We start from the raw sequence: 72,089 nt of genomic DNA on the forward strand, positions 1-72,089 counted from the left end.
TCGTTGATCATCTTGGCCTTGACAATGTTAGAATTCGTGATATTGGCCTTGACCATGTTAGAATTCGTTGATCATCTTGGCCATGACCATGTTAGAATTCGTAGGAGCATACTTTCACAGATATTGAAAGAACACATCATTTATGTGGTTCCGACTGAAACCTTACGTCCATGGATCTAAAGCCCAACATGCTACATCTTCACACAGGATGGAGCAACGGAAAACTCTATCATCAAATGGGGTCAAGTAACGGAAAATTTGATTATCAACCACGATCGAGAAATTCGATCATTCAAACAAAATGCCTTCTTTTTTTCTTTTTTTTTTTGGAATCAATCGAAATAAATCAATGATGGTGGAAGAAGGATCTGTTGAGGAGCGGCCTCAGAGGAAGGAAAGGCTCGGCGGGGCCTACTCCACTGAAATCAGAGAGTCGAAATTCTTCGAAGGGAATTATGGATCGAGAGTCGGCGCGGATCTCAGCTGATGTGAGAAAGGACTGAGTGAAGCCAAACTCGTCGAAGGCAAAAGGCTCTGGTGGTCTTGGATTTAGTGCGAGAAAGGACTGATGATTCGTGGGTTCCGAGCGTATGAATACTAAATGAGGCCTTTTTGGGGTTTTTATGAAGTTTCTCTCCCTAAGATTGAGGCCCAATAGAGGGATGGGTGTGGTTCATATATGAGATTTTTGGGGTGAGATAAGGGATGTTTGGTGCTTGATGAAGTTCTCTCTCTCTCTATGTTTGGGGCCCAAGAGTGGGAATGGTACAGAGGAAGGGAGAGAAGGCCTTCTCTAGTTTTAGAGTTTGGAAGGGCATCGTGCTCCATGGGAGTTGATCTATCCCTAGAACCAACAGGAGAAGCAGAATTCCTTCCATAGGCATCAAATCTGATAGTTCCGTGACTGAGGAAGGAGACTCATGTGATTCTTGATAGCCGTTATCAGTCATTGAGGCTGGCTTCTTAAAAAGAAAGACGAGAAAGAACAAGAAGAGGGTTTTCTTGCTAGGCAGGGGTTTCAGGAAATGTAACAATGGCCAAAGAGGGGGACAAGAAGAGGGACGTTTTTCAGGATTTGTAAAGATTGATTTTTCATTGCAAACTGATTTTGCACATCGTGAAGATTGATTTTCCATTCTTCGGTACTTCTTTCCATTCTTTGTTGCAAACTACTGAGTGGACATTTCTTGCAAAGCAAAGTATTGACTCTGGAAACTGATTTTGCATTGAGCGGATGCCTCTCTTGCAAAGCAAAGGTTGTGTTCATTGCTGTCGCCGCTGTTATCGGCAGCACTATCGTCTTTGGCCAAACATGAAAGAGGCACGGTTGCCCTACTAGTGCTCAAAGAGCAAACATGTCAGTGCTCTGATACCATGTTAGAATTCGTGGAAGCATACATTATTGAATGGAAAATAGAGAGAACTGGTTAAGGCCGAAGCCTTAGTCCACGGATCTTGGTTCAGGCCGAAGCCCCAAAGCCTCAATCACAGATCCAAAGCCCATCATTGAATGGAAATGGAGAGAACACAATATTTACCTGGTTCTAGTCCAGGGATTCAAAACCCAAGAGGCTTCATCAGCGCTATTTTGGATAAATATTTATATCAATAAGGTAATCTATATATAGAGGACAATCACACAATTACATGAGATAAATATGGTATGATAACTTGATGACCAAGTAACTGGGTCTCTATCTTGTAGATACCTAACATTATCAAGAGATATATACCCATACATCCATAGTGATGTATATCAATATGAACCCGAGATATCCATATCTTAACCAACCATTATAATTGTAAAAACAAAAAAAAAGATTTCAAATCCTAAAAATAGTGTATATTATGACATATTATCTAGACCATTCATTTTACCCCAAAAATAAGTGTGTCCCGAATGAAGATTCGAAGTGAGGCTTTCCTTTGTTTCATAAATCCTAGGTCCAATAGAAACTACATTCATTAAAAAAGCAAACTTTTATTTAGCATGTTAAAATCTGGCTAAGTAATTTGTAAATTTATTTTTAAAATTCAAATTTACAAGATATGAATAAGAATCTCTAAGTATTTTGAAATACGTTTTAGGTAAATGACATATTATTTATTAAAAATATTGTCTTTTAGTAAAGTTTTTTCATAATTTAATTTTCATTATGCTATCTTTATCATAGTATAAATTTATTATTGAGTTAATATTAGCGAGGCCTATATTATTGCAATAAGTTTACTTCATTTTGGTCATGTAATCGATATTATCGGCCCTTCATTTTATTTAAAAGGATTATGTTAGAGTACTCATATATATGAGTATTCCCGTAATGTACTCAACTCTTTAAAATTGTCACTACATTTCTAACCAGTAACATTTGTAAGATGTTGAAAGGTAAAGTATTTTGGGGGCTAGTTTACTGTGCTTGTCTTTGAACCCTTTCTAATCACCTCATGTATTCCAACTAGAGGATTCAATTTTAAATATAACTTTTCAAGACTAGCCAAATATTATCCATTAGTTTATGGCTAAGCAGTAGATATATTGGTTTGGTGAATGAGACCTTAGGTGGGAGCTTTTGAAGTTTGTCCTTAAGTGTACAAACAAACTAATTAACCATTTTTTTTAATGGATATAGAAACTAAATCCATTAAAAAAGCAAACTTTTATTTAGCCTGTTAAAATCTGGCTAATCAATTTCTACATTTATTTTTAAGATTCAAATTTGTAAGATATCAATAAGAATCTCTGAGGATTTTGAAATACGTTTTAGGTAAATGACATATTGTTTATTAAAAATATTGTCTTTTAGTAAAGTTTTTTGATAATTTAATTTTCATTATGCTATCTTTATCATAGTATAAATTTCTTATTGAGTTAATATTAGTGAGGCCTATATTATCGCAATAAGTTTACTTCATTTTGGTAATGTAATGGATACTATCGGCCCTTCATTTTCTTTAAAAAGATTATGTTAGAGTACTCTTATATATGAGTATTCCCGTAATGTACTCAACTCTTTAAAATTGTCACTACATTTCTAACCAATAACATTTGTAAGATGTTGAACGGTAAAGTATTTTGGGGGCTAGTTTACTGTGTTTGTCTTTGAACCCTTTCTAATCACTTCATGTATTCCAACTAGAGGATTCAATTTTAAATATAACTTTTCAAGACTAGCCAAATATTATCCATTAGTCTATGGCTAAGCAGTAGATATATTGGTTTGGTGAATGAGAAAGCATTACATTACCTAATGTGCTTGATTCACTTTCAAGAAATTTGTACCAAAGAGACTAAACAAGCCAAACCATTTTTTTATTTCAATTATGTTTGGTCTTCTTCTTTTTTCTTTTTTTTTTTTAAAGATATTTGTCCCAAGAGCCTAAACAAACCAACTAAACCTTTTTTCTCTACGATCTAATATACTCGATACCATTTTCAATTTAAGAAGTTTGTTGCAAATATTGATTGTAACCATATCCTTGATTTACTTAGTAAAAAACCCTTATCCAATTGCTTTTGTATATTGTTATATATACCATTGTTGTCAATCAATTAAGGATAATTATACATTCTCTTCAAAACCCATTGGACCTATTGTATGTTGCTACAATATTTTTCGAATATGATTATATTGTAGGATTACCACATCCAAATATTTGTTTTGTCTACAATTAATAGATCAAATGGTATTCTACTCTCTGTTAAAATCTATTACATTACCTTTGCATTTTTGCATACCACTTTCTGATAGAGATCTAGAAATTGAATTTAGGGATGGAGGTTTATCATCAATCTATTTATGATGAAAAAGAATTATATTATGTCCTCTACCTACCAACATTCTAATATTTCTCATAAATAATTCTCTATCTGCTACCATGTCCCTCCATATTATGAATGAACCTATCTCCCCAACTCATTTCCCCATCAGGTTATGATCATTTTCCTACCCATATTTTTTAACCAAAACCTGATTATCATTATTTTTATTTCTCCTCCACTATTTAATTAACTGAGCATTATTTGTGAGTTTTAATCTTCTTATAGCCATACCCCACATCCTTTTTAAAAGTCAAAGTCTTATCTCATGATATTAAAGACTATATTTTCCTTTTCCTCATCTTCCCAGCCTCAATTTCCTTAAACTTTTTGCAACCACATGGGATCTTAATTAGCAACATATAATTCATAAGTAAATTTGATTATATGGATTCAATCGAAATTATCTTGCCCCCAAATAATAAAAACTTAGCTTTCTACAAATCTGACTTATATTGGAACCTTTGTAACACAAGATCTCAGATAGATCTTGGTGCTCTAATGTCACACACTATTATTGATGCCAATATAATTACTTTTCCGCTTGAAAATCCACTCCGGCTGATTTAGTTTTAAACATATTTTCTTACAGTAATGAAATCACCTTAAAACATCGAAGAAATCTTCTGCATATTATAAATATGAAACCTCATTTCTTGATTAGAGCCTTGTGCCCCTGCTAATAGTCTTGCCGCTTTCACTATTATTTATTTATTTATTTTTATTTTTTATAGTAAATGCATTGCTTATCAAAGTAAAGACAACGAGAGATAATAAGTCTCCCTACCTAATCCCCTTTGTATCCAAAAAAAAAAAAAAAATCTTCCATTTATGATAATTGAAAAATGCACACTTAATGGGCATCCATCAATCCATGGTCTCCACCTAACACCAAACCCCTTTGTAATCATAATCTTCACTAAACACTCACCAATCTCCTGCTTTCTTGAAATCAAGTTTACATATAATTCATGACTTATTTTCAGCTTTCTTAGAGCTAATACATTCTTGCCAACCAAAATACTATATGTTGTTTGCCTTCCATGAATAAATGTAGGTTGACATCCTGATGCAACATAAGGCAATATTTCCTGCAATATCTTAGCTTCAAGTTTAGTTATAATCTTATACAATGATGTTAGTTAATATATAGGACCAATGTCATTGAACCACTCAATGAAATGATTAAAGCAATATAAGTAGCTTCAATAATTTATTTACTATTCATTTTTATAAAACCTTTGTTTCAAAAATTCCCAATATTGATGAAACAATGCTAAAAGGTATCCATCAAGTCCAAAAGACCTATCCCCCAATGGGCTAAACATAACTCCATGTATTTCAGCCATATTGAGAGGCCTTTCAAGCCATCTTATTATGTCAGATAGTAGCCATTTGAAAGGAACTCTATTCATATTTATTATTTAAATGATTAAGCTTTCCTAAAATATTGTATATTTGCCTCTTCAATATTTTCTGTTTTCCTTCTTCCACTCCTTGAATTTTGATACTACTTACTACTTAGGTTGTTTATTCTTATCTTGTAATTCACAATAAAAAAAAATTATTATTCAAATCCCCTTCTTTCAACCACTTAATTCTTTGACCGGTCTCCAATAATTTCTTCTAATCTTCAACATTTATGTAAAGCATACTTAATCTCCATTGTTTCTATATCGAGTTTTTGACTAATTTCTTTATATTCCTACTAAATTTGGTCAATCTTCGTACTTTAAGGCAACAAATTATCAACTTTTTAATATTATATGTTGTACTTTTCTTCCACTGATTTGCTTCTTTCTTATAACTCTTTGGACGCTCTAAATCCATATTATCCGTGGATGCTGTAAATCCATACTATCTGTTGACCATTGTCAATGACCATAATATTTATATAGTCTCGTCGACTATTTTTCCTGATAGCCATGCAATCTCAAACCTAAAATGAGATGGATGTTGTACATCTCAACTCCAACAATACTGGTGTCTAATGAATTGGATATTAGAAACCTATCTAATTTTGGCATTACAAGATTATTTGTACTATTATCGTTGGGATACCTGGAAATATATTGTCTATAAAATATATTACAGGCGTAATACATTACTGTGTAATACATTACATGCAAATGGATTGTTACTGTTTGGGTAATATTTAGATTTTGCTCTTACATTGCTCTTACTAGACATTTAATTTGACATCTTAATGTGACCTCCATTCACAAAAGATAAATGGTATCTTTGTAGACATTCCTATTTAATATTGAAATGCATATGTATAGATAATATGACCATACCACGCGTGTCAAGCCTCAAAGAATAATAAGTTAATAGTGCGAATTAATATTGGACATAAACATTGAGTGAACTATTTTAGTCCCAACCTTTAAATATCGTTAATTTGTAGTTTAAATAGTAAATGATGATGTATTTTAAAAAAAAATTATTGTGAAATGATAAAGTACTTTAAAAAAGAGATTGAGATATTGGAAGAAGTCAATATGTAAGTAATTTATCACTTCTTTATCGGTATCTAAACCCTAATCCCAAAAAATCCAAATATCCTTTTTTTTTTTTTTTCAAAAGATTTAGTAAATTTACCAGCATAGCTTCGAGAGAGAAAAGGGAAGCTCAATGTGTAAGTAATTTATCACTTCTTTATCTGTATCTAAACCCTAATCCCAATAAATCCAAAAATCCTTCTTCTTTTTTTTTTTCCAAAAGATTTAATAAATTTACCTCCAAGGCTCTGAGAGAGAGCAAAGAAGGAAAGCTCAAAGAGGGACAGAGAAAGGAGGCTCGAAGAGGGACGTAGAAGAGAAGCTGAGTAAAGAGGACTGAGAGACAGAGAAGGGAGGCTCGAAGAGGGACTGAGAAAAGAAGCTGAGTAAAGAAGACTGAGAAACAGAGAAGGGAGGCTCGAAGAGGGACAAAAAAGAGAAGCTTGAAGATGCACAAAGAAGAGAGGTGATGAGTAAAGAGGACTGAGAGACTAGAGAAGGAAGGCTCGAAGAGACAAAGAAGAGAGGCTCGAAGAGGCACAAAGAAGAGAGGCTGAGTAAAGAGGACAGAAGAGCAAACATAGAACATTTTGTTTCCAATAACGCAAGGTGGCTGATTATATGAGAAGAGCAAACATAAAACATATTGTTTCCAATAACTCAGTGCCTGATAAAGAGAGAGAAAGGTCGAGGAAGCAAGGAAGAGGAGAGAGAGTGGATCCTTGAATAGAAGCATGAGAGAGAGGGAAGTGGTAGGCAAAAGGAGAGCATGAGAGAGAGGGAAGTGGTAGGCAAAAGGGGAGCATGAGAGAGATGGAAGTCGTAGGCTTAGCAAGGCTGAGAAGTTTAGGGTCATGCAGAATGGACCGAGGCTGAGCAGTTTAGGGTCATGCCGTATGTATCAAGGCTAAGAAGTTTTGGATCATGTAATATGGACTGAGGTTGTGCAGTTTAGGTTCACGCAGTATGGAACGAGGCTTAGTAGTTTAGGGTCATGCAGTATGTACCGAGGCTGCACATATTAGTTTCATGTAGTACAGACCGAGGCTAAGCAATTTAGGGTCATGCAGTATAGGCCGAGGCTGAGCAGTTTAGGGTCGTGCAATGAGGACTGAGGCTAAGCTGTTTAGGGTCAAGCAGTATGGATCGAGGCTTAGCAGTTTGGGATCATGCAGAATGAAACGAGGTTGAGCAGTTTAGGGTCATGCACTAAGGACCAAGTCTGAGCAATTTAGGTCCGAGCAGTATGGGTCGAGGCAGAGCAGTTTAGGGTCATGCCCTATGGACCGAGGTTGAGTAGTTTAGGGTCACACTGTACGAAATGAGGCTAAGCAGTAGAGGGTCATGGCGTTTGGGCCGTGGCTTAGCAGTATAGGGTGGGTCCTACAATATGGACCGAGGCTGAGCAGTCATCGGTCGTACTGTATGGATCGAGGCTTAGCAGTTTAAGATCATGAAGTATGAACTGAGGCTGAGGAGTTCAAGAAATTTTATTTTGGACTTTGCGCCCATGCAATGGCACAACTTCAACCGCCTAATTTCAAATCTAACTACCAATAATGAGTGTGATCTCCTTGTATTCTAATAAAGCGCTCTTATTGTATACATTTCTCGAAAATAACAAATAGATGTTACAACAAAAAAAACCCAAAAATACATATTTTAGATTTTTAAAATTTTGTTTTTTTCATATTCATTATCATCTTGGCCTAGATCATGAAAATATAGTCTCGAACCCTAACACACCGAGGTCAACTAGACTTGCACTCGACATGTAGACCCGAGCTAGACTCGACGGGTAGACCCAACTTGGGTCTGGGTATAGACCTAAAAAATGGACCTAGCGGGTTGGGTATGGATTCAAATCTTCGTTTCAATTTATGGAATATATTCGATCTGAATCCCACATTCTATTTTTAAATTCTAGTTTATGAAATATATTTGAATATATAAATATTTTAATTTTTTGGAACGAATCTGCATCCCATCTTACATTTATGAGTTTGAGCCCGTAGAAAAATTTCAATACTTGTCCGAGAGAGCAGGTATTCAATTTATTTGGATTATGATTCGATAATGAGTCACTTTGTCTTGTGCATCGTAAACGAAAATGTAATGGATATTTTTACTTTATTTAGAATAAAAGAATATGAACTATCATTTTTTATGACTTGTAATTTCTACCTATTTCTCCGTTATTATTTTGAAATTAAAATTTTTTTTGGATGCAGAAAAAGGATTAGTCCAATGTCATATTTTTGGGTCGGGATACCACATCCAACTAAACCAACCCAGACCCAACCAGACAGATCCAGACCCGACTTGTTGCCTACCCTAAGTCCCGTTGACAAACCCAAACCAAACATACCTGGCTCAATAAGGGATCCAGAACCGGGACCGGGGGTTTGGGCTACCGATTAACAGCCGCACCACCGCGCATGAAGCGAATCATCGTTCTTCTCTTTAAAAGCGGTCCAGGGAGCACTTCTCATGAGAGATCTCTCTCTACACTCCCACTCTTGATCCTGACTTCGCCTTTGCAACCCCAACCCTTGGTCAAAAATATTCAGAGATGGACGTCTTGAAGACGCCATGACCGTTTCAGAGGGCACCCACCTCCATGAATCTCTTTCAAGTGTCTTCTCCTCAAATCCAATGCAATTTTCTGCCGTACTGGGGTTTTTAGCAGGATGTAAACAGCTCCATTTTCACATTATGATAACCCAACTCCAACTTTCTTTCCAAAATCGATATCTTAACTTGTATATCAAATGTGGTTGCTTGAGAGATGCACGCCAAGTTTTTGATGAATGCCAAAAGAAACATTGTTTCTTGAGATATGGTTATTTGAGGTTTTTTTTTTGAAGCATAGTGGGCTTATAGAACTTAAAAGTCTGAGAACCAAATCAAATTGTTGGATACATTACATAGTAGAAAGTGAAAGTGAGATTTGGACCCTGTTTTTCTTTCGTGAAATTTTGCTAGAAAGACTTGGCCTACACTGCATAACCATGATTGGTGTTCTTGGTTCTTGTCTCTGTTTTCAAATTTGATAATCAAAGGTATCTTCCCATGTTTAAATTGAGATTTGATATGGACACATTTTTTGTACTGCTCTTATTGATCGCCATGCAAAGTTTAACAACATGAAATGTGCTGGACTTGTATATACACCATAGAATCCAAGCAGTTGGTTTTATGAAATGTCATGCTTTATGGTTATTCTCATGATACTTATGGGAAAGAAGCATTTAGGGTCTTTAAATTCATGTGAACTGAAGAATCGGTGGGTGATTGTTTTAACTTTAGTAGTCTATTGAATGCATGTAGGGGACTAAGATCCCAAGCAATGGAAACAAATACATGTTTGTATTCTCAAGCTGTATCTTGATTTGGATTTTTTAGCATCAGGTACACTTGTTCATATGTATGCAAAGAATGCGGATTTAGGGGTTACAAGAAAGGGTTTTGATTGGATGGTACTTCATAATGTGCTATCTTGGACTATGATTTTGAGTTATGGCCAAAATGGCTGAGGCTAGGAGGCTTTGAAGCTTCTCGGTAGAATAGTTTGAGATGGGTTTGGACCAGGTTAGCCCGCTTTGACAGTTCGGTGAGCATTCTTTGCTGATGAGCAGGCATCATTAACTCAAAAGAGACATTTTTGGTACATACGCATATCCAATATTTCTAGATTTGGCTCAGGCCTCAGACTCAGCCCTGACTGCAGCCAAGTAACTCAGTTGAGTCCAACTAGACTCGGCTAAGCATGTACATGGCTCAAAAATCCCTAAAAAAATAAAAAATAAACAATCGAAAAAACAAAATAAAACTTTAAAAGTGAAACAAAACTAAACACAACATAAAGAATCCAAATAAGCTGAAAAAAATATAAAAGACATGGATTTAGAAAAAAATGATCTAGGTTTGGACACATTTCAGAAAAGAAAAATGGGGCACTTGACAACAAAAAATCACAAATTATTGTAAAACTCATCAAAATTACATATATAATTTTTATACATTGATCCAACAAATTTCTATAGTTATTTTCTTTATATTTTTAATATGCCCGAATTGTACCCATTTTTATATTTTTAATATGCCCGAGTTGTACCCATTTTTATATTTTTAACATGCCCGAGTTGTACCCAAGAACTTGGCTCGGCCAGGCGCCAGGTCCAAGTAACTTGGCCCAGTCTCAGTGAACTCGGCCCAGTAGTTAAACACTGGCCATATTATAAAATGGGTTTGAGTATTTCTTATCAGTGCTTTATTTGATAGTGTTGATTTATGCATACTCCAAATACGTCTACGTAGTTTGTATCTAGTGCTCAAATTGATTCCAAGCCTGATAGTGTTGCATGGACTCCAATGATAAATGCTTGTGCATTTAATGGTATGTAAGGGACACCAATAAGCTTTTCGACTAAATGCTGGATGAGGTTTTTGGCCAGACCATATACTGTGGGGGTTCTTGCTGCTTGTAGTGTTGTAGGCCTGATCAATCAGCGCTTACGCTACTTTTCTTCTATGCAAATGTCTATCAAATAAAGCCTGATTCAGAATACTATTCTTGTTTGGTCTCCTTAGTCATGTGTGGCAATGAGGCTTTCAATGTTTTGATGAGTGTACCCTTTTATCCAAGTGCTAGTTTATGATCTTGGTTCTTGTAGGCTCCATGGCAACTTGGAGTTAGTGAGATTTGCAGCATGAAAGCTTTTTGAAATGAAACAAAATGAACCCTGGAGTTATGCTTTGCTGTTCAATATATATAATACTCTTGGGAGTTGAAGTGATGTAGCTATGGTTTGAAAAATGATTAGAGAGTCCCATGGTGCAGCCAGATTTCGAGGGATGAATCTCACCCACAAGCCAAAGAGATCTACGAATTCTTGGAAGTACTAAATGAGCTAATGGATGAGGGAATTTCTTTTGTTTATCGCAATGTGTTAAATGATGTTGGGTATGAATATAGGGTAAATTGATTGAAATTAAAGGATTATTATGGAGGACGAGTAGTCCACTTTAATGCTTATAAGCTTATGGTTTGATAATAGAGCTAGTGGAACTGATGTCCCGAAGTTTGAATCCTGTTCTACCTTGGATGTCAAAATTTGATCAGTGGTTGCTTTTGCACTGGACCTAAACTGATTCTGAGGTAAGAAAATTAAATGAAGCTCTAAGGAAATATTACGTAAGTACAAAGCACTTTGGGAATCTCAGTCATAAAGATAGAAATCTCACATCTTGGACATGGATTGTTGTTGCATTATAATTGTTTTCAAATGATGCTTCTTCAACTTTTGTCATTTATATAAACCAAAAGAGCACTTCTTTTTTCTTTTCCTTTATTCTATTTGTAGAAAGACAGTGCTGATGTGTTATATTCTCATAGACTACATGGGAACTCAATCTTATCTTCTTATACAATACCTCAGGTGTATATGAGCATGTGTTTTCAGATCTCCCAATACTCAAATTCTATGTCATATTTTTTTATCAATTATTGAATACTTCATCTTGATTGGCCGTTGTTCACTAGCTCTGTGCATCCGTTTCAGGTACATTTCTCGCCAACATTGGCCACTAGAGACAAAACATAAGGTACAAGTTCTCCTCTTAATGATTCCCAATATTTTTGTACATATTACGTGTCAGGCTCATTTTTTTCTTTCTTTTCTTTTTTCCCATTGGACAATAGCTATTCAACATTTGTAGACCCCACCATAATTGGGAGCAGAAGTGGGTTCGAAGCAAGGGAGTGATTGCTGGCTAGAAGCTCCCTAGTTTGGGAGTGACATAAGAGTGGGTACAAAAACATATAAGAAATAGTAAAATTTAAAATTATTTAGAATTTATTTATTATTATGGAAGGGTTTCTATGAGACCCTCCTTACTCATTGTGCATATGCATCCCACCTATGAAGTCCATCTTCAAGATTGATTTCGACCAAATTTCTAAGAGATCCATGATTTAGGCCATGGTGAACTTGAATATGAAATGGGCACCGAGAAAAGTGACCACGAAAAAATATACAAGCTGGACAAGAAAACACACAAATGGAAACAGCCTGTAAGATGCTGACATTTAAGGATGTAGGACAGCGCAAAAAGGCACTCGGCTTAAAATTACTCCCTGGAGGCTCCTTGCTTAGCTAGTGCATTGGTCACTTCGTTGGCCTCCCTCCAGGTATGTGTCCAGACCTACGTATGCCTGCAAAGATCGGAAATCTCGTCAAAGATTGGCAAAAATCTCCATGGTGGGGTAGATTCTCTGGTGGCCCAGGAGATGACATTCTTGGAGTCCATATTTGGGTGGCCTTTTCTCAAGGTCCATCTTCAATATGGAAGTTCGTGCTGCGTCCTTTGACTTACAAAAAACTTTTCCTATAATTATATCATTAAATCATCTTTGAATGACATCACAAAATCCATAAAAAAAATTACGATTCCTTATCCTTTGAAAATTTATAGGTATTTATTATACTCATTAATGTATTTTGTTTTTACAGCATCATTATCTATTTTGGAATAAATAATAAATTTGCCATTTTTTTTGGAGTTTGAATCCTAATTAGACTTAATTTAAATGTTTTGATTTTGTAAAATACTTAGGAAGTTGGATTGTCCAATTTAATCTCAATTTATTGCATTTTAAAGTTTTTAGTTATTTTCATCTCTTTTCTTAAGTTACATTTAATGTCATCCTTTTCTTAAGGCAATCTACATATCCATTATAGTCCATTTTGCTTATCTTTAAACATTATTTAGTTCTTAACTCAATATTTATTAGGCCATTTTTTTTAAGGTAACTTACACATTAAGTAGTGGGAGTAAGGACCATGAATCATGATCCCATTTACGAAATCCCATGCTAAATGGGATTAAGATTCCATATAGTCAGGGGCGAGCTCCCTATAAAGATCAGCTCTGAGAATGCTGAACTGTGTTCTAGAGCAGGACCATCCCCTATGGAAGGCACTCCTGGTAACAATGAATCCTAGCATGCCATATGTGCTTTTTTTAGATTGCTTTTGATTTAGAGGGTTCATATGAAGAGCCTCATTCCCCATGTTCATGTTAGCTGCATATATATCTTGAACCCCAGCCAAAGCAGAGGATTCCTCTGAGTTTTAAGTGACAAATGCTCATGGAGGTAAGCTCAATCCATATCTTTAAACATGTTAGCTCAACTAGAATCTGTTTCCTTATTCTTCTATATTTTGTGAACATTTTGTCTATAGTTTCTTCTTTGGTTGGTGCATTTTTAAGAAACTTTTTTTTTTCTCTAAAAGCTTTCTCGTTCATATTAAATATTTTCTCATGGAACCCATTACTTTTAGGAAAACATTGAGCAGATATCATGTTTGCTGGGTGGAGCACCAAGTGGTGTGCCGAGCGGAACATGCCCTCATTATGTATTCTTCTTCTATAATAAGAATACAAATAACAACAACAAAAATTAAAAATAATATAAACTTGTAAGAAGTAGGTATAAAATTTTTGCATGCAATTGGGATGTGTTCTATAATTCTTTGTGAATTTTTATTGTCAAATTCCCTCTTTTTTTTTTTTTTTTTTTTTTTGAGCTTTCTAAAATATACCCAACTATAAATCAATAATTTCTAAATCCTTTTGCTTTTATTTTTTTACATTTTTTTTTAATATTGGGATTCAGTATGCTAATTTTTGGTTTTGATTCACTTATAAAAGTTTGTAGTTTATTTTTTAGCATTTTTTAAAGTTTGACAGTTTTTTGGGCCTGTACATTACTTGAAGTGGACTCTGCTGAGTACCCTAGGCTGAGCCAAGTAAGGAAACATTGATAATAATAACAACAATTATCATTATTATTATTGTACTATTATTGGTGGTGATCGTAGTGGTAGTAGTAGCAGAGCAGCGGCAAGTAGCAACAGCAGCTGCAACAACAGTAGTAGTAATGGTGGTGATATCAGTAATAGTGGAGTAGCAGTGGTAATGGTAGAAGTAGTGGTAGGGGTGGCGATCGTAGCAGTAGCAGCAGTAGTAGGCTTATAGATAGCAAAGCTAATGCAAAAGAAAATAGGGATACATAAAGTTGCCCAAACAAGAATGACACAAAGTAGGACACATACTATGTGAGCAGGATAAAGTAAATGCATTTGCTACATTAATGAGTTTCAAGTTGGCTCCCCCTTGGCCAAGATGTTGGGTTCGGTGTTGTCTCCTCTGAGAATGTGTTCTCAACAGAGATGCACATGCTACTGCTAATGCCACTAATTTTTACAAAAATGTCTGCTAGCCTCCAAGGGAAAGGTGAGTCTATGCATTCCCAAGATTAAATCACAATTCACCACCGTATAGCTGCAAAAATTCTGGGGAAAACCCACAAGCTAGTCACCTCAGCAATACTAGTACCCCCCATTTCCCCATTTTGACCTGCATAGGCCAATTGTGTACCATGGAGAATCCTGGAAGGTACACTTGACAATTAAAAAAGAAAAGAACAAAAAATACCAAAAGATACACTCCTAATCTTTTCTTCTCAGATGCACCACAAGATTGTGGTTGCACCATTGAACACTCCTTTTGCATGAGGGGGTCCCTCTGATAGAATTGCATAATTGATGTTGGCCATGCCAAAGAGAAATAGGGAAAAAGTTGCTTCTCTAGTTATTTCCTGTTTAAGCTGACACTATGTCTTTCAAAGGGCTCATGTATCTAACACAATTTAGACATTTGGACCGCTCTATTCGAATGTGTCTAGAAGCAATTATGCATTAGTGTTCCCAGAGTTTTTGCTTCATGAGTTCATATTTTTGCTTGAAACTTATGCCACTATTTATAGAGATTTGGTGAATCTATGGTCTTTTGAAGGTGATATATAATTGGAACTAGAAGGCTGACAAGGGAAACACTATTTAAATGTTGGCCGTTATTTTTCTTTCTGAATTCAACCCATTGAAAGGGTGCCTGAAAAATCTGAAGTCTAGGCCTAGGAGTGGGGCCCAGGTAGGATGTTGGGAATGGCTTCAAACAGGTGCACTGGGGATGTTAGTTATGGCATGAAATGTGTGTTCAAAGTTTTCAGCCATGTTATGAGTTTTGTCTCTGGAAAATATGATGTTACTTGAAAGCAGTCTATTAAATCCCAGCAAGCTATATCGGGAATTGCCAATCTGTTTCAGATTCAGTGGGTGGGTGATCGAAGTCCTCTCCACCTCAAATTCCCCCAATTTTATTTTGTATAATTCATTTGATCTGATTTTTCACTGTTTTGGCTGAGTTGGATCGCAGATCCAGCTGATCCAGGTTGCTATGGTAGATGGGCGATCCAAACCTTATTCTGGCTTTTAAAGCACTGCTTGGAAGTATACGTTAGGCATGACTTCAAACATAATCCATGCTCATTTTACCCACTGCTTTTCTTTCAACCTTCACGTGAGGAGATGGAAAGAACTCTGCAGTAATAACTGATGGTTCTGAAACCTTAATAACTGATGGCCCTTGCCAAATATCTTATAGAAAGGTGACTCCTGCACTAATTAATGGAGCTCACATGTCATGCTTAGTTGAACAATGTGAGATGAAATGCATGGTCGTCCACATCTACAGACATCCCCCTTGAGAATACCTTTGAGTTTTGTTGGAATATTAGTGTGAAAATTTGATATTTTATCATATATTATTATTTTGCAGTTTCCCTTTAGGCGTGTTTCTGTCTGACTTCTTATACTCGAAATATTTAATAAATGTCTCTGAATAGATATATGTCTATCATATAACAATCAGCTTCAAACAACAACAACAATAACAAAAATAAAAACAATAGTGAGCAAGGGCCTCATATTTAGTGGGTTTAAGTGGGTTGGCAACTTAGTTGAAATGTCACTCTAACTTTTGAAAGATATGAGGATTTATGGCCTCACTGAGGGTATGACCTTTGATAGAGCAGAATGGCGGAACGGGATCTATGTAGCCAGCCCCAAATGATCGGAAAAAAACTTTGATGATGATGATGATAATGAGTCTACAAGATTTTTTTAGGGGGTTTTAATAATTCCAGGAGTGGATGGGTGGTATAGCTATACTGACTTATTAGTTGTCACTGGGGTTATTTTCTTGTTCTAAATAGTTTAAGCAGGCATTGTCCATAGGCTCAAGACATGAAGGCCCACGTATACTTGTTGCTTTGTTTCCCAATAATGTCGTCCTCTTGCCTCTGGCAATGAGCCCCAACAACCAACTAACCTCGTTAAGTCAGCTTAATGAACAAGAAGGGAAAATTAGAGGATACACATGATGTGTATTGGCCATTACCATTCATTATATTGTCTTCAAGTAGATATTTTCCATTAGCGGTAGATACTTTAGGAAAATGGTTTGATAGGCTGCAGCCTATCAAAGTAAGTAAAGCCTCACATTGTAACTCACATGAGATTACAATTCAAGCATTGGAAAACCTTTACATCGATCATCTTGATTTCAACGTTATGATTGTAAAAAGAAATTAAGATTTCAAGCTAAAAAAATAGTGTGAAAAGAAATTAGGATTTCAAGCTAAAAAAATAGTGTATAGTATAACTAATTATCTAGACTGTCCATTTTACTCTAAAAATAAATTTTCACAGATCTGCAAGATCTATACCATTTTTTTGGTTTCAAATTTTATTGTTGGTATTAGAAATTGATTTTAGAATCATCATGGAGATTTTTTTTTCTTTCTGGATGAGGATTTGAGGTGAGGCTTTATTTTATTTTCATAAAGCCTAGAAACCTCATCCGATACTTTAATGTTTTACTGTTTTAAAAGTATCTAATTCGGTTTGGATTCAATGGGTGACATGCTGGTTCCCTCGTGGAATTGGGGAGTGGCTCTAATCTCTCTTGTTTACTTAGGGGCCGTTTGGGTATATGGAAATCTATTACGTGACAATAGATTACAAAGAAATATAAGATTTACACTATTTGGGTACACTTTCATAGTAAGGAAATGGAAAGACATTAATCTTTGGAAATCTTTCGCATGCGTCTCTTTGCCCTATCTCCCCTTAAAAAACATTTCCCTCTCTCAAATATACGTTGTACCTTATCATTATCAAGGTATATATTGTATAATTATTAAGGTAAGTAGAAAGTGAAAGTAGGGGATATGAAAATGGGAATCTAAATTGATTTGAACAATTATTAAGGTAAGTAGAAAGTGAAAGTAGGGGATATGAAAATGAGAATCTAAATTGATTTGAACAGGTGTACAAGGACATTTTTATTGCAATCATAATAAAAAACTTCTACATCCTCTCTCCCCAATTGGTTGTAGCCCTCATTGATTAGAAGACAATTTTCTACGGCAATCGTAATAAAATTTTTTCTACCTCCCTCTATTCCCAATGGGTTGTAGCTCATTATGAGCTCCCGTATAAAAACAAAAATAATAAAAATAATCGTTAATAATTGATGAGAAATTACACAACACAATCATAATAAAATATTTCACACAACATAATCATCATAACAGATTAGTAAAAGCTCAATTGAAACAAGATACGCTTTTGGTCTCCTCCAATGCTTCAAAATTTTCTACTGTAATTACCAAATCTTCTAGTTTACTAATCAAATTTCTTCCCATTTTTTAACTTCTACCATAAAGATTTTGATTTCGGTATTATAAATTTATTGATTATTTGAAATTATATCTAGAGAAACATTTGAAAGACTTCTATAAAAAATAAATAAAAATAATACATTTTTCATATTTTTTCCATACATAGCCAAACAAAAACAATGTATTTATCAAGTTGCATCTAAATACTACCATGACCATCTATTTGGAGGTAATGTATTACGCAGTAATTTATTATGCCCGTAATATATTTCATATACAATATATTTCTTGGTATCCAAACGGCCCCTTAATGGCCCGATAGGCACCCTAATTTGGCTAGGGGATTCCCAAGTACCTGCAACCCTAAACTCTAGGGCTCCAACCCAAACACCCCTAAACATAACAAAGACATAGGGGATTCCCAAGTACCTGCAACCCTAAACTCTAGGGCTCGAACCCAAACACCCCTAAACATAACAAAGACATAAATGCAATCAAATCCGACAAATGATTTGAAAGTTATGGCCAAAACAAAATTATTCGCTAAAACTCCATTTTAGTCCTCCATGTACTTAAGAGTTGCATGAGTCCCACACGTGACGCATTCAGAGTTGCCCTTACTATAACTGCACCGCGCCGGGTTTTTTCCCTGATTTTTTTAGGAACTCCAATTTGTACAACTATGAAGGCGTTACTGGTGCGTGCCCCCAAAAACTGACTGAAATGCCCCAACACTTCCTTTCTAATTGTCCAAAGGCCCAATGTTGGCCGCTCGATCAAAGTCGTGTGCAATTCTTAAGTGGTGCTTCGGTTGATTGCTCAGATTGAGCCGCCAGTTGGGGAAGGGCAGTTATATGCCTCTAGGCCTATGAAAGTCTCCCTCGGACCTTTTTAAGGTCCTGAATGTGAGACCCTTTTGACCGTTTTTCCTTTCAAACTCTAGGAACCCTACGGCTCTAAACTCTATCCTATACCTCCGGACCTTGAAATCTTTTTCTTGCAACTCAGCCTATAGCCTACCACAAGGTGTACCCTACACTGTCATAGATAAGTGGAACAGTGGAAGCCATTGCTTTAAAAAGCGAACCGCCCAGCACTTGGGCGGCTGCCTAGGCGGTCCAAAAGGCCTGGGCAGAGTGCTCAGCCCTAGGTGGCCAAACTAGGCGGATATCCTTGGGCGGTGCATGCGCCTCGCCCACCTAGGCGCCCGCCCAGGGTGTGCGTCCCGCCTAGGGGCGGAAACGCCTAGGCACCCGCCTAGGGTGTGCACCTCACCCAGGGGCGGAAACCCCCAGGCACCTACCTGGGGCGTACTGCCCAGGGGGGGAAACGCCTAGGTGCCCGCCCAGGGTGTGCGCCCTGCACAGAGGCGGAAGTGCGTGTCGCTCATCACTGGCGATGATGCCTCTCGGCTTGATAATTTTTTTCGGCTTTTCTTCACCAGATTTGCCATGAAAGATCTTGGAGAGTTACATTATTTCCTTGGCGTGCAAGTATACCGTTCTAAGGATGGCCTATTCCTCAGTCAACATAAGTATGCATTAGATTTGCTGGACCGATCCCATATGCTTGGTGCAAAGCCCTGTTCTAGTCCCGTTGCTTTTGGCTCGAAATTCTCTAAAACAGATGGTGATTCTTTACCTGATGCCAGTTTCTATTGCAGTATTGTTGGAGCTCCTTCTGCTCCTTACTCTAGCCCTTTATATGAAAAGCTAAGTCAGAAGTGTCTCTCAGGGCGCATGCCCTGCCCAGGGGTGGAAACGCCTAGGCAACCGCCCAAGGTGTGCGCCCCGCACAGAGGCGGAAATGGTGCGGCTCTTTAAGGGTATTTTTGGGTCATTTTTTTATTAGTAAAGGGAAAAATTGTGGGTTTTCGGTTCATTTGAAAGCTAGAGACTATTTTAGATACAAAAAACCCAAAACAAATTTTTTTTCTATTGGCCCGCCTGGGCAGCCGCCTAAGCGCTAAGCGGCCTGGACCCCCCGACCATCTAGGTACCACCTAGCGCTTTTTGAAACACTGGTGGAAGCCAATCGAAATCAATCTAGTGGAGGGCCAATCCCTCTGGATGTCCTTGTTCGTTAAATATTGAAGGCAGGTTATCGGAACCCTTTTGGATTCATAAGAAAAGAAGTCTCGAATAGACAAAGTGGGAGTAACTTATTGAATTTATCAAATAGAACCTCTTCAATGAATTTCTAAATAGAGAGTAAAATAACTTATTGAATTTATCAAATAGAACCTCTTCAATGAATTTCTAAATTGAGAGTAAATTTCTAGCATGTTATATTTTTTAAAACAGAAGTTTTGCATAATCCAAGCCATGCTAAAATACTAAAAGAAAAGGTGAAGTGTAACATACATCATTTGTATGCTATAGTACCACTTGTTACTTAGATCAATATAGGCGATGAACAATTGTACTAATTGAATTCCCATATGCTCAAGGTTATGTGGTCAGGCTAACGGGGTGTCACAACATGACATCTTTTGAGTTTTATTCATATCATGAGTAGATGTGGCAATCCTCGTATAGTAGAGCATAATGCTTGCTACGCTTATATATATATATATATATAAACAGAGAGGGAGAGAGAGAGTACGGTTTGTATAGAGCCTAGGCTCTAAACAATCAAATTAGAGCATACTTTCAAATAGTGTCGAGAAATGCTATTTTAATACTGAAAATCTTTGTGATAGCCTTAACATATATTTTTATCTTATTTATAAATTTAAAGCTTAAAAAATAGTGTAGATCTACATATTTATGAAAACTTGAAAATGACAATCCAAAAAAGCATTTCAAAATACATTATATTCAAAACTTGAAATGCATTTGTTTTCTCATGTCCATGCATCTTGATGTCGAGATGATCAATTTGAAGATATCTGGGCATCGAAACATCCTTTTCTAGTGAATTTGTTTTTATTTTTATGCTAAGGTTTGCTTAAATTTACCCTGACCAAAAAAAAAAAAAAACAACAATATCATGGAGAGGGCACAAGAATGCTAAACCTGGCTGATAGTCTGCCAGATCACTTTGATTACCATGCCAAATTTCTTCTCGAAAGGCAAAGAGAAAAACATTGTTTTCTTCTTTAGCTTTTTAGTATAGAAGAATACAAGCCCAAACTTTTCAACATAATATAGTATTCTTGAATGATTTGCATAGAAACGCATGTACGAATCTGTTAGGACACAATTTTGAGCCTTTTTGCTGCCTGAATGAACTCCAATATCACTTGTACTTCATCCACCTCCTTCATGCACATCACCAAATTTTAAACACAACGCCATCAGTTTTATATTTATATAATTTATAACTTATATGTTTATATAATTTATATCCTTGAATTCATATTTCCTAAAGTAAATAAAAGATGGAAGAGAATGTCCTTTATTATTGTTGAAGGAAGAAGAAGAATGTCCTTATGTTCCCATGATAAGAATATCAGAGATTCCTCGAAACCTCATAGTTTCAAATCCTCAAACCGAGTTTTTATACATCAGGAAAAAAAAGAAAAGAAAAAAAGAAGCCCAAATTGGTAGAGATCACATGCATTTAGTAATTGGCAAAGGGGAAGTTATCAGACTACCCATAAGAGATGCACTATTTAATATATAACATATTTGCATCCATTATAACACATGATCATGTCTTATCATGAGTATTTTGATATTAAATCAAACAATGTGGGTAAAACTAGGATCCATAAACTCCCATCGAACATTATAGGCATCCTCCTTTTTAAGAAAAACTTCACTTTAGAAGAGAAAATTTTTGCTGCAATTTTGTATGAAGGGCTGATGAAGATGATCCATATCGTCATAAATACATGACCCATGTGAATATAATCCAATGCATGACCACGAGGTTATCACCATCCCACAATTTCTGGACAGTGATGAAGTGGGTCCCACCTAGAACGCCTCCAAGTTTTTTGACAAAACGGTTACCTTTGTAGCTGTACAAAGGAATACCGTTCGCCTTTGACAGTGTCTTAGTACGATAGTAGAAACGGTTTTGCTCGCGACGACTAAAACGCTGTCAAATCCATTAGGTTGGATGGTGATAATCCACAATGTATCTTGACTATATGGATCACATCATATTGCTCTTCCAAAAAAATTTCAATCCTTGAGAAGCATGCCCATAAAAACTCATTATCTTTGAAATGTAGGTAATGCAGTTGAATTTTCAAATTTCAATTAAGATTACCCATTTTATCATATTTCCCAAAGAACAATTCAAAAGGAGGAATGGACCGATACCTGTTCTATGAAATGTTGCTCAACCACCTGAACCAATTGTTCTTTTGATGGGTTTGGAGGAAAACCCACCTGCAAATTCATTCAAGTAAGTAAAGAGTATATGTTTATATTGGACATTTTAAGAAAACAATTATGGGAGTAATGGTAAATGTTATTGTAGGTGAGGGTAAAAGTAATAGAAACTTACAATATTAAAGTGCGTCAAGTAGCTCCACAATGTTGCCATATCTAGTTTTGCCAAGTTCACCCTCTGATTTATCACAAGGGATTTAATCAAGTTGAAATTTTGGGAGTCCACAGGTTAAAAATATATAAAAAGTTTCCAACAAAATAAGATTGACAAAATACCCCTACAAATTTTAGGCTATTTCAATCATTTTTATAATAAATATTTGCTTTACATTTAAATAGCATTTATGTATACTATGATTAATAAAAAATAAAAATAAAATTTTAATACACGTTCACAATTGCCATATCTAGTTTTGCCAAGTTCACCCTCTGATTTATCACAAGGGATTTAATCAAGTTGAAATTTTGGGAGTCCACAGGTTAAAAATATATAAAAAGTTTCCAACAAAATAAGATTGACAAAATACCCCTACAAATTTTAGGCTATTTCAATCATTTTTATAATAAATATTTGCTTTACATTTAAATAGATGCATTTATGTATACTATGATTAATAAAAAATAAAAATAAAATTTTAATACACGTTCATAATTCACAATTGTCTGATCAAGATTGGATGTTTGAGAGTGTGTAGCATTAGATTGACATGAACCTTGGGGTGTGCATAGCTTTGATAGGGGCGCATTTGATAAAATAACAGAATATATTTTGGATAAAAAAAAATTGACAAAATACTACTAAAATTTGTCAATTTTAAACAATTTATTTTAGATAAAATAAATTTTTGTTATTTTTTTTTACAAATGCAACTTCTTTAGGTCTAGATACGCTGAGATTGCACATTTATTTATAGAACTTAAAATTAAAATACAAAACACATTCTCTACTCTCTCATCAAGATTGGCTAGTGGAGAGCCTGATTAAAATCACTATTCAACTGCCACCATTTTGTAGCTTATATTAGTAAGACACCTGCGATAATGATATAAATATAATGAAAAATAATAAAGCAAATACGAAAAGATAATAAAATGAATTAAAGCTATTATTTATTAACGTATTTATTCACATAGGTATAGAAAGAGTTTTGATTTGGTAGGGAATATTATCTATGTACAACGTTATTAAGTCGCCGTTAAGGCATCGAACAAAGGGTCCCCATCGGTAGGCTCTAGGAATAAATGGAGTTATGGGTAGAGAAAATAATAATTATTATGAAATACTCACATGTGTTAGATTTATTTTATAGAAATGTATATAATAAGACAATTTACTTTTATTTTATAGATATGTATATAATAAGACAATTTACTTTGATACAAGGAAGTTACAATCATTATAGAACGTTAGATGTAAAACAATGGTTGGATATGTGGTACAAAATAATACAATTTATCTAATCTTGTGTTGTACTTCATTTTGTCAAATTTCACATCCAATGATTACGAGTGATAGTGATTTTTTTGTACCAAAAATAAATGGTTTGACCATATACAATCGAAATTGTTTACAAAGCGTGTGGTTGGATATGTGACATTAGAAATCCTTGTACAATCTCTTATCTTATAGCCTCGATATGTGACATTAGAAATCCTTGTACAATCCCTTATCTCATAGCCTATTAATTTAGCATCTTGGCCTATGGATTTTAAGAAGATGCTTTGTAGCTTATATTAGTAAGACACCTGCGATAATTTTTCAATTTTTTAGGTATAATGTTGTTTATTTAGAAGGTTATAGGATGGATATGGAGAAAAGGCTAGACTCAATTTTTAACTCTTTAGAAAACTAGAGATATTTTCTTTTTGATGGGTAACTAGAGAGATTTTAGGATATGAGATTTTAAAAAATTCTTCCAATTTAGCTCATTTATTATTATTTTTTTATAATTTATATTTCTTGAATGGTTCATACTATAACTAATATGTGCAAAGCACATGCAAAATACTGGTATATATAATACATATGAAATAGAAAACAATTTGTCCATACAAATTAATTATAACAATTTGTTATCAAGTTAAAATCTACATTTCTCATACCAAACCTAACAAATTTCATATAAAATTACCCATAGATATCACGTAGATAACTATCTTTCCTTTTCTTTTTTTGTTTTTGAAAACGTTTAACTATTAATTTTATTAGATAAAGGAGCAAAGCATCACAAATACAACAATAAATAAAGAGAGGTAGAAGAAGGCTAAGCAGTACTCCCTACTTCTAGTTAGGTCGATTCCCTTGACTTTCAAATACAATATAAAATCCAACATCGAAGGGTCCTAAACTACTAACTTCTAAGGCCCTAACTAAACCATACAAAGAACCATCAAAGACATCCACCACAAAAATTCTACTGCGGACTGTCCAACCCAAGGTTAGGGTGGCGCACAATCTATTGAAACGATGTCTCTCTCGCTCTGTCATCCTCTTTCCTCTCCCTTGATGACGTTCTCTACGTCCTCTGGCTCTTTCTCTTTCTTCGTCATCCTCCCTCCTCTTCCTTGATTTCTCTTCCGCTCCAAGGCTAAGAGGGAGGCAGAGATCCCAAACGTGAAATCGAACACAGAGGTTCAGGACTTGGGCAAGTTTTGCTTGGAAACATACAACCAAGATGTGAGCGTCAGATTGGCTTTAGTAAAAAGTAAGATAGAGAGAGATGAGGTATGGACGAGCGAGCATGAACCACCGTTTACAACAACCTCTCAGCTGGAATCAAATCGTAGATCTGTATCACAAAACCTACCCACCACCACCATGTTCCTTGCCTCTTCCTCTTTGTTTCCCCCCTCCCCCTCCTAAGCCGACAATATCGAAAACAAACAAGCCCAAGAAAGCCTCTTTCTTCCGGGTGGTAGCCTCTGTGAAACCAACAATCACCACTCATCAAACAACCGTTACGGCCCCTGATGCGCAAGCTCCTCCACCAAAGTCAGCTCCTCGTTTCTCCCCTTAGGTGTTTCAACCCCTCTTGAGGAGACGACATAACTGAAATCCAAACTCTTGGCATCCCTATTTGAAAGGTTCCAACCTAGACGAGATGACATTAGAGGAATTGAAAGATGGGCCCCACGCCATTGGGGGGAGCCCAATCTTATCTGCAGACATTTTTCAAATGGTGAATTCCTTTTTTCATTCATGTCACCAGAAAGCGCTCAACGCATTCTACAGGAGGACAACTCCTTTGCCTTCAAAGGGGCATCTTGTCTCCTAAGTGCCTGGTCACTAAAGAGGAATCTTTTAGCAAACAAAGAGTCTATCCACTGGATATCCCTCGAGATGCTCCCTCTCGGATCAATCTGTATCCTTCTGGAAGTCCTGGACACTAGCCTCATCCCTACAACAGTCTGGCTAGAAGTAGATAACCTTTACTTCTCGATCTTGATCTCTTGGTAGAGAGCCTGCCACCCCACCTCTCCCCACTTCTTCAACCCTTCAGAACCTATTCAACCACCTGAAAAATCCTCTCAACCTTGGTTCACAATGTTGAGGAAAGTTCGCCACTGCAAGAGGCGCCGTCGGCAACCCCTCGACCTGGCCACCTTCAGAGCGTGTCACCAGGGCCACCTCCCCCCTCCATGACAGGCTGCCCATTGGCGCCCACGTATCGATACTCTCAGTCAGTCTAAGTAGAGGGGGGAGGTTATCGAGCTGGCAAAGCAGCCTACGGTTTCGACGCTCCTAATAGGCTCAATCACTGAAGGTGGCGTTCTCGCTGGCCCATCTCTGTCTTCCCCTACCTTTTCCTCTTCCTCCTTTACCTACCACTTTCCCCCAGCTCTCTTGAAGAAACACCCTCGTGTCTCTATTCTTCGATGGTGACACCTGACCTCCCCTACCCCCACCTAACCCTCAGCCTTTGATGACCTCACCCGGCTCCCCCCCCATCTTCCCCCTTGTCGACCCCCATGCTACCCTCCTCTAGGGTTCTCCTATTACCCCTCAAAATCCTGAAGCCCTCACCGCTACCTCCCCTCCCTATGAAGCCAGACTAGGAACCCACTCCTCTGGTCCCATATCCCTCTCTTTCTTTCTCCTCCAAAAACCATTCTTAGCCCTTGGCTTTTCTACCCACACCCTATAAAATGGATAGGCACTTGCTCCCCTATGGAATAGTGGCGGTTCATACAATGGACCCCTCTCCCCTTGACCTAGCTTTAATCTCCTCCTTACTAGCCCCTCACCTTTCCTATACCCCCCACCTAGTCCATATCTGCAGAGTTCGCACCCTACACTTCGCCTTTCCACCCCTCCTCCAGTGGCCTTACCCCCCGTATACTTCCTACCAACCCCACCACTTTCTCACCTACCTCCCCTCATTTTATAATGGAACCCTATTCCCTGTTTACCCAGTCCTTCACCCTTCCCCTCCTCCCTCCTCCTCCCTTAGTTTCCCACCCTTTCCTCCTTCAACCCGGGTCTAGGGGCTGCTAACCTCTGGTCCCCCTAGCTTTTCAGAACCACATCTCGTAGGAAGGCTCTCTCCCCCCTCAGAGTCGACTGAAGGTGAGATTTAAAGGACATAGAGAACTTTTGAAACTGTTCTCCTTTATTTCCTATGAGGGACAACCTGCAGACGACCTCCCGACCTCTATTATCACCACTCTTCCGAGGAGGTCTTCAAGATTGGCCTCCTTTTCCACTCACATCCTTGAACCATGAAGATTCTTACGTGGAACATAAGAAGGTTGGGACACTCGTCCAAAAGGGATGCTGTCAAGGACTTTACCTTAAAACACCTTCCTGCGATACTTGCTCTCATCAAAACTAAACAACCAGAGTCCACTCTTTAGCTCATACGCCAGGTGTGGGGTAGAAGACCCTGCCAGTGGGTCTCTCTGCCAGCGAACGATGTATCAGGGGGCATTTGGGTGGTCGGGAACCCTTCAGATCACACCCTCCACTCCTCCCTGATTGGGGAGTTCTCTGTCATTGTACTCCTTTCCCGCACATCAGGCGGCTTCCCATGGAAATTTACGACCATCTACGACCCGAATTCAACCCCCCTCAGACAATGACTTTGGGCAAAATAGGAACCAGTAGCGTCCCTACCCCACCCAGTGTGGTGTATAGGTGGAGATTTTAACATCACAAGATGGTCCCATGAGAGGAATTCCTCCACCTCTATCTCTCGAGGTATGAGGGATTTCTTTGACTCATCAGTCGGAATGAACTCCTTGACATCCTACTTCAAGGAAGTTGCTACACATGGTCCAATCATGCTCCCAATCCACCCCTCTCAAAATTAGATAGATTCCTTTTATCTTTGAATTGGGAGGAACATTTTTCGGGATCTCATGCCCTGGCTTTACCCAAACGCACCTTTAACCACTGCCCCATCCTTGGGATACCCACGCAGTAAAGAGAGGTCCGAAACCTTTCAGATTTGAATTAGCCTGGCTTCATGAGGAATCTCTACTCTCCTTGATCCCAACCTAGTGGAACTCCTTTTCCTCCCAGGTCTCGGGTAGAGCAGGCTATAGGCTCCAGACCAAAATTCAACTTCTCAAAGCCTCCCTCAAAACCTGGAGTAGTTCCATCCCTGACAACTACTCTCATATCAAGTCTTCCCTAATGGAAACTATCCAAGACCTTGACCGTATCGAGGAATCCAGATCCCTAACCGACATTGAGCTGGATCTTAGAACAAAAACTAAATTGGAATACCTCTCAACCCTAAAAGGAGTGTGTCCTAGCCAATTTTTTGAGAACTTGTAAATCATTGTAATCGGGCAGGTTCTATAAGCCCATTTTTAGTACATGTTTGGTTGACCCATTTTTTACTGAGAGACACCCGCAGTGAGGTTGCTCTCATTGTAATCGGGCAGGTTCTATAAGCCCATTTTTAGTACATATTTGGTTGACCCATTTTTTACTGAGAGACACCCGCAGTGAGGTTGCTCTCGAACCACCATTAATCTAATACTTCTTAGTAATACAATGCTAACTTTATCAAAAAAACGATACGTCACTAAAATGGTAAAATCAGAAGCAAAAACAGGCCCTCGTTGGAATAATAAAAGAGTCACATTCTTGCTTAATATATAGCAGTTTTATGCAATACGTGTGAGTTACGTATGGATCATTTAGGAAATATAATTATGAATATAACAATAAATGAGTCATAAATTGGAGGAATTTTCTAAATTCTCAAATCTTTATAATCCCTTTAGTTTCCTAAAGAGCTAGAAATAGAGAATTCGCTTAATATATACCAGTTTTATGTAATACCTGTGAGTTAAGTGTGGATCATTTAGGAAATATAATTATGAATATAACAATAAATGAGTCATAAATTGGAGGAATTTTCTAAATTCTCAAATCTTTATAATCCCTTTAGTTTCCTAAAGAGCTAGAAATAGAGACTTATAGCTTCTTTCTATCTCTTCTAGAGAAAAACAATTCACGTCAAATCCAACCAAATCTATCAAAATTAAATTTTTTTTAAAAATCTATCTATACATATATTAAATTTATTAGTACGTGTGTTATTATCATACCATAAATGCCTTTTAATTTTACAGATTTAATGCAACCATTTTATTTTTTTCCATCTACATTCTTAAGAAATAAGGCTTGCAAACTAATTGTTTTAAATTCCCCACTTTCCAATTTCAAAATAGAAAGAACAAAATTTCCTAAAAAAACATTCCTCAACCACGTGCCTTCTCAAAATCAAAGGCCAAGATGCAAACTATATAGGCTATAAGATAAATCCAATAAATGTAAATATTCCATAATGGGTGTGGTTTGTATGTAAATATTCTACAATGGGTGTGGTTTGTATAAGGTTACAACCTTAAACGATCCAATTATGGTGGATCTCCAAATTTTATCATGTAATTTTGGTGTAAAAAATTCTTAAGATTATCTGAAAATCTATTTTTATATCAAATTATAAAATTTTAAACTAAAAAAATGGTTAAAATCAAGTAGATTTATAAATATATAAAAATCTTGAAAATGATCGGTCTAGATAATATTTTGCAAGATGCACTATTTTTTAGACTATTTTTTTTTTTTTGTTCATACATTTCGATGTCGAGATGATCAATTAGAAGGTTTTTCAACATTAAAACAAGCTTTCTAATGGATTTTCGAGATGCATCTATAATTCTACATTTTAAGGTTCCAATCTTATATAAATCATTTCCTTCTATAATACCATTAATAATTTGTGTGCGCGTGCATGTATGGGTATCAGCTTTATACTATTGAAAGTAAGGCACACCACAAAAACGCACAGGAAAAGGATGTGAAAACCTCAATTTGATCATCTTAACTTCTTAAGATGGACCATTCTTGAAACGCATTATATAAATTGTCTATTTTGAAAATTGTTAATTATTTATAGATCTACTCTATTTTGGATATTTAAATTTCATATTTAGGGGTAACAAAAAAGTTTTATGACATTGCAAGGCCTTCAACATCAAAACTGCATCTTTGATAAAGCTTTGATGATCCTTTTACTTTGATTGTGTAAGGTTGACGCTTGTACTATAGAAAAATCGAATAAGAATGGTTGACCATATATGGGCTTGAAAGCAGTTTACCTAGCCTAACAGGTAAACGGCAGGTTGAACCATTCTAACCGAACAAATAACAGGCCGTTAAAAAAAAAACAAAATAAATCTAGTAAAATATGAAAAATATATTTTAAAAAAGATTAAACAAAACACATCTTTGAAAATTAAATGAAAAAACGGGATTTTAAAGAATTGATTTGTGAATAGGGGTATTTTTGAATTTTTTTTTAAAAAGATGGAAACGTGTCAAAATAAGTATTAATAGTTAAAACAATTTCCAAGCCATATTAAAAACATTAAAATATGTATTATAAACAAAATCCCTTATTTTTAAAATTCTATATATATTTTTTTAAAATTCATGGCCGGTCATCGATGAGATTGCCTGATTGAATCTAGGTTGATCTGATGATCAAGACTATATTTCTATAATTTAATTTTAATATTTTTTATATAAATCTAAATAACATGAAATTTGGATAATCAATGCTTATCATTATTACACACTTAATTAAAATATCAAAAAAATAATTCGTATAAAATAAATTGACAAAAATAACCTAAACCTTTTTAAAGGTATTTGTCATTTATTTTATGCGAATTATTTTTTTGATATTTTTATTGGATTCAATTATTTTTTTAAAAATATATGTGCGAAATTTCAAATGATTTGGATTTATAAAAAAAAAATTAAAATTTAATTACAAAATACAATCATGGATCGTCCTAGATTGTTGGGCTGACACTGTTCCATCAATCCATGGGCTGATTTCATATCTATATATATATATATATATATATATATATATATATATATATATATATATATATATATATATATAACAACCCTCAAAATAACATAAATTAATATTAGGACCACTTGTGAATGTTTAGTTTTTACCATTTATACCCTTATATAACTAGCATATAAACTAAAATAAAAGGCTTTCTTCTGTTAAAGACAGAGTAAAAAGCAAAGACGTTTCTCTCGTGGCCGCATCACTACCCTCCCAAGGTAAAAAAAAAGAAAACCATTTCCTTCTCTCTCATCCACCTTGACTGTCCTTCCCATGGTAAAAAAACCAGGCATGAGAAGTCCAGTTACCTCTCTTAATCCCTCTTTTTTTTCCACTCTGACCTCTCTACATACCCTCTCTACCATCCGTTCTCCATGCAATCATAGACCTCTCTCAAGCTCGTATCCCTGTAACTATGGAAAAGGATGGTAGCTTTGGGTTGCAGTGATAGAGAGAGAAAGGAAGATATGGAGCTCTGCAACTACCTAATCTTCACCCATACCCTGCAACAACAATGGCGGTATCTTTAACCAAAGCTCTCGCACTTGGCCCAAAAGACTGCAGATATAAAGCTTACCTATTAATATCAAGCTCTCTGCTCATAAGAACACCTGAACCAAACAATAATAATGACTGCAAAAGTAGTTTTTCTCCCCCCCCCCCCCCCCCCCCCCCCAATCAAGAATCTCGATGCCTAATTTGACAACCACTAACTCCACTCCAAAAACCAGTTTTTCTATCCCAATCTCTCTTCCTCAAAACTCATTGATGCAATGTTCCAAATTAACTCCAGTCCAAAACCAATTTTTCTCTCGCAATCTCCACTAGAAACCCATTGATTCAAAGTTCCAAATCACAGGAAAAACAATAGCTTACGTATTTGGTTAGAAATTTTGCACTTCCAATAAAACAGAGGGCTAGAATTTTAGACCCCAAAACCAGCTTTTGTTTCATACCCTCATAAACCTAAATCTCAATCTCCAAATTCACAAATTTTAATTCAAGATCAAAACCATTGATCCAAATAATAAATTATAGTGTAAGATATAACACCTCCATCATAAGAAAAGTAAGCCCGCTTCCTCACTCTCCAACCCTTCTTCTTTCTTCTTTGACAGGTGGATGAGTGAGAAGGAGAGAGAGATGGTCGAATGAGAGAGAGACAGATGATAAATTAATTCTTCTTTTTAACCCTCCGTAATGAAAGATTAAAAATACCGTTTTAATTTAGGGTTCACATTTATTATGTGATGGTATTAAAGGTAAAATTAACATTTATAAGTGATTTTAACATTAACTTAATTATTTTGAGGGTTGTTAGATGTAAAAAATCTCTCTCTCTCTCTCTCTCTCTCTCTCTTATATATATATATATATATATATATATATATATATATATATATATATATATATATATATATATAATGTTAAAGTGCTCAACAAAATTTAGATATTTATATACCTTTTATATATATTATGGGTTCATGATCGAAAGAGAGATGAATGCACTATATTTGTGCCTTACTAATAGGGTGCAGTTGGCATACTGATGCATCCGTAACTGTAGAAGTAAGGTGTACCTTCAAATTTTATCTTGGTATATAATTTTGATGTAAAATGTTCTTAATATCGTCTCAAAATCTATTTTTATATCTAATTATAAAATTTTAAATTTAAAAAATAGTTAAAATCAAATAGATCTATAAACATATGAAAATCTTGAAAATGGACGGTGAAGATAATATGTTTGTAAAATGCACTGTTTCTGAAACTTAAAATCTTTTTATTTTTCATGGTCATACATCTCGATGTCGAGATGATCAATCAAAGGGTTTTTTAACATTAAAACTACCTTTTCCGATGGATTTTTGAGGTGCATCCATAGTTATAAGGTTGCATCCTTATATAAACTTTTTCCTTACTAAAATTAGGATTACAAAAAAAAGTAGGATCTGATAAGCCTCAAATTTTAAGGGTCATCAAGCTGCTCAAAATAAATAAAAAAATGAAAAAGAAAAAGATCTAAATTGCACACAAATAAAAAGACATTTTCACTTGCGCTAAGTTTGGTTCATGCATAGAAGTTTACCGAAATATTTTCACGTGAAGATTGCGTTTCATATATTTGTTTGGTGCTTAATGCATGTGCAGATAAATCCCATAGTTAAAATTATAGTTAAAATTTTTACCATGAAATAGATATTTACAATACAATATATATATATATATTATATTACATTTTATAGTTAATATAAAAAACATATTTAAAATATAATAGTTTAATAATATTTAAATGTCATTGAAATAAATATAACTATATATATTTAGTTATAATGTTTAATATTAAATGTATAGATTTAATATATTTATAAAATATATCGAAATACCACAACTTACCAAACATATATTTTTTAGGATTGTATACAATGAGATCATTTACCTTTTTTACATGGAGGTCACAATTACTTCCCATTAGATGTGAAATTTGATAGCTTTGATGTGTCCCAAAGTTCGACAAAACTTCTTTTGGACATTGAACTTGGTCAATAAAATAACTGTAGCTACCTAATATCACATCCAATGGTCAAGATTAATTGTGTCCACCTTGTACCTAAAGTAAATGGTCTCATTATATACTTTCCCATTTTTTTGGGTAACTATGAGATAGAATAACTAGTCCACATGGTCTTTACCGACCATAATTAATTACACAATGATTAAATTCTTTGGTTTCGTTAAGTTATAAACCTCTGGTCCCATTATTAAACATGTAATTCATTATCCAGTTTGCAAAAAATTTTCCTATAAAATGTTTACATGTTTAAATATTAGGGAAATTAAGAGCTAATGAAGGGAAATTAGGAATGACTTGGTGCAAATATTAGGAAAATTAAGAGAGAAATAGGGAAATTAAGGATGGAATACCAATTGGTGATTAGCTGTGGGTTGAGTATCTCTCAAGTGGCTTTTAACTGATTTAAGAGATGTAGACCAGGGCTTTGGATGTCTAACTCTTGGCCTTGCTTTCTTATGGAAATCTGTTGTTGCTGTGTACAAAAACCATAAACAATGAGAAAATAAAATCACATAAAAATCTAAGTGTTACTATAGAGGCATGTTGATGCAGCTACCTTTCTCTTTGTGATGATAAATAACCTACTTAACCTCAGCCAATAGTCGTGGCTGGTCAAAGAAGGGTAGTAGGACTCAAGAAAGGGGCAATAATGTAATAAAGAAATTATTTGGATTTTAATTTTTTATTTGTTTAGTCATTTATATTTAAGTTAAAAAATTTTAAATTAAAAATATATGGCTATGATTAAATAGAATGGATAGCATGATAAAGCTTTTTAGAGTCGAGTTATGGGTTCTTTAAGTACTTATTATTGACAGGTTTAGGGTATTCTGTAGAAAACTTTGGGTGAATTAACTTTGGGAGGTGGATTCTCCATAGTTTGTGATTTTTTTTTTTTCATTATGGGAGGTGGATTCCTCATAGTTTGTGATTTTTTTTTTCATTCCGAGAGGTGGATTCCTCATAGTTTGTGATTTTTTTTTCATTTTCTACTTGCTAATTTATGAAGAATCAACCCTAATTTGTATTACATGTGAAGAATTGGAACTATCTGTGAATAAAAGTGCTAATTTGTGAAGAATCAACCCTAATTTGCATCACATTTGAAAAAAGATGAATGATTTGATGAATGAATAACCTACCTTCATATGAAGATCAGTTCTATCTATTTACGAATTGAAAACGGAACACAAACACTTTCTCTACTCAAACTTTCCACGAAGGCAAAGCCAAATTATGAACTTACATATATCATTCTCAGAACTGCTGCACATGGAGTTGTTGTCAGGATCGTTATCTTGATAGTCATCTTCATCTCCTCTTGGAGGTTCAAGAACGCTTAGCGCGTTCCTTTGCAATTTAACTTCTGTTCCGTTTTTCAAAATCTGGAGTAATAAATCATAAGTATAAACCAACAATACATGGACCAGTTTAGAGCACAGTTAGCAAATCGGGGAAGAATAATATATTGGTGAATCAAAATATCGGTAATGAATTGATTTTGTTTCAAAAGTCAATTGAAAAAATCAGGTAAAAATACAGATTGACAAAAAAAAAAAAGGTAAGTAAAGATGACATTATATGGGATTATGATTTGAAGTTATTGTGTAGATACATTAAAGCAATTGAACAATAATTTTATGTCCTTATCTAGAAGAGTGTCATTTGAGTAATACTCGACAATTTATTGTCTCAACTTTTATTAAATCCATCAATAATGTGTATTTTGTTGTCACACCACAAAACATATCATAAATTTATTCGATGCATAAAATGAAACAACGACAATAATACTTCAAACAATAACTATATTAGTAAAGGATGCAGTTTCCATAAGGTTGCAACTTTAACAATCCAACTAAGGTACACCTTCAAATTTTATCATAATATATAATTTGATTAAAATGTTCTTAGGATTATCTCAAAATCTATTTATAAAATTTTAAATTTAAAAAATAGTTAAAATCAAGTAGATCTATAAACATATGAAAATCTTGAAAATAGACGGTGGAGATAATATGTTGTAAGATGCACTATTTTTTATATTCAAAATCTTTTTATTTTTCATAATCATACATCTCGATGTCGAGAAGATCAATCACAGGGTTTTTCAACATTAAAATAACCTTTTCCGATGGATTTTTGAGGTGCATCTGTTAGTTCTACATTTTAATGTTGCAACCTTATATAAACTTTTTCCATTAGTAAATAATGGAACAGTAAACCAACATATAGGATTATTATTCAAAGAAAAATAAGACAACAAAGACCCTCAGTATTGGATTGCAATTAACTAAAACAAAACACAGAGACCTAAATATGTAAAGTTGTTGTCCATCCATAATGCTATGTTGTATAAACCAATGAAATAAACAATAAAAAATAAAAATAGACAATGAATCAAAGTTCTCTATATGCATAAACAAAGCAACAAAATGCTCAACCAATCACTCTAAATTCCTAGTTGACTTAAAAAAAAATTCATTTGGGTTACTAATCTAAGTCTTCCTATTATTTTGAGATATATGATTGCTTTGATATCTTGATATCTTATTTTTTTAAAAAGGCGATTTTTAAAAAATCTTTTGAAAAAATTCGGAGTTCTTAAAATTGAGTTTTAAACAGAGACTTGCTAACTATGGTTTAGAGTGATCGGAAAAAACTGAAGTAGCCATACAGAATGAACATATGCAACAAGAAATCAGATGGAACGTACAAGGAATGTGAGAGTTATGTAGAATCTAGACATCAAAAAATCCATCAAACACAGAATAACATAGATGGGGATTGGGCAAGTTTTCAACTTTATTATGAAAACAAACCTTATGGGTGCACTCCACTTTACATCTCTTCCCTTCCATCTCAAATACTTCTGACATAACAGAGAGCAAAACCCAAAGGACAAAAAGAAAAAGATAAAAACCTATGAAAGAGAGAAACATGATGAGGTGGGGATTATAATGGGGTTTGTTTTGCTCATAAGGAAGGAAATCTGTGAGTCAAATCAGCCCTCTGGATGCAAGGTCACTTTCTACGAAGAAATAGAAAGATTTCTATTATGAACTTAACAAGAAAAGAAGATATAAATAGTGCAGATCCAATGAAATAGGAAAGACTCACAAAATATGTGAACAACGCGGTGTTTGTCAGGAAGAAAATTAAAAGCAAATCCTACATAGAACGCGCTGAATAATTAATATTTTGATAATCATTCTAAACAATAATAAATACTTAAAAAGAAATAAGGCTTACAATGATTTCTTATAGATATTTATAAAAGGAAAAGGTATATATTGAGCAAAGGCTCTAAACAATCAAATTAGAGCCCGCCTCAAAACTAGATGAGGTTGTTTTAATGCCTAAATATCTTCAAATTGATCATCTCAAAATCAAGATGTATGGACATGAGAAAAAATAAATTTAAAGTATTGAAAATAGTACATCTTCTAATGTATTTTTAGACTGTTAATTTTCAAGATTTTCATAGATCTACTTGATCTACACTATTTTTTAAGCTTTAAATTTTATAATTAAAGATAAAAATATATTTTTAAGATTACCACAAAGATTTCCAGTATTGAAACCACATTTCTTGACATTATTTGAAAGTGTGCTTTACTTTGATTGTTTAGAGCCTCGGCTCCCATCCTCTGTAAAAAATTCTCATAGACGTGTTAAAACTTTCTATTGGTTTCAGATTTTGCTAACCTTAACCCTTTTCTCTTTATATTTATCTTTTCTATCTCTTTAATTCTCCTTCCCGTTTTTCTTTCCAGTGTTATAAGAAAACCTTAAAGGTTTCAATATACCCCCTCATCTTTTATCTCCCTCTTTTATTGACTTTTGGATCATAAAAATTAACCCCAACAAATCTTTTTATACCATTTCAACCTATAAACTTTTTTTTAATAAATGGAAAGGAAAAAAAAGAGGGTTAAATTTTTTTTGAGATGAGATGATATAAAAATATTTGTTGGGAAAGATTTTTATGGTCAAAAGTAAATAAAAGCGGGAGATAAGAGATGAAGGGTAGGTAAAATCCTCAAGGATTTCCTTATTCCACTTGAAAAAAACGAAAAAAAGATCTGCCATGAAATAATATGAAAAATTAGGGTTTTATATGAAATTTTCTCTTCTGTTTATGTTTATCTCTTTTTTTCTCTCTCTAATTATTTTTAATATTTATCTTCTTTTTCTCTTTAATTTTTTTTTCTATTCTTTCTCTCTAACTCTCTTTCTCTCTCCAAGGAGATTTATATAACAACATGTACGTACCTTACGTTCCCTATAGAAACTCCCTTCAACCCCATCTCCTATGAAAAATAGACGGAATCAGAATTGTATTGCATTGGAAGCGCGTTTGTTAAGTTGATGAAGTAAGTAGAGCGAGAAAAAGAATTAGAAAGAACAAATATTTAGAGGGAAAGAAGAGAAATAAAATTAGAGAGAGAAAAAAGATATAAATATTAAAAAAAATTAAAGAGAGAAAGAAGAGATAAATATAAAAAAATTAAAGAGATGAAAGAGATAAAGTATAAATAGAGAGTGAAAAAGGTTACGGCATCTTGATAAGGGTTAGTTTTTACCGTATATAACGTGGATTAGTTTTTAACATACTTACAAGGCCGTATAAGTATAAATAGAGAGTGAAAAAGGTTACGGCATCTTGATAAGGGTTAGTTTTTACCGTATATAACGTGGATTAGTTTTTAACATACTTACAAGGCCGTATAACATGAGTTAGTTTTGTTATTTTGGTAAAAAAAAGCTCAAAATTGAACAAGAGTATAAGCGAAGTTTATGAAAGTTGAGGGTTTTTTTGTTTCTAAAAACATAAAAATTAAGGTAGATTTGTGATTTTATTTTTTTGGTAAGGGCGGCGTGAAGCTGAGACCCACCGCCTTCTAATACGGGACTTTCATAAAATTAATGAAGGGGCACACCCCCTTCTAAGGATTAATGAAGGGGCAAACCCACTTCTAAGGATTTCTAATTTTTTGATTTTCATAAAATTAATGAAGGGTACAGGATTTCAAGGGACCCGTGAAAGTGACACCACTTTTGATTGTGGGCATTTAGACTTGTGCAACCCACCTCCGCTTGTTTCTCAACAATGTGGGACAAGACCACCTCCTCTACTTTCTCAACAATTTGGGAAAAAATCTTGTATCTTTATACCATCACATGCACTCAACGAACATTGATTTAAATCAATCAAAAAAATCGAGCCACTCAAGCCATTGATTTAAATAATAAAATTGAACTTAATAAGAGAATTAAGCGACCACGTTCATTCAAATCAAAGCATAGCAAAACAAAATTGAGCCCAATATAAAACTAAGAGTGTTAATGGAAAATGAAAAGAACATATTTTAAAAAATGAAACAAAAAGAAAACTCAACAAGTTACTCTAAGACAAGAAAATATCTAGTTAAAATGAAGCAAAAAAAATATAGAAATAATTAACAAAGCAATATAGCAAAGGAGGACGTCCCACAAAAACAAATATGGCAAAAATAAGAGAAAGTGCTTAGATCCTTAGATCTATGCAACTTCATTGTAGTAAAAATTCATATGGAAACAAATAAGTAATCCAATAAATTAATTATTACAAAAGGAAAAAACTAGAAATGAGAAGGCAAGATCCTCTATTTTTACAATCATAATTGAAACTGAAGATTGTAAAAATAGGAAATTAAAAATTTGAGTTAGAGTGATCTATTTTTATTGTAATGAGTTACATTTTAAATTACATTTTGATTATGAAATAGATTTAGTGGTCAACAAATACTCAGGCAAAAAACATGTTTAAGTATTTACATCTTTTTAATGAAATAGTGAAAATTTACAATACAATACCCCAAGTTTCTTTGAAAATATAGAACACTAGATTTTTAAGAAATTTTAATATTTTTTTAAAAATATTTGAGGCCGAAACCTACCAATCCGGCCAATTCTCCGATCCAAATCGTAGATCCACCGATCTAACATGGTTTTTGAATTGGCTGACCTGTGTCAATCCATTTTTTAAAACCTTTGGTTTTACTTTATATAAGATGTTAAGCTTACTATTAAAGTAAATCGCACTTCAAAAGCCCATCAAGAAAGATTGCCACGGTGCTAAAAAACTTCAAATTGATAATCTCGACCTTGAGATGTATAGTTATTAGAAAAAAAAAAAAAAAAACAATTTCAAATCACGAAAATAGTGCATCTTTAATACATTATTTGGACCATCCATTTTCAAAAAATTTAATTGTTTATATATTTGCTTCGTTTTTTTTAGCTTTAAAGTTTTAATAATTAGATGTGACAATAGATTTTCATGCCATTGTAAAGCTTTTTTGGCAACAAAACAAGTTCTTTGGGCATAATTTTAAATTGTGCCTTTACTTCAATGGTATAAGGTTGACACTCCACTCAAAACTCACCCATTTCTAAATAATGTTTAGATGTATTAGTTATCATGACGATTCACGTTTCCAATAATTAATGGTGCGAATAAATAATCTATTATATTTCAAAAAATTTAATTGTTTATAGATTTGCTTGATTTGACTTAATTTTTTTTAACTTAAAAGTTTGATAATTAGATGTGAGAATAGATTTTCATGCCATTGTAAAGCTTTCCAGCAACAAAACAATTTCTTTCGGTATAATTTTAAGTTGTGCCTTCACTTCAATGGTACAAGGTTGACACCCCACACAAAACTCACCCATTTCTAAATAATGTTTAGATGTGTTAGTTATCATGATGATTCAAGTTTCCAATAATTAATCTTGCTAATAAATGATCTATTATTCAGGCAGTTCAAGTTTTTTTTTTTTAAAATGCTTTTTTGCTTTATTCAAAATAATTTACTGAAAATCATATATTTTAACTACAAATAGATAAAATCATATGGATATTACTGAAAAACTAAAAAAAAAAAATTACACATAATAAAATTACAAGGAACCCATCAAAAAACTAACAAAATAATATAACGTACTGTTACACTGTAGAAGACATCTTTCAATATCTAACATACATCTCCAAAAGATCGTTTCCTATATAATGTGCATAATGACCTGTGCAATAATTAAGGCCCATGAATAAGAGATCAAAGGTATTGCTCTTGATTTAACTACCATAGGAAGAAATAGGCAAACATATCTAGCATGAAAGACTGAAAACTGAGATAGCAAAACAAGAATAAAACTAAGCAACTTAACATATCCACAACCACCAAATAATATGATAAATCCAAAGGAAAATCCAGTACATGAAAATGAAGTACATGGAGATTTCATGTATGGATTCAAGAAATCGAATTGGAATTAATTAAAGCAGTAATATAGTATCTATAGTTGTTTGCTTCTTGACAAAATGTTCATGAATGGATTCAAGAAATAAAATTGGAATGAATTAAAACGGGAAGAAAGCATCTAAATTTGTTGGGGGACAAGTATGCAATGAGACCATTTACCTTTGTTACAAGGTAGTCATAATTAATCTTGACCATTGGATATGAAATTGGGTGGCTGCATTATTTTATTGACCAAGCTTAAAGTTCAAAAGAAATATTCTTGAACTTTGTGACACCCAAGCTATTAGATTTCACATCAAAGGTTATAAGTAATTGTGACCTCCTTTTACCAAAGACAAATGGTCTCGTTGTATACAAACCTATTGCTTCAAAGAAAAAAAAGGAAAAAAAAAAATGAATCCAAAGCTTTTACCAGCCAGTGCCATCCGCCAAGCCCAACTGCTTTCTTGACGACTCCTTGAAGCCCAACAAGAACAGATTTCGTTCTGTTATTTCCAGTTACAATTACTTTGGTGTGCCGTGGAAGCAGGCAGAGCTCTTCCTCTCCACTTTCTACTCGACTTGGAGAGAGAGCCCGAGATGAACAAAGCATTGGCTCCAGCTTTTGCTTTTGCTAATGCTGACCTTCCGGCCTTTGTAGTAAATAAACACAAAAGATCGAGTTCTGATGAATACACTCCTCTGCACTTTGAATTTGAATTGCATTACAATTCTTCATTGAAACTCGAACCATAACATCTTATCATCCTCAACAAAGAGGAATCATTCCAAGAATTATGATATATAACTCCCTCAATTCAAGAAAAAAATGAGACCTGTGAATCAAAATAAGTTCTTTTAGCTTTCTTGTAGAAATCCAGATAGTATGAAGCGAGTAAAATCTAACTATATCCGTCATCAATGTTAAATTGAATCCAAAGAGACCACTTTGCCATAGTTACCAGGAGGAGAAAACAAGGGGATGAGATAATTTGGCTCTAAAGATCTTCAAGCTTTGGATAAATAGAATTTCTGAAGGAATAATATATACTATGATTGGCTGAATCATGCAAACCAACCTGCTCTTATTCTCCTGAAAGGGATTTCACAGGAAGAAAATGATGATAACACTCATGAAGTGATGATAAAAGTGTACATAAAGTATTAAAACTACTTTAACAAGATTAATACATGTAAACAATAATGTAATAATTTCCTTTGCTTTGGACTTGAATATGGGATATCCATAATTTCGCATAAACATGTTGTTAGAAGTAAAGTTTTCATATTAAAAAGCAAGGATTTCAAGGCCCAAATTATGAAGGTATATCACTACACATTTGATCAAATAGCAGAATGATCTCTAAGCTCTGATTGAACTTTTCCAAGCATATCTCATATGAGAAACCAAATTAGGGGAACAAAATCTACCTACTTCCACCAACTTTCTTTCAAAGTTTTTGCAGAGAAAATGAAGCTATTTCCGGGCGGGGGGGGGGGGGAGGGGGAGGGAGCAAAGTTCTTTTCTTTTCTTTTTTTTACTTTTTATTTTGAGAAAATAGAAAGGAGATCTTCAGTCTCTGCAAAGCATTGGAAACGAGTTGAGTCTATGTACCGAATCAAACAGTGAAACTCTGATTGTTATTACTTATTAGCACTGATATTCATATTCAGTAACTGAAAACAAATGGTTTTCAACCTGTTCATCAGCAAATTGCATGCACTACAACCAAATTAAGAACAGAATCACTTTCAATAGAAATCGACCACATAATCAAAGTCCTTTCCCTAATTGAGTCATTGTGCTACAATTTATGGTAATTGAATAAAATAAATAAACTATAAGGACCACGAATTTACCTGCGCCTGTTACTTTTTTGCGAGTCTTACAAAATTCCCAAATTTCATCTGCATTTTGCAATGGAAAAGAGATCATTAAGCAAAGATCAAAATTTCATGATCAAACTATATCTACTTAAAGCAAATTATGCCCAACAGAAACTTACCCAATCTCATATACTCTTCACATTTCAAGCCATTAATTAAAATCGACAGATCATAGTGATTTAAGGCAATGAACAGAGGATCTTCGAAAGGCAATGAACAGAGGATATTCGATATTTTGCCGCAGTTTAAGAAGAAAATTACCCAAACTTTTAACTCATAAGCCCTGCAACTTTTTCTCTACTTATCACTTTAGAGACAATCCGTAAAAATAAACAACCTGCAAATTTTTCAGTACTGAAAAACCATTGCATTATCTGTTTCTCGCCATTAACAATCTTTTCTGACCGTCAATTCCACTGTAACCACTCAGATCTAGAAAAGAACCAGTACTTACACCTTCGATTGTTCACTCTGGTCCTAACGCCTGCTTCAAAATTTTCAGCATTGAAACAAAACCAGGCCCTGTGACTCCACTTTCGCACTAACCTCCCACAAAGCCCTCAATTCACCAAAATTCCACCATTAAAGCAGCAAACAAACTCGCATTATATAATTCATGCCACGCCGAACCAGTTTTCGACCTCAGATTCCCCGAAAAACTCACTGAAATGGGTAAAAACAGAATTTCTTTCAGAGAAAATGCGAAGAAAAGGACTGCTTTTTCCCTTCAATGCCTCTCTCTATCTACTTTTGCGCTCTGAAACTTCTGATCACTCTCTGTACACAAACACGCACACACTAAATGCGTACCAACTGCCATTTGAGAAACGACTTGTCTGATCGTACGGCTTTTCCTTTAATCTGCGACCAGTTCACGGGCTGTTACCGGTAACTGGATCTCGGAGAAGTGGAGATGCGGGTTTTAAATCACGGGCGTTACCGGTAACCCGATATCGGCGAAGTGGATACGCGGGATCTAAATCACGTAGAGGGAGCTCTATAACAAGGTAACGCACCGCGTCCGTTACTGAATTTAATTGCAACGGGGGTGGAATAAATGGTGCAAAATGCACACAAAAGCGGCATCTTGCTCAAAATCACGGACATCACATAACGGTGTCAAGTCAGGGTGCTATGGATTCGAGAACTTAAAATTGGAACGACACGAATTGAGAAAGTTGCCATTGTATTAAGTGGCGAGATTTCATGCTCCCGTAAGAGCATCATGTCCATTTGCTCCATTGGCAAAATTCAAGTTAGGAGCATTTTCTGGATCCTAAATTTGGAGATGCAATCTCTATAACCTAGTGACTAACTCAAAGAAAAAAATAAAAATAAAAACAAAAGAATTGATTGACTTCAAAGGAAAATAAAATAAAAATAAATTATTTCATATATAACTCAAAAAAAATTACTTCCCAAGATTGAACACGACTAATTTTATAAGCTTTATATGTTAAAGAACTAAAAAACCCAAAATATTTGTAAAAAAAAGTGATACTTAGATGGATCAAAAAATTTTGGATCAAGAAAATCCTCCTAGGTATCTAATTTGCCTGAGGGAGTTGTTATACAGTATGCTCCCATGGAAGCATGACATAAGAATGATAGAAGATTAAGAAAAATTTATGCTAATTTTCTCTATTATTGCTTTTACAAAAATCTCCTTTAAAAATTTATTTTACATCAATACCCTATTTTATATTTTGGTTTTTCAAAATAGCCCTTACTTTAGAATGTTAAAGTTAATGTCCGTCAAAAAAAAAAAAAAGTACTATATCTTGAAGCTCCAAAGTTGATGTTTGGAACATCTTGAAGCTCCAAAGTTGATGTTTGGAACGATTCATGAGAAAATAAAATAAAATTATAGACTATCAAGTTCAGAATTTGGTCAATTTCAAAAAAATAATAATTTGAAAAAAAAAAAGAATGAAAGTGAAACCAATTTTTTTAAGGGATCTATAAAATAATGGTAGTTTAGAGGAATACTAGCGTAATTTTTTTAAAAATAAAGAAGAGGAATATTAGCATAAACTTCTCTAATACTAACAATGTTATAAAATAGACTAACAATGTGATAAAATACATGTCGTATAAGATTAACGGTAGCATAAGATAGCAATTGTTCGTTATAGCATGCAGCAAAACAGAAATAAAGGATAAAAGAGTAACACTACAATCAATGTAACCCTCGATGAATGTGATTCCAAATATTTGAGGTTAAAGAAACGAACACTATAGTCATACGAATCCGGCATTATACTTATACGAATCGGCATCGGCTAAAGTGGTTAGTAGTTGATTTTAACAATGTTACATTTAGTAGTTGATTTTAACAATGTTACATCTTAATTCCTACCGCAGAACTACCCAAAAAAAGAAGAAGGAAAAAACAGCATGGTGAGTCGCCACTATTACAGAAAGTGAGATAAAATGAAAATGGAAAACTAGAAAAAAGAAGAGAGGAACACAAAATAAATAACTACATATGCATGCGGTTCCAAGGTTTTACCCAATGGTTTAAAAACCGGATCGGTGACCCGGATCGGGCTTTTTAAAAACCGATCCGGATCGGCGAATCGGCGATCCGGATCGAAATCGGGTGAATCGGTCAGAATAAAGCTTAAAAAAAATTCGAAAAAATTATTAAAATTCATTATAAATATTGTTTTTTAGGAATTCAATAAAAAATGAGGGTACTCCATTAAGAATTTTCATGTTTTTGAATGAATATGCGAATATTGATATGTTCTTCCCCTGCATGAACCGCCATTCAACATTTAATTTACATCATACAAAAGGATAAACATAGAATTATCATGGAATAAGTATATCAACATACATGGACTACAATAAAGCATAAAATTAATAACATACGATCTAAATTAAGATGTAAAAAGTTTAAATTAACCTGACAGTTCAAAAAGAAAAATAATCACCATATGTAGTGATAATATGTTGCGGTAGTTCATGTAGTCATATTCGTTGTTATTTGTTATTGCAAAAGGACAATAATATTTTCGTACATATCAATTACAAACATTTAGAATAATACAAAATGCAAGCTCCAAACATGGCTACAACTCAATTATCAAGAACATACATTTTTTGCATTAAAAAATTAATAATAAAAACAATTCTTCAAAGAGCCGGCTAACATCAGTCATTCCAACTAAAAAATCCATGAACAACAGATAAAAAAAATACAGTTTTGTATTGAAAATATAATAACATGCATTTTTTTGCATAAATAATCCATCAACATACAATTTTTTCAACAAAAACTTTAACAATAAAAATTTAAAATATGGTTTAATACCTCATGATAATTAAAACCTTGTCACGATTTTCACATCTTTTCGGAAAATCATCATTTTTCAAAAAATTCGATCATGGAAAAAAAAAAAAAAAATTTACAGCAAACTCAAACAATAAAAATTAAAAATTGGGTTTAAATGTTTAATACATCATGATAATCAAAACTTTATCACGGTTTTCACATCTTTTCGAAAAATCATCATTTTTCAAAAAATTCGATCATGGATAAAAAGAAATAAAAAAAAAAAAGTACAGCAAATTTTCAAAAAATTCGATCACGGATTAAAAAAAAAAATTAACAAATTTTCAAAAAGTTCGATCATGGATTAAAAAAAAAAAATCATAAATTTTCTAAAAATTCGATCATGGATTACAAAAAATTCGATCATGGATTACATAAAATTCGATAATGGATTACATAAAATTCGATCATGGATTACAAAAAAAAAAAAAAACATAAAAAAACAAAAAATTCGATCGTGGATTACAAGAACAGAAAAAAACAATTCGATCATGGATTACAAAAAATTCAATCATGGGTTACAAAAAAAAAAAAAACACAAAAAATTCGATCATGGATTACAAGTAAAAAAAACAAACATTTCGATCATGGATTACAAAAAAGTCGATCAAGGATTATAGAAAATTCTATCATGGATTACAAAAAATTCGATCATGGATTACATAAAATTCGATCATGGATTACAAAAAAGTCGATCATGGATTACAGAAAATTCTATCATGGATTACAAAAAATTCGTTCATGGATTACATAAAATTCGATCATGCATTACAAAAAAAAAAACAAAAAAAAACAAAAAATTCGATCGTGGATTACAAAAAAAGAAAAAAACAATTACATCATGGATAACAAAAAATTCAATCATAGATTACAAAAAACTCTATCATGGGTTACATAAAAAACAAAAAACAAAAAATTCGATCATGGATTACAAAAAAAAACAAACATTTTGATCATGGATTACAAAACATTCGATCATGGATTATAAAAAATTCTATCATGGGTTACAAAAATAAAAAATAAAAAATAAAATTCGATCATGGATTACAAGAAAAAAAAACAAACATTTTGATCATGGATTACAAAAAATTCGATCATAGATTACAAAAAATTCTATCATGGGCTACACAAAAAAAAAAAAAAATTTGTTCTTCACAGAGTCGTTTTACATAAGCGATTTTAACTCAAAAATTCACCTCCAAGCGAATAAATTACATCCAATTGGCTATATTTTCTGATAAACAACAATATAAGGAATCAAAAACCTAAATTTTTAACACATTATTTCTAATATATCATGAAAACAAAATCAAAAGGCGGAAAAAAAAAAAAAAAAACAGCGGAATTTGGTTCCGCAGACATCTCACTGTTCATATCAAATTTCTTGCTGTAATTGACCAGATTACGTAAAATTGAAAATTTTAAATCATACTAGACACAATAAAGATTAAAAACCCTAATTATTGAACTCATTTTGTTCAAAGTATGCCGTGAAATAAATCAAATGGCGGAAAAAAAAAAAAACCCAAAGTTCTTACCTGTTTTTGTGAACTGAAGCCTTCAATCTCCAAAAAACTCTATTTTTCTCAACGATTATCACAAATTAGTAACAAAAGCTTTTGATTCACAGCTTTAAGATCAATATGCCTACAAATTTTGAAAGATTCATGCCCTATTTGGCATGAAATTTCAGAAATGGCGGAAACCCTAAACCCCGAATTTTTCTTGATCCAAAAACAACCAATTTTTCCACCATTTAATCCTTGAAAAAGTTGAATAAAGCTGTTTACAGCCTGCAAAACAGATCACATGCCGAAAAAAATAAAAAAAATGATAAAAAAATGGCAAATTTGAAAAAATCCGTGAAGAACACTGTGCAACCCGTGTTCTTCACGGACTCGCCGATTCCGCACAGTGAATCGGCGAGTCACTGTGCGGAATCGTCCGGTTCTCTCTAGAACCGGACGATTCCCGATTTTTGAACCGATCCGGTACCTTTTTCGTGAATTCCGAGTCGAACCGGCGAGTCCGGTTCGACTCGGCGATTTTTAAAACGCTGGTTTTACCTAATTTAATCTATCATACACATACAACATTGGCGACCTCAGACCACTGGTAATCACTAGCAACCTCCGGCGACGTAGGAGGAGGAGAAACCACCGACGACCTCAGAGAACACCACCAAGCAACCTCAGAGACCACTGGCAACCTCAGACTACGACCTCCCGTGACCTATATCTTTTAGCCTTTGCCTGTTCTTCTAGTGTTTTTTTACCTTTTGGTGCTTCCTTTTTCTTGTTCTTTATTATTAGATTTGATTTATCTAACTCATATATGTTCTTAAAGCCATAGATAGATATGAGGTTATTGCTTTAGATCTGAGCCTTTCTTTCTCAAATCTGACAATGATCTAAGTCTCTTTTTCTTTCTTCCCCCTACTCTATTCACTGTTTATCCTTTTTGTAGTATTTTCTCTCTTCTCTTTTGTTCTATCTGTTGCCTCTCCCTCTCCTTCCCTCGTTCTTTCTTTGTTTCTATTTGCTCTTGCTTCTTGTCTGTGTCCCCCCCACTCTCTTTTGTAGTATTTTCTCTCTTCTCTTTTGTTCTATCTGTTGCCTCTACCTCTCCTTCCCTCGTTCTTTCTTTGTTTCTATTTGCTCTTGCTTCTTGTTTGTGTCCTCCCCACTCTCTACATTTTATTCTTGTCTATCCCTTCCTCTCTCTATCTCTCTCTACCTTCCTTTTTGTCTCTATTGTATCTCACTTCTTGTAATTTGCCCTTCTCCTCACTTTCTCTAGTTCTATCTCTTTAATTTCTATTTGTGTTTTTCTTTTACTTTCCTAGCTTTACTCCTCTTCTTTTTTCTGCTAAATAGAAAAAAGGCGTGCTGGGGGCGGAGGACTCTCTCCCCCCACCTCCTCCCTTTTTTCCTTCTCCCATCATTTTTTTCGTCTCTCCTCTTCATCCCTTCCATCTCCCGTCCTCCTTCCTTTCATGTTCTTTCATCATTTTTGCACTTCTAGTTGATGTCGTATTCTTGATCTTTTTCTCTGCCTTCTTTTCTTTTTACTCTCTTTTTTCTTGAGTAGGTTAACACCTTCATGGGTTTTTACCTTGTGTTGGAGAACTGTATCCTTTTGTGGTCTTCTCTTAAGCTGTATCCTTTTGTGGTCTTCTCTTAGGCTTCGAGGACTTGCCTTGAGGACTTTGAAAATCTGGTATCTAAAACTTAACACCTGAGATTAGGCTTTGTCCCTTAAGGACCCTAGTGAGCCATGTCGTGGTTTCTCATGTTCTCTTATGGTAGCTTGAAATTCTTATGAGTAGATAGATATAATTCATTAGGGGATTTTTAGAGCTCCCATTCTTTTCCCCTCGTCCTTTTTTGCTCTTCACTTCATGTTAGCTCGTTCACTATTTGTCTCCCACTCTCATCTCTCTCTCTCTCTCTTCCACTTCTCTATTGACCTATTTTATGTTCTCGAGTTCTGGTAGCTAGTTATCTCTTTCATTGTTTGTCTCCCACTCTCTCCTCTCTCTCTCTCTCTTCCATTTCTCTTTTGACCAATCTTATGTTCTCGAGTTCTAGTTGTTGGTTACGTATCGCAGCCATCTTCGTGTATGTCGCCATGCTCTTCTTGTTATTCTCTTGGGCAGGTTGTACTACGTTTTATGCTTATTTCTAGGGTGCCGACCCAACCCCGACATGTGGGATCTCGATTGATGGCAATGTGGTTATGGAGTGTCCAATGGAGAATTTGGGTGGAGGAGTTAAGGTATTGTGTGGGATGTCTTTGGAAGTGCTTTGTGTAGTTTAGTTGGGGTGTTTGGAAGTCTTTAGGGGTCATCCTTGGAATTAGGGAGTACCTCTTGTATTCTTCTTTTTTTTCTTCTCTTTTTTTTTATTATTGTATTTTGGAGTTCTGCTCATTTATATAATAAAATTATTTACAAACATTCAAAAAAAAAAAAAAAAGGTTTTTGCCTAATTTGTGAAATTAGAAGTCCTGAATTTTGCAATTTTTTTTTTCTACTCCTAAATAATGGATTTGGGTCTCACAAATAGTCTTAGACTAATAATTTTTCTGAAGTATAAATACACTGATAATTTTTTTTTTATAGGACTGCAACTCCCTTTTTTTTCTTTTTTTTGCTTTAACTCCATAATTGTTGGGGTGAAGTTTACATAAGATATCCTCCTTATAATCTAGAAGTAAGGCGCTCTTCTAAATTTTGTTTAAAGATGTAGTTTTAGCATCCGAACCTTATATTTAGAAAATTTGTATTAGACCCCAGTTATAAACTTTAAAATTCCAAAAAATATACGGAACTATAAACACTTGAAAAATCTTGAAAATAGATGGTCTAGATAATTACAAGATGCATTATTTTTTGGACTTGAAATTCGGTGTTTTCTTTATATCCATGTGTTTTCCAAATTTGGAATATTATTTTTTGCTAAATTTTGTAGGTACACTTTACTTCAACAATATAAGGTTGCAACATTATATAAACTTTTTTCATATTCATTGAGGTGTAGATGATGGATCTACTAAGTTTTGGGTCTCAATCCATATCCTACTTTAATTCTTGAGTAGGGCACCTGGCCTTGCTAAGTGCTTTCTCATAAATAATAGGAGCTATTTTATTTTTTATTTTTTCATTTTTTTGACAATATTTGAAACTTTATTAGAATAATTAGCAGGTCACAATATAGAATTTACAACATAAGAAACAATCAAAGCATCAACCCTTTCTTAGCCAACGAGGTAGCCTGATCCTTACCATCCCTAAAAAAATGCTGAAAAGAAACCCCCAAGCTAGCAGCGAGGTTGACAATTTGCAACCAAATTTGACGAAGTTGCCAAGGGATCCTTTGCTCTTTCTTACACCAAAGAATTATATATAATGAATCATCATCAACCGTACATAAGTGACCTCCTAACCTCTCATTAATTAATTTTCAGCCAGGAAGAAGCATGGCCATCTCAGCCATATTAACCATAGTTACTCCACAAGGAGCCGTAAAATCAAAGATGATAGACCCATTCCAATTTCTAATATCTGCACTTAATTCCTGCCAAAATTGGAATACCAAAGCAGCCTCCATCGAAGTTCAATTTAAGAGAACCTCGAGGGGAAGGGGTCCAAAAAGATCTCAGACAACTCTTCACCCTTCTCAATTTGAGAAGATGTGAAAGATTTAGCCACACATCAATTTCGGACGCTCCTACCGTTCTTTTGTAATAAAAAACCAACTCCTAGAGGTATTAAGAATGTTACTCAAGATTCTATCAAAACGCTACGATTTCACTCCTTTCATACCTGCCCAAAGTTTAGCTCCCCTTAGAATCATCCAGATTTTTATGCCTACTTCAGGAATATTAATAAAGGAAAGTTGTGTAAGAATACCAATCACAGGAGCTAGCTTTTACTCTAATAATTTAGTAACCACATGGACTTACAGATTCCGAACATACATAGATGAATGACATAAATAGTACAAGTGGGAGATGTTACTGAAAGTTTGTGCTTAAAAATGAGACCCCAATTAGAAAAAAGAGAAATAGTTGCTTTTAAATTATGGTAAATGTTTTAATACAGCTATGATCTTAGCCATTAGGATTACAACTGTACACCGTATTTTCATATGATTGAATGAATGATACTGAAAACTTTGTGTTTCCATTCTCTCAGGGCATGCTTGGATTCCTTCGCATGGTACACTAGCCCATTAGACCATGGTACACCACTCCCCTTAGTCCATGTACCATAGGAAACATCTTAAAAGCCCCATAGAGGTCCCATAGTTACGAAACCATAATTAAATAACTTAATACGACCTAATTAACCAAACTTGTTAGATAAACTTACCTAATTGGCCTAAGCTACTCTTAGAACCTACCAAATTAGGCTGACCTAACCCCTTTAAACCTTTTGTTTTTGCCCTAGACGCTAGATTAGGGGGCCCCAACTCATATTAGGCCCTTAGTTAGCCTTTGACCAACCTAATTAGTCCAAAAACTAATTAGACCCAAAAAAGTAAATTGAAATATTAAAATAATGGATCATTAGTCCATAAAACCCCTAAAAAACACCCACCGTGATGGACAAACGGAGCCAAATCGGTCACTAGGGAGCATGGGAGGACATATGGCAGGAAACTAACCTTGTCTGCGGCTTACCGGTGGCTGTAAGGGTACGTGCCTCATGCACAACCCCTAAGGGTCACATTTACGCTAGGTGCACTCGTAGTAGAGATGGATCGCCCAGATTGGGCCATCACATCCATAGTGATAGTTACGTCTTATTTTGCTTATAAAACGACCCTATCATAGCCAAGTTTGGGGCCGAATCACGCCATCTTTACCTCAGAACTCTTGGTGTGCCGAGATTTCTCTTTTCCCCCCTCAAACCTTAGGAACACTAGGTGAACCAATCCCTAACCCTGAGCTCATCAAATCTCCCTACAATTCCAATAAGCTTGAGCCCTCACTTTGAATCTAGACAATCATGCTCCCTTCTCACCTTGAAGCCCACTTTATTTCTATAAATTGAGAGCCTCTAGCTCACCACTCTGAAAGATAACTGGAAATCCCATAAAATTGCAAAGTGCTGGAATTTCCAGCCCTTTGCAACCTCTATGGCTAAAAGGCATCTCACAGTAACCAGTCTCATGATAGTCCAACCCTTCCCTTTGGATATATCCCTTCGTGATAAGATGTGCTTTGTAGCAATCGATAGTGCCTTCTGCCTTGTACTTAATCTTGTACACCCATTTACAACCAATGAGGTGTTTGTCGGGTGGTAAGAATTGAACAATCCAAGTTTTGTTGAGATCAAGAGCCTTAAGCTCAGCTTTCATGGCATCATGCTAGTGGAAGTGTTTGGCAGCTTATGCATAAGTCCATGGTTCATTATTAGAGCAAATGTTTTTCAAAAAAACATGTGAGAAGAAGAAAAATTGGAATCTAAAATAAAATAGGAAATAGAATAGGGTTTACCAGGATAAACAGTGTTTGATAGAGGTTACTTGAGTGAAGGCGTATTGGTGAGAGATGAATGTGAGTAAGCTTGGGAACACAAGTAATCATCAAGACGAGTGGGTTGACATGTTCCAAATGACACGCATCAGTAAGAGCGAGAATAAGTGTAGCAAGTATCATGGTTTCAGCGGACAGGGAAGGAACTAGGGTAGGTGACTCATGAGTATGTGGCACCTCAATATCAAGTGTAGGTAGATTTAAAAATGGAACTTCAAAAGTATCATTGTCCACAACATGCATAGGAAGAACTGTGAGAATGGTATTAGGTTCCACATTTTTTGTCTTGTAAAGGGAACACATCTTCAGAAAAGTTCACATCTCGACTAGTGAAAATGGTCTCATTTTGGAAGTCAAAGACACCGTAGCCTTTCTGACCATGAGGATATCCAATAAACACACATTACCTAGACCTAGGACCAAATTTTTGTTTGTAAATATCACTATTATGAGCATAATATAGCACCCAAAATTATATAAGTGTTCATAAGATGACTGAGTTTTAAACAATGCTTCATGTGGAGATTTGCCAGATATTGTGGGTGTAAAAATTTTGTTTATAAAGTATGCTGAGTTGAAATACATTCATCCCAAATTTAATGGGAAGATACTGAAAACACAAAGCACATGTCACTTCAAGTAAGTGACGGTGTTTGTGCTCAACAATGTCATTATGTTGGAGTGTATGTATGCATGTTCGCTGGTGGAGGGTCTCACATTTCTGAAAAAGGGTTTGCATAGTGTGAGACAAGAACTCATCTCCATTGTCAGTTTGAATCTGTTGAACACGACAATTGAACTGGGTTTGTACCATGTGCAAAGAAAACTTTTAAAAATGGTAAGTATCGGATTTGAGCCTCATCAAGTAAACCCATGTACTTCATAAACAATCCTCTACAATATTCAAGAAATAATGTGCTCTAGAGTGGAATGGACTAGAGTATCCACCCCATATATCACAGTGGATTGAGTTAATAAGGTCTTTAGATTTATTCAAACTAGAAGAAAAATGAACTCTAGAGTGTTTAGCCAATGTATATGCTCTACAAAAAGATTTATTACATGGAGACAAGTTTAAATTTGAAAAATGCAAACTGGATATCCGATGCTGAGAAGGATGCCCCAGCTTCTTATGCCATAACTCAGTAGAATGACTCTGAATAGCAGGAAATGCAATGAGATTATTGGGAATACCGGAAATGAAGTGTTATAAACCGCATCGCAACTCACCGGCTCCAATCAGCTTCAGTGTGCTCAGGTCCTGAAACACACAAAAGGTAGGGAAAAAGATAGCAGCATAGTTCATGGATCTAGTTAATTTGCTTACTGAGATAAGATTGTAATTGAAAGCTGGAACACAAAAAACATTATCTAGGCTAATAGTTGGACTCAAGTTGGATTGGCCTATATGAATAATGGAATTAGTGCTACCATTAGACATGCAAACAACGTTACCATTATGATTTAGAGCATAAGTTGATAGCCTAGAAGAAGAATAATTAAAGTGGTTGGATGCTCCGGAATCTATGATTCATGAGTCATTATTGTTTTTGGGAATTGAGGGGCAAACTTCCATACCTGCAAAATTTGCAATAATAGGTTAGGTTTCAACATTCAGTAGGAGCACAAACTGTTGATATTGGCTCGAAGTTAAGGAAGGAAAGTTCATCTTGAATGAACCCAGGACAGTTGCAGCATTGCTGACGGACTCTACACCCGAACTAGTGTTGTGTTTTGTTGGCCATGGTTGGCAAATTGCACAGCTAACTTGTAAGCATGTGGCTGATCCTTGCTGGATCATAGAGAGTTTCCTCTTAAGATTATAGATCTTTGGACCATTTCCTTGAGAAAACTAGACCTCGAGATCTATCTAAATTTCATACGCAGTGTCCGTATATGCAATATATCTACAAGATCTTTGGAGAGTAACCATAAAACCACCACGTGGTTGCATCTCTCCCAAGTTTTGACAACAGTAAGTGGTTCATATGGTTTGGAAAATGAACCATCTACAAAGCACAATTCATTTTTTGCTCCTAGAGCCACGATCATAACTCTTCTCCACATGTTACAGTTGTCTCAAAAAAGAGGCTTAGAGATAAGTACGGCTCCGAGATTGTCAGAGTGATGGAGATAATAAGGAGAAGAGAAGTCGAAGGCAGAAGTACTGCTACTTTTAAGTGAAACTGAGACTTGTTACCTGATTGCAAGTTTGCATCGTTTCTATTGTGTGCCATATAAAATTCGTAATGGACTTGACTGCTCTGATACCATATAAAATTCGTAATTGGAAAAGAGATGTGAGAATTTAGTGTGTTTATCTATTGATATTGAGCTATATATAACAATATACAGCTGGTATAAAAATATACAGGAATATCCATTGATTGCAGGGATGATAAATAATAAATCTCTACAAACTAGAAGGTTACAAATATGACCAAGTGAATCTTTATGAACTAAGAAAGTAGATATAGCCAAATCATTCTCTACAAACTAGAAAAGTCTAAGTGAATCTTTGTAATTAGGAGAGTGAGCTATTGAATAGCTCACTTTTCAAGTGAATAACTCACTTTCCTAATTGTAGAGATTCACTTGGACTTTCCTAGTTTGTAGAGATTGATTTGGCCATGTCTACTTTCCTAGTAGGTAGAGATTCACTTAGCCATATTCGTAGCCTTCTAGTTTGTAGAGATTTATTATTCATCATCCACACAATCAAGGGATATTGCTGTATATTTTTATACCAGCTGTATATTGTTATATATCGCTTAATATCAATAGAGAAATACATAAAATTCTCACATCTTTTTCCCAATTACGAATTTTACATGCCTAAGGTAGAGAAGGCACTATAGAGCATATAACTTAAGCAAGGTCATGAGCAAATTTCGACATAATGAGGGCTAGGAAATTTGATGCTTCTAATAATATAAGAATGACTTTAGTTTGTTGTTATACTCATGGAAAATTTTATAAAATATCAAGAAAACTCGTTCAAACTATGGCAAAATAAAGAAGGGTGCGTTTTTATAAAGCCGAGGCTCTAAACAATCAAATTTGAGCCCACCTTCAAATAGTGTCGAAAAATATGGTTTCAATGCCGGAATGTTTTGTGATAGCCTTAAATTATATTTTCATATTTAGTTATAAAATTTAAAGCTTCAAAACTAGTGTAGATCGATCGTATCTATGAAAAGTTGAAAATCTTAAAAATTGACAGTCGGAAAATGCGTTACAAGATGCATTATTTCCAAAAGTTGAAAGTTATTTTTTTCTCATGTCCATGTATATTGATGTCGAGATTATCAATTTGATGATATTTGGGCATCAAAACAACCTATTCTAATGAATGTTTTGAAGTAGGCTCTAATTTGATTGTTTAGAGCCTAGGCTCTATATAAACTTTTCTCTTGAAATAAAGTTCCTCTCTCGAATAGCCTTTGAGAGATTTGTCTTTCGTCCATTTTGTGGAATACAAACATTATCGTTTTGAGAAAGAAAATGGGTACATCTATGCCTGTGGAAGTTCTCAGCCCTATAACCTCTTCCATGTATCAAACATGGAGATGATACAGTGAAGGGGAAGGTTTATCTTCTGGAGACAAACATTCTCCTAATCAAACTACCCTAACGTGTATAATCTCTGAAATTTACTTTTTTTCATTTGAACTCGAATCATTTGAGAGAGAGAGAGAGTTCCTAGAGTACCATGCCACCTTCTATCCTATCCCCTTTGCCCAGTTAGAGAGAAGAAGAGAAAGAGAAAGAGTTGATTCACCTTCTCCAAGGGCTTTCTTCCTTAACAATAAGGTAACTCATCTACCTTAGTTCATTTAAATTGATTATACATTGAGATTTCACGTCTTTCTTCATTAGTCGATATGCCTTGATCGTTATTCTTTATTGGGAAAAGTTTACATTGAGCCTAGGCTCTAAACAATCAAATTAGAGCCGACTGCAAAACATTCATTAGAATAAGTTGTTTTGATACCCGAATATCAGCAAATTGATAATCTCGACATCAAGATGCATGGAAATGAGAAAAAAATGAATTTCAAGTTTTGGAAATAGGGCATCTTGTAGCATTTTTGACCGTCAATTTTTAAGATTTTCAAGTTTTCATATATGTGATTGATCTACACTATTTTTGAAGCTTTAAATCTTATAACTAAAGATAAAAATATAATTGAAGGCTATCACAAAACTTTCGGACATTGAAACAATATTTATCTACACTATTTGAAGGTGGGCTCAAATTTGATTGTTTAGAACCTCGGCTCTATACAAACCGCACCCTTATTTCCTTGAGTTAAAAACCCTTTCGCTACCCCAATCTTGCCCGGGATTTCTCGCCCCTGGTTGCCCAAGATTGCTCGGACTTCTTCCTCGAACCAATAGGGAAATCGCTCCTTTCTTTCTCTCATCAAAAACACCATTAACTCACCCGCCCCAATCCTTCTCTCTCCTCCATTTAATCTGTGGTGCAAAACCCTTATCATTAAATGCCCCCAAAAGTCCTATTATTACATCCATTGACTACACCAAATTACCCACACTTTAAAAAGAGAACTGTAAAATGAAGATCAAATGGCCATAATCTACTGTAACTCCACGTTTTTTTCTCTCACTAAAAGCCTTGAGCTTAAGGTTTGAGAATAGGGTCTGAAGGAGGGTTCATGGGTTTGCATCATTTGGGTTTTATTGGTACTATGTTTTAAGGTCTGTACAGGATATTCAAGGGTTTTGTCTGTTGATGAGGAGACCTTTAAGTGCAATTAGCGATAGAAAGGGTTTTCCTACAATGCGTTCCAGTTGTACTAATCGCGAACATACGATGCACGATCGGACGTAGAGCCAAGCCACTATGAGCTGGGTACCAGACCAGGCCGGGCGTAGGTGCCAAATCCGAAAAGTAGAGTATCGATCAACCTCTCTATATTAGAGACTGTTACACTCACTCATATGTACATTTTCCCGGGCCTTGTGTAAGGTTCTTTGCACTATGTACAATCGTTCAGGCTTGGCCTGTGACAATCCTCCCTCTCACTAGTCTTGAGGTTGAAGATGCCCCTGATGCCTTGCTGAATTAATGATTTCTCCTGTCACTCCCTCATCTCGCATTTCTATTTCTAATTCTTGTTTGAGGTTTTCAATGGGAGAAATGGGAGCTCTTGAGCACAATGTCTGTGCGGTTCCTAAAATCACATGACGTGTGTCTTTTTTCTTTTCCTTTTTCTTTTTTTCCCCTACGAGCGAGTTAATGGGGTTAATATCTTCTTTTTGATAATGAGTTTACATTAGAGATTGGTTTCTTTTTCTTTCTCAAAAACTTTTTTATATATTTTTTTAAATTTCCTTTTTTTGGTAGTGCTTGTATAATATAAAGAGAAGAACCACTTCTATAATTTTAAACTAACAGCTCTGAAATTTTTTTATTTGAAAAATAGTTGTTTTGAGAGAACACATACATGTTTTTGCTTGCCTGTTGGGGAAACATGACTACTAATATCCATACTGAATTGCAACTGATCTTCTTTTTGGAAATCTCATGAAGTTATTTGTGGAAGTTTTCCATTTTTTCTAGTACGTAATTTTTCTAGTTATTTGTGGAAATAATTTTACTTATTATTAGACGAAAAGAAAACAAGTAGGAAAAAATTTAAGCAAGTTTGTGATACATACTATTATTCACCATACAGCTGCGATGTATTGCACTTGGGTTTTGAATCAATATCCATGTGTACTTGTTATCAAGAACTAAGTTCAGTTCCCTACATGAGTGGCCATTGGTTGTTTATGCTTTCTTCTAGGACTTTTCTCTAAAAAGTTATTCTTTGAATTTTACGAACCAATCAAGATGTTATGTTTTATGAGAAATACTCATGAATCAACTTGAATTTTGGAAATCTTTCTAGCAGGTCTGTTTCTATAGCTCTTTGATGCTTTCAATAGAATTTTGGAAATGTTATTTCATCTTTTTTTATCCTGTAGTTTCACTTTGTGAAATGAGTTGTTTGAGGGTATGTCGTACTTATGTTCAAGCATTTCATAATTGTTGATGTATTTCTACCCGTGGTTTCACTTTCAACATGTTATGATCATGCAGGTAGGGCTTTTCATAAGAATCCATTCAAAAAAGTGAGAAACAATAAGGAATCCAAGCTATAGTACAACGATAATTAGTTTTTAACTTGTTTGAACTACACAAGTTCTTCATTGTAATGTTGTATGGCATTTGACCCTCATTTGCTTGAATTTGTTCGGGTGGTTCTAGTAATAAGTGACTAATGAGCATGCAATTATTGTTATTAATTTTTTTTGCTAGAAAACATAGTCCACACAAGAGTCTTGCTAGACTAGAATGGAGCTCTCTCTCTCTCTCTCTCTCTCTCTCTCTCAATATAATCAAGTTGAAAAAGGAAAAAAGGTGAGTTTGAGAGCTTATATATGTTAAGGTTGTGGACGCTTCAAGATGATTTAATTTGGATCATTGTTTAAGGGCATCCACGGGGTGAGGGCAAAGATCTTAGCCCCTCATCATGGGTATCGTAGGTGTGGATGAGATTTTCTACACCTTTATCCCCTCTAACCCGAATTTATTTCAAATTTTCCTCTTCAAATGATTTCAATTTTCAAATCCCTTAGTGTGATGCCAAATCTCAACCATCCATTCTCCAAATCAAGGCGTAAGATCCATTAGAGAGAGAAGGCACACTAGGTGGAGAGACCCAACCTCTATTGTTCTCTCTCTTACTTTAATTCAAATGACATCGGTTTTATGAAAAACTCATATAATCGGCTAGCCTCACTCATGTGTGTGTCACACCCGTGTCATGCACACGTGTTGTTAAAAGACACATGTGTCATAAAACACATTTAAATATCTATTCGTCCAATAAAATTTTCACACAATAACAAGCCTTTAGGTCTAGATTTTAACTGGACAAACAACTACAAATTTAAAAAAAATATCTAGATCCCATACTAAAAATCACCCATGTGCATAACACACATTATACTTATCACAAATAAGTTCACTTTCTAAATAGCACCATAAGCGCACCCCACCCTATGGCTGCCACATCATCCACATACAGCTCACATGTGTTGATGTGGCAGCCACGTGATGCCCATTAGTAATTGGAGTTAACATGTGTGGCTGCCCTCAATGGTTATTTTGCCAAAATAATTTCAAAATCTTTAGTTTTTTACTTACATAATATTCTCAAAAAATCTCAAATGTCATTTTCAACTGTGCTCTATCATTTTGAATCAGTTTGACATATCAAAAAAATATATTTAAGAAGAAACAAAATTGGGCACTAGGGCACTCAACTCGAGTAAATCCACAACCCTAAATCATTTTTCTCATATTGACCCAACAAGACCCAAACCTTAAGTCATTTTATCTTATTGACCCAACAAGACCCATGTCCTACATAATCTGGCAAGGGCCCATGATTGGCTCATCAAAACCGATTTGATAATATTGTAGGTGCACCCCCAAAGACATGCATTGTTGTCAATGCAGCGGTTCTCTCTCTTAGCACATGTGCATAACTCTCTCAAGTGGATTTTGCCTTGAGAGAGTGGCTTCTCATTTGTAATTATATATACACATACTATGAGAAAGATTGAAGTCATGGATTTTAGCATATGTCCTCTCAATGCCTAGCCGCCTCCATGGCTCACAAAATTACTCAGTACTACTAGAGCACACAAAAATGTTTAGAAATAAAGAGAAACACTCAGAAATTATTCATGTCTTGGCTTACAGAATCATGATATATACTTATACTGGTACTAAAATATCAAATAGAACTTGGCCTATATATGTGTATGAAACGAATTATCTGATAGAACAAAGCTAGCAATCACTTGGCCCACACCAACTACATCAATATAGAAGGCTTGAAAACAAACAATTAAATTGAAAAAAATTAGTCTCATGGTAATATAGTAAAAAATATGATAAATTTAAGGTGAAAATAGTAAAAATGCTAAAATTAAAACTTAAAAATGATAAAATATCAAATAGAAATATGTGAAATGAATTATCAAATGAAGAAAGCTAGCAATCTCTTGGTCTGTATCAATCTACATCAAAATAAAATGTTTGAAAACAACCAATTAAATTAAAATAATTTAATATCATAAAAGATAGTAAAAAATATGGCAGTAAGAATTCAATTAAAAATTCATATAAATCATGTATTTTTATGATAAAACGATAAAAATAAATGTAATACCTAAATATCTCCATGAAGGCCTCTTGGAAAGAAAGATCCCCTGAATATAAATTTTCTAATTGCTTGCAAGTTCTCTTCCTTAAACCTCAAACTCATTTCCTTATCATCTTTAGAAGTGAAATATAAAACCTCTATTTTATTGCTTCCATAACAATCTACCAAGATACTCATAGGGGGACATATAAATATGAGTTTAAATGACCTTTCCTATTATTTGGTTAATGAAGCATGTCCGTCTCTGTAGTTAGTCCAAGAGAGACCCTTCACATTCTTCAAAATATGGAGAGCCAGGTTTGCCATGATGAAAATTCTTAAATATATGGAGAGGGAGAATTGCCGTGATGAGAAGTGAAATAATTAGATTAAGAGTTGCTAAACATATGAATGACAAGACTTATCTTGAGAGAGATAAATATGAGTTATCTTTTATAATTACTTTTTTAGCTAGGAGGTAAAGTGAGAGATTAATATGAGGTGGGAAGGGAGAGAGAAGAGAGGGAGATAAGTGGGGCTTAGGAGTTGCATGAATATAACACCAAAAAAAGAGTTATTTATGTTTATGACTTCCCATGTATATAAGAGGAACAAGGAGACAAACATAGGAAGGAGAGAGGAAAATGAAGTAAAAAAATAGAAATCAAAATAAATAAAGAGATGGAGAGAGTAATAAAAAATAAGAATAAAAGTCACTTAAATTGGAGAGAGAGAAAAAACACGTGAGGAAGAGAGGGAAGTAGAATAAATTGAGAAAGAAAGAGAGACACATTTAATAAAAAAACATGTGTGATGATAATAAAGGAGGTGCTCCTCTCGTTTTATAAGGAAGGTTCTATCTCCTTTTATATATAAGAAAAATTGTTTCATGCGGGCTAGACCGCGTTTCTACAATATGCCATCTATAGGCATAAAGCATCCATCTTAAAGATGGATGCAAATAGGTGGTCCATCTAAAAACAAGTGTAACTAATAGTCCAAATGTTTTCTTAATATATTATTATTTCTAGTTTTAAATTTTTTTTTAATGTCCATGATATCCATGTTAAAGATTTTATATTCTCTAAAATATTAGGATCAAATTATATTTAAAATATATATTTATTGCCAAGTCCATACTCTTACAATATGCGGGCTAACTGTATAGAAACCGTGTCCTATATAATAGATAGGAATATTTCTTTTCTTTTTTTAATGGTGATTAGAATATATATATATATATATATATATATATATATATATATATATATATATATATATGTGGATTGATTATCAATAAAGAAAGGTTATCTATGAGAAATTTGATATAGAAAGGATAGTAGTAGTAGTAGATAAGGAAGTAATCGTACTATTTGCTTAATATATGCCTGTGCAAACAAGAGGAAGAAACTGGTCGTCACCTCTTCTTATGCTACCCTTAAATTGAAAATATATTGAATTGGGCTTTTCAATATCTGGGCTTCTCTCTTATGCTTCCTGAAATTTTAATTAGTATTGTTAACCATCTCAACTTTGCTTGCATACTTTCTAAAAGAATTCTTATTTGGAAGATATATAGAAGTGCTATTCTTTGGTGTATTTGGCTTCAAAACAATAGACGAACCTTTGAAGGAATTTCTTTAGATCTGGAACGTATTAAGGATATAATCTTATAGACCCTAGTGCTTGACCACCAGTGAAGGCAGAGGAGTTTCACGGTTCGACCTTACTTGAAGAGTCTAGGTTTCTCCTTCTCACCCAAATGTTGCCCTCACTCTACTTGGAAGCCACCTCCAAATGGCTCTTTCAAACTCAATTTTAATAGGAGTTTCTTAGATAACCCAGGTCCAACAGAAATTGGTGGTTTATTAAGAGACCATGATGGGTCGGTTATCTTCTCTTATGCTGGGCAATGTGGCTACACCTCAGCTAATCAGGCTGAAATTTGTTTGCTTCTTCAAGGGGTGGAAGTTATTGTTAGTAAAGGAATTGGGAGTCATAGTGATTGAAGGCGACTCCCTCAATGTTATAGAGTAGTGTAAGTAGGAACAAAGGACTCTTCATGTCTTCTAGCTGAAAATATGATATTTGCACTACCTCTGGGCTTCAGATTTCCTTCTCCAATGTCTATCGAGTGGCCAACGATGTAGTTAATCGATTAGCCAAACACAAAATCTCCTTATCCTCTACGTCTATATCTAATGTCATGATTCCAAACGTGTAATATGATGCATAGTTACTGGGAGCTCCTGCTCCGGCGTTACGGGCCGGGATCTCGCTGAAACTCGTTCCCATCTTTTTAGGATCTTGTTTCAATTTTTAGGATTCTCGATCCTATTCACAAACAGAACTTGCTCTCGATACTTTAGGGATCTCGCTCCCTCTAATTCAGGGATCTCGCTTCCATTCACAATGGATCTCACTCCCGCTAAAGCACGGATTTCGATCCATACACAACGGATTTCGCTCCCTCTACTTCACGAATCTTGCTCACATTGTCTTACGGAACACACCACCAAATTTTATCATGTCATGTAATTTTGGTGTAAGAAACTCTTAGGATTATCTGAAAATCTATTTTCATATCTAATTAAATACTTTTAAACCCAAAAATGGTTAAAATCATGTAGATCTATAAACATATGAAAATTCTTAAAATGGACGGTGTAGATAATATGTTGTAAGCTGGACAATTTCTGGCACTCAATTTTTTATTATTATTTTCATACACTCATACATATTGATGTCGAGATGATCAATTAGAGACTTTTTTAATATGAAAATAACCTTTTTCTATGGATTTTTGTGGTGCATCCTTAGTTCTACATTTTATGGTTGTAACCTTATATAAACCTTTTCCTATATCTTTGATTTTATAAAAGACTATATAATTCTCAAATGAGTTCCTAAATTTGGATTTATATATATATATATATATATATATATATATATATATATATATATATATATATATAATTTTAAATTACCAATGTTTCTGTAACAATAACTTTTTTGAAATTTTGAATAAATTTATTTTACCATTTTATAACTTTCTAAAAGAAACTTCTTAAATAAAAATAACATTTAACTATAAAAATTAATATTTTTAGTAAAATTTTCATATAGTTATTTCTACCAAAAATAATAATGATGTATTTCCCAAGCAATAACCATATATGCTTAGGTTGCATCCAAATGGTACTCAAATCCTAGACAATATATTTTCATGTATACAAATGCCAATGTAAAACTCATTTTCGTATCATGTATGCGAATTTGAACTAGACTAACATTAATCGTTCATGGCATTAGAAGACTTTATTTCATGCTAGATTAATAGGATTTAATTAATCCATGGACATCTAGGATTGGTTGTGCATAGATCTAGCCGCATGGGCCACTGATAGATAAAACAATAGTTTCTAAATTTAACCAAATTGAGATCGTATTTGTATGGGAACGGGCTGCCATGCTTAGTTGGTGGATGAATCCATGTGTAATGGAATTGGGTTAATCATACAAGTGGAGTTCTGCGATGGGGGCGTGGACCACCCTTGTGCAAAATGCGATCCTACAATGAATGGAGCTCAATCCTAGCTAAATAGGATCGTGGTATTGTTTAGATGGCGGCGGGACTCAACATTTAATAGGATATCATTCTTTTTATCGACGGGAGCATGATCCCATGTCACATATAACGCGTTCCTGTCAAATAGGGATCTCGATCCTAATGTATCAAGATCTCGCTCCCTATTCAAATAGGATCTCGCTCCCTATTCAAATGGGATCTCGCTCCCTAATCAAACGGGATCTCGTTCCGTAAATACATAGAGCACGTTCCCGTTAAATAGGATCTCGATCCCAATATATTGGGATCTCGCTCCCTGTTCAAATGGGATCTCGATCCGTAACTTCTACACTCACCGGAACTCGCTCCTCAAGCTCCAGAGCTTTGGGTAGCCATCGATCCGATGCTCTTGCTCTCGAAACCGGAGCCGCTCCCGCTCCGGGTAAGATCTGATGCCATTCTATCAATCAAAGTTATTAACCTTGTCATCAGAAAAAAAAAAAAAAAAGTAATAGTAGTGGAAGCACATAGAGATAGAAGATAAGTAAGAGAGAGATTCTTTGGCTTCATTATGCGTACCAATTAGATCCTTAGGTAAAGGAAGCCCATATCGGATGTACTTAATCGAGCTTAAAAGATTTTCCACTTGGATCTTCATAATGACCCATGTGGAATAGACCTCCTAGCACCTGCCAAATGGGAAATTCCATTTGAATTGAACTTCCTTGCGAGGAGGATTATTTGGATATCTGTGGACTAGGATTAGGGCGAGAAGTGCCATGTTTTCTGGATTTCTACATAGTCGTTTACACAGTAAAAAGTGCAATTCTTTTTTGGAAAAATCAAATTTTCAGAAGATTTTAAACTTCAAATCATTGTTTTCAAATCCGGCTTGGGTACCGGATTCAGCCCTGGCATGAGCCTAGTAACTAGGGACAGCTGAGAAAAATATAAATTTTTTTGTTAAAACTAACTAAAAATAAGCAAAAAGTAAATCAAGTAATAACATATGTAGCTATTTTTATCGTATATTAACTGTTTTTATTAAAAATCTAATTCTTAAATAAAAATATTAAATCATAAGTAACATATGACCAACAAAATATAGTCCACTCATAATATTACAATTTACATAAATATTTATTTAAACAAATATTAATTGATTATTATTTCAACAATAAATATTTCAAATCATAATAATACCCATAAATATCTTAATTTTAATAAAAATATTATTATAATAATAGGATAATATAATATCGTAATATTAATGTCAACATAATATTAAAATATTTCAAACATAAATAAACATTTCAACATATATTTCAAAAATAAATTAATAATTAATAATAATAATTATAATAATAATAATGAATATGATATTCATTCCCCAGTATCCCGCACTGCTCAAGTGTACGACTCCGTATGAGGACCTCCTTCCCTTTTGCCCACTCTCCATTCACACCGTTTTCAAAGCAGAGGAAGGGTGGGCAGCAAGTGCCACGAGCACTCTGTCCCACACAGCTATCCAGAAGCAAGTGTAGTTCACCGGTTCCACCAAATGTTCCTATCTCTCGGCAAAGATGTGTGAGTCTGCAGTTATGCTTGGGAAGCTTCGCCATAGAATATATTGACCCAATGCCCGTTCTTTAAAAAAAAAGTAATTGACTTGGGCTTTGCTTTGACTATTTAGCTAACGATTGAATTCGTTGGGATGGCAAAAAGGCCTCAACAACGAGGGCCTTGTAGTTCCGCTAATGACTAAACTCGCTAGGGGCTTTGCTCGTTGCTTGTCTTACCACTAGCTTGTGCAGCTTGGCTACACAAGCTAGGGATTTTGAGGGATTCCCTAAAATCTAAGCAAAAACCAGTTTCTAGTTGATGAATAGCTCCTCGGCTTTAAGTTGAAGCTCATGTGCTTTCGAGTTCCTGTTGGTGGAGTTCCTTCCTGCCGTTGGCCTTGGTTGCAGCAAGTGCCACGAGCCCTCTGTCCCACACAGCTATCCAGAAGCAAGTGTAGTTCACCGGTTCCACCAAATGTTCCTATCTCTCGGCAAAGATGTGTGAGTCTGCAGTTATCCTTGGGAAGCTTCGCCATAGAATATATTGACCCAATGCCCGTTCTTTAAAAAAAAGTAATTGACTTGGGCTTTGCTTTGACTATTTAGCTAACGATTGAATTCGTGGGATGGCAAAAAGCCCTCAACAACGAGGGCCTTGTAGTTCCGCTAACGACTAAACTCGCTAGGGGCTTTGCTCGTTGCTTGTCTTACCACTAGCTTGTGCAGCTTGGCTACACAAGCTAGGGATTTTGAGGGATTCCCTAAAATCTAAGCAAAAACCAGTTTCTAGTTGATGAATAGCTCCTCGGCTTTAAGTTGAAGCTCATGTGCTTTCGAGTTCCTGTTGGTGGAGTTCCTTCCTGCCGTTGGCCTTGGTTGCAGCAAGTGCCACGAGCCCTCTGTCCCACACAGCTATCCAGAAGCAAGTGTAGTTCACCGGTTCCACCAAATGTTCCTATCTCTCGGCAAAGATGTGTGAGTCTGCAATTATGCTTGGGAAGCTTCGCCATAGAATATATTGACCCAATGCCCGTTCTTTAAAAAAAAAGTAATTGACTTGGGCTTTGCTTTGACTATTTAGCTAACGATTGAATTCGTTGGGATGGCAAAAAGCCCTCAACAACGAGGGCCTTGTAGTTCCGCTAACGACTAAACTCGCTAGGGGCTTTGCTCGTTGCTTGTCTTACCACTAGCTTGTGCAGCTTGGCTACACAAGCTAGGGATTTTGAGGGATTCCCTAAAATCTAAGCAAAAACCAGTTTCTAGTTGATGAATAGCTCCTCGGCTTTAAGTTGAAGCTCATGTGCTTTCGAGTTCCTGTTGGTGGAGTTCCTTCCTGCCGTTGGCCTTGGTTGCAGCAAGTGCCACGAGCCCTCTGTCCCACACAGCTATCCAGAAGCAAGTGTAGTTCACCGGTTCCACCAAATGTTCCTATCTCTCGGCAAAGATGTGTGAGTCTGCAGTTATCCTTGGGAAGCTTCGCCATAGAATATATTGACCCAATGCCCGTTCTTTAAAAAAAAAGTAATTGACTTGGGCTTTGCTTTGACTATTTAGCTAACGATTGAATTCGTTGGGATGGCAAAAAGCCCTCAACAACGAGGGCCTTGTAGTTCCGCTAACGACTAAACTCGCTAGGGGCTTTGCTCGTTGCTTGTCTTACCACTAGCTTGTGCAGCTTGGCTACACAAGCTAGGGATTTTGAGGGATTCCCTAAAATCTAAGCAAAAACCAGTTTCTAGTTGATGAATAGCTCCTCGGCTTTAAGTTGAAGCTCATGTGCTTTCGAGTTCCTGTTGGTGGAGTTCCTTCCTGCCGTTGGCCTTGGTTGCAGCAAGTGCCACGAGCCCTCTGTCCCACACAGCTATCCAGAAGCAAGTGTAGTTCACCGGTTCCACCAAATGTTCCTATCTCTCGGCAAAGATGTGTGAGTCTGCAATTATGCTTGGGAAGCTTCGCCATAGAATATATTGACCCAATGCCCGTTCTTTAAAAAAAAAGTAATTGACTTGGGCTTTGCTTTGACTATTTAGCTAACGATTGAATTCGTTGGGATGGCAAAAAGCCCTCAACAACGAGGGCCTTGTAGTTCTGCTAACTACTAAACTCGCTAGGGGCTTTGCTCGTTGCTTGTCTTACCACTAGCTTGTGCAGCTTGGCTACACAAGCTAGGGATTTTGAGGGATTCCCTAAAATCTAAGCAAAAACCAGTTTCTAGTTGATGAATAGCTCCTCAGCTTTAAGTTGAAGCTCATGTGCTTTCGAGTTCCTGTTGGTGGAGTTCCTTCCTGCCGTTGGCCTTGGTTTCATTCTCATCTCGCATGCCAGCAAGTCGTCTAGAAAGAATGACTCTGGCCAAGATTCGTGTAGCTACTATAGGTCCTCTCGCATTTCTAGCCAGCCTTGTATTTAGGAAATGGCGAAGCCTTTTTTGAGGTCGGTAGGCAAGAAGTGAACTAGATTCCGTTGCTTCATTCAATCTGAATCTTGTTGCATAAATGCACAGTAAGACCGGGATCATAGAAACTTTCACCCGCACTAGCACTAGCACTAGTATGAAGTGCAACTCGAAAGCCCAAACACAAACAAGCCAAGTAGCTCAAAAAAAAAAAAAACAAAAGCTAAGGAGCTGAGAACTGCGAGATTAGGAGAATAGGAAAGACTTGTTATATAATCTGTTTTTTTAGTTCATAAAAGATGATAAAGAAAAATATGACCCAATGACTGAAACTATAAGTTATACAATAATAATCATAATAATATAATTAGGAAAAGTATTTGTTGAGTCAACCGGCATCTATTAATGTGTTGCCCCCGTGAAGCCCATCTTGTAAAATTTTAGGTTTTGTTAATCTCAACCATGAAAATTATCATTAAACTAGAATTTTCCTTGTTTGAAAATAGAAATGGTGTTTTATATTTTTAAATACGAACTTAGGAAATTTAACATTGAAAAGGAAAGAGGAGATCCTAATAAATAAGGCTTGTACATCTCTTAAAATCTTATATAGGCTGCTTCTCTCAAGAATTTACATTAAAAAAAAATTCAAAATCAGCTATGTTGGAGTTAATTCTTTTTGTAGATCCTTCTTTGTCTGTCTACCCTATCCAAAAGCTAAAAGTTGATTTTAACTCTCTTGGAAAGGGTTCTCTCTCTGTTCAAATTGTTGAAAGCTCACTAGTTAAGCATAGTTTATAATAGCTTAAAGTGCAGTAATATAGTACAAATGTTGGATACTTAATATCTTTTGGTTTTGTCATATAATATAGTTGTAGGTTGCACAAGTTATGGATATATTGTCAATAAATCATGAGTTTTATGGTAACATGAATAGTACTGGCCAATTTTTCAAAAACCGAATCATTGGGGTGGTTCGTCCACTCAAAAATGATGTTGGAGATTACTAACTATGAAAAATGTTTTTACTCATTGAACCGTACAAATAGCAATCTCACTACTATATAGTTTAAATTTATAAGTGAATAGGTCAAACCTTATGTGTGACTTTGATACTTGATTTGGAATCACATGTTTTTAATATGACAATATTTTGGAATAGAAGTGTATATAATGAGACCATTTACTTTTGATACAAGGTGATCACAATTACTTACAACCACATGATGTGAAGTTTGATAGCTTGGATGTGTTACAAAGTTCAAAAATTTTGTTTTGAAGTTTGAGCTTAGTCAATAGAATAATTGCAGCCACTCAATTTCACATCTAATGGTCAAGATTAATGTCTCACCTTGTACCAAAAGTAAATGGTCTGATTTTATACTTTCCCTTTTAGAATAACATACTTTTATTGTGATAAGTTTTTTTTATTTTTTTCATTGCTAGAAAAGCCTTTCATGCATCTCTCTCTACGTAACTGCAAGCTAATTCATGAGGCCAAATTAAAGATCTAGAGAAAATTGAACAAACGTTTGCTTAGCAAGCTAGAAGGCTTAGTGATTATATTGGAGGACAAAATTATGGTAGGGCATTGGAGGAGACTAAAAAGGTATACTAATTTTAAGTAATTTTTTATTAGTATCATATTCTATTTAACTTGTATATTTTTTGTATTTATATTATGCTATTTTTTGTTGTGATTATATTGTATTATTTACCATCGAAAATCCTTTTTTTTTTAATGGCAAGTGAATTGAGAGATAGCTAAGATTTATATTTAAAGAGATCACTAAAAAAATTTTAAGTCATATTTTATAGCTTTGAAATTTATATTTTGGTAAATTTTAGAAAAAATTACTCATGGACATGGTTTTAATGCCTTTTTACAAATTGGGCCACTTTGTTTGCATAAATTATGCCGAGACAACCCTAACCATAACCTTTTTTTTTATCTGTTTTTTTTTTTTTTTTCCTCAGAATTGCTCCTCCCTATTTGACATTTATCTTGAAAGTATTCAGCCATCTCTATTGGTAAGGACCTATCCGATACTACCAACATCGAATAACCACATTGTTTGGTGTTTCTAATACCTTATAGGTCAACTTCCTAAGCGATTCGGCATTAGAAAAAATCGACTTAATATATGTAATTCGTATTAATTAAATTTGTAGACACCTCCTAGAAAGTTTGGCTACTAGAATTCATAGAAATCTCAAATTCTGAGTCCTAAGGACCACACTAAAGCTAGTAAATCATAGTGAGCTGAGGCCCCTTAAAATTATCCCAAATTCACCGAAAACCCATCCTAATACCCAAAGATTGTTCTCTTAGACACCTATGAATCTAATGAACATAAAAAACTAGCCCAAACACCAACACCAATCTAATACTCAAAACCTGAAATTGAGACCCTAAGTCCTAGCTTTGTAGGCCCCTCAAAAGTAACTCAAATTTGATCAAATTTAGTTCCAAATTACATAGGAGATTATAAGCTTTCTAACAGTCCAATAATCGTCTCAAATCGATATACCATTTAAATGTTATGGCCTGAATAAAATTATTTACTACAAATTTTAAAATGGTCTTTGTGAAAATTCCAGAACACCTTAGAATTTTTTGGAAGCTTCTGGAGGGACTCTGGTAGCGATTTGGTCACAAATGCCCAATTTTTATTTTGGAAAATTAGAAATACTTTTAGAAATATTCTATTATGACAAATTATTTTAGATTATAATTTCACAATAGAAGATATTCTATTATGACAAATTATTTCAAGAAAATTTATTAAAAAATAAAATACATTCAAATAATAATAAATAAAATTAATTACATTGCATAAATTATATTGTACTAATTAAATAGTAAGAATTTAAATAATAATATTTATTTATAATAAGTTTGGTATTTCTAATACCGGATAGTTTAGGAAGTTGAGTTATGGAAATTTGAAATACTTAGGTTTGTTCGGTGTTTCAAATTCCAGATAGGCCCTTACTAGTGTAGGAAATTTCTCAGGTAGGCATGTCTGTGGGATTTCCCACGTGGCTAGGCATGTCTGTGGGGTTTCCACGATATCCCACGAGTCTAGTATAGGAAGTGCCAACCGGTGCACGATTCGGATTCTGAAAAAAGGAAAAAAAGAAAAAAAAAGTGGGGTGCTCTCCATGTAATGTTTGCAAAAATATGACCCATTCTATAATAAAGACTTTCAAACCATGTTTATATATAACTTTTCTTATTTTTTATAACTTTAATGAGAGGAAATATTTTAATAAATTTAATTTGGGATTTCATCTATTTCATTGATCTATCTATATTTATTCGCTGTTTTTTATTTTAAATTAGAATTAACTCCATATAATCTTTTTATGCTTAACGCATTTAATACACGTACAAAGCACAATTGATGAATAGGGATTACAAATGACACAATTGATGAATAATGATTAAAAATCAACCACATTTTGCGATGTTATTATCAGATTATTTTGAATAATGATTAAAACTCAACCGCATTTTGCTATGTTATCATAAGATTATTTGTTAAAGTGTTGCTGTC

General features: G+C 34.7%; 1 protein-coding gene and 1 long non-coding RNA gene across 27 annotated transcripts; one reads left to right on the forward strand and one right to left on the reverse strand.

Moving 5' to 3' along the window:
• Nucleotides 1-8,682: 8,682 nt before the first annotated feature.
• LOC110007580 (uncharacterized) lies at nt 8,683-15,913 on the forward strand. 2 transcript variants are annotated; one of them, XR_016059585.1, is made up of 3 exons: nt 8,683-9,010; nt 11,883-11,925; nt 15,601-15,913. It is a non-coding gene; the product is annotated as an uncharacterized LOC110007580 (long non-coding RNA). The 2 variants fall into 2 exon arrangements; XR_002281542.2 differs by lacking the exon at nt 15,601-15,913 and adding an exon at nt 12,023-12,139.
• Nucleotides 15,914-20,917: 5,004 nt separating this feature from the next.
• LOC18422966 (uncharacterized) lies at nt 20,918-43,221 on the reverse strand. 25 transcript variants are annotated; one of them, XM_088872449.1, is made up of 12 exons: nt 42,847-43,221; nt 42,366-42,413; nt 41,468-41,598; nt 40,939-41,341; nt 37,492-37,529; nt 36,337-36,387; nt 36,039-36,247; nt 34,463-34,601; nt 33,567-33,688; nt 22,370-22,432; nt 22,183-22,251; nt 20,918-21,170 (listed from the first exon to the last, which is right to left on the reverse strand). In XM_088872449.1, the coding sequence occupies exons 7-12, from the start codon at nt 36,156-36,158 to the stop codon at nt 21,102-21,104; spliced, it is 582 nt and encodes a 193-aa protein (XP_088728575.1). In that variant the 5' UTR covers nt 36,159-36,247; nt 36,337-36,387; nt 37,492-37,529; nt 40,939-41,341; nt 41,468-41,598; nt 42,366-42,413; nt 42,847-43,221; the 3' UTR covers nt 20,918-21,101. The 25 variants fall into 25 exon arrangements, with proteins under 25 accessions (XP_088728575.1, XP_088728580.1, XP_088728573.1 ...); XM_088872454.1 differs by having other exon boundaries at nt 36,039-36,088; nt 42,512-43,221; XM_088872447.1 differs by having other exon boundaries at nt 42,512-43,221.
• Between the last annotated feature and the right edge of the window lie 28,868 nt (nt 43,222-72,089).

The sequence above is a fragment of the Amborella trichopoda genome, chromosome 7 (genome assembly GCF_054954075.1).
Source record: "Amborella trichopoda isolate Santa Cruz 75 chromosome 7, AtrichopodaSantaCruz75HAP2 v2.0, whole genome shotgun sequence".
In the NCBI taxonomy this organism is placed as follows: Eukaryota; Viridiplantae; Streptophyta; class Magnoliopsida; order Amborellales; family Amborellaceae; genus Amborella; species Amborella trichopoda.

Bases quoted from the DNA above. Each gene is read 5' to 3' on its own strand.
- LOC18422966 (XM_088872446.1), bottom strand. From the start codon at position 41,118: ATGCTTTGTTCATCTCGGGCTCTCTCTCCAAGTCGAGTAGAAAGTGGA. The intron at 22,252-22,369 runs GTAAGTTTCTAT...ATGAATTTGCAG, and splicing joins ACTTGACGCACTTTAATATT to GTGGGTTTTCCTCCAAACCC. The intron at 21,171-22,182 runs GTATCGGTCCAT...ATGTGCATGAAG, and splicing joins AGCAACATTTCATAGAACAG to GAGGTGGATGAAGTACAAGT.